The sequence below is a fragment of the Pelobates fuscus genome, chromosome 2 (assembly GCF_036172605.1).
Source record: "Pelobates fuscus isolate aPelFus1 chromosome 2, aPelFus1.pri, whole genome shotgun sequence".
Lineage (NCBI taxonomy): Eukaryota > Metazoa > Chordata > Amphibia > Anura > Pelobatidae > Pelobates > Pelobates fuscus.
In genome coordinates, this window is record NC_086318.1 from 157724243 (window position 1) to 157796331 (window position 72089).

General features: G+C 42.2%; 1 protein-coding gene and 1 long non-coding RNA gene across 2 annotated transcripts; both read right to left on the reverse strand.

Moving 5' to 3' along the window:
- Positions 1-13066: 13066 nt before the first annotated feature.
- LOC134586229 (serine/threonine-protein kinase N2-like) lies at positions 13067-31432 on the reverse strand. The gene is made up of 13 exons (XM_063441726.1): positions 31399-31432; positions 21687-21777; positions 21089-21236; positions 19490-19623; positions 19295-19370; positions 19113-19204; positions 18831-19013; positions 18052-18114; positions 17803-17879; positions 16847-16989; positions 15995-16102; positions 14836-14916; positions 13067-13270 (listed from the first exon to the last, which is right to left on the reverse strand). The coding sequence occupies exons 3-13, from the start codon at positions 21098-21100 to the stop codon at positions 13067-13069; spliced, it is 1173 nt and encodes a 390-aa protein (XP_063297796.1). The 5' UTR covers positions 21101-21236; positions 21687-21777; positions 31399-31432.
- Positions 23966-27734, reverse strand: LOC134585659 (uncharacterized). Its single transcript, XR_010086536.1, has 3 exons — positions 27671-27734; positions 26030-26165; positions 23966-24071 (listed from the first exon to the last, which is right to left on the reverse strand). It is a non-coding gene; the product is annotated as an uncharacterized LOC134585659 (long non-coding RNA).
- Positions 31433-72089: the final 40657 nt, after the last annotated feature.

Sequence of the window (72089 nt, forward strand, 5' to 3'; positions counted from 1 at the left end):
ACACACACAGCACTCCCAGACACACACAGCACTCCCAGACACACACAGCACTCCCAGACACACACAGCACCCAGAAACACACAGCACCCAGACACACACAGCACTCCCAGACACACACAGCGAACCCCCAGACACACACACAGCACCCAGACACACACAGCACCCAGACACACAGCACCCAGACACACACAGCACTCCCAGACACACACAGCGCACCCCCAGACACAGCGCACCCCCAGACACAGCGCACCCCCAGACACAGCGCACCCCCAGACACACACAGCACCCAGACACACACAGCACCCAGACACACACAGCGCACCCCCAGACACACACAGCGCACCCAGACACACATAGCGCACCCCCAGACACACACAGCACCCTCAGACACACAGCAAACAGCACCTTCAGACACACACAGCACCCTCACTCACACACAGCACCCTCAGACAGACAGCATCCTCGCTCACACACACAGCACACTCCCACACATATACAGCAAACACACACACACACATATATATATATATATATATATATATATATATATACTAATATATAAAATAACCCTCAGTGAGTTAACAAAAAAAATTAGAAACCTAGAATGTGACGGCAGAAAAAAACACCCTCACACACAGCACCCCTCTTACATACACACACACACACTGCGCCCCTCACACATACAATACGTCCAAATATATATATATATATATATATATATATATATATATATATATATATATATATACACATACACTACAGCACCCCTCACACTGCACCACTACATACATTACGCTCCAGATAAACGCTAGATCCCTTACCCTATATGCACTCTTAATCCTCTACACACACACACACACACAATCTCCTATACACGCACTACATTCCTTGTCAGCAAACACATACAACATTCTCTAAACACACCCTCTCTAAAACCCCTACACACACTACGTCACCTATACACACACACTACAGCCCGTATGCACACACTCGCTACATCCCCTATAACACTATGCCCCCTATACACACACTCTCTACAGCCCCTAGCCACACATATTACACCACAAACACAAATGAAATGTACCTATTTACACAATACCACACCACACTCTACACACACGCAATCCCACAAGCAGGCTCCAAACATATGCACCATGCACTTTACTGGCCCTTTTGTCCTCTGGTATCCCACTTGTGGAGAAACCAGAGACAATTTAAAAGCAAACACAGCGCAAGCATGTTATTAAATTTGCTTGCGCTGCGCAGAACAAATTCAGGGCCTTTTTCTAATGCCAGAGCTCTTCAGCGGGCTCTGCGCATTGAACTAACATGCTCACTTTGAGAGGGGGTGTGCTTGTCATTAGTGATGACAAAACACACCCTCTCTGGCCCCGCCCCCTTCTTAGGGGGCCGCTCTGATTGAAAAATGCTCGGGCCTAATTTTTTTCCCAGTCCGGCCCTGAAGAGAACCATGAATGGAAAACCGCATTTAACACACGTAGTGGACATTACGAGTTTCTCATAATGCCTTTTGGATTATGCAATGCTCCGGCAGTTTTCCAAGACCTGATTAACAATGTCTTAAGGGAATTCATTCATTCTTGTGTTCTAGTCTACCTAGACGATATCCTCATTTATTCCCCAGACATTACTACCCACCACGTTCAGGTTTCACAAGTACTTACAACTCTGTTACACAATGGTTTATATTGTAAATTGGAAAAATGTTTATTTCACCAGACAGAGGTACAGTTTTTGGGTTACATTATTTCAGCCAAGGGTTTTAAAATGGATCCCAAGAAGCAAGAGGCAGTCTTGCAATGGCACAGGCCTAAAGGCCTTAAAGCCATTCAAAGGTTCGTAGGCTTTGCCAACTATTCTCCTCAGTCATATCTCTCATTACCAGTCTCACACGAAAAGGGGCTGAAACCCATATCTGGCCCTCTGAACAATTGAAGTATTTTTTCAACCGCCCCGGTGCTTGTGCATCCTGACCCTTTCAAGCCTTTTGTATTGGACGTTGATGCTTTGGAGACAGAGGTTGGAGCAAGCCTCTGTCAACGTAAGTCCCAAAACACTCCACTCCATCCTTGTGGTTTCTTCTCCAAAAAGTTATCCCCAACAGAGGCCAATTATGATATAGGAAACAGGGAATTATTAGCGATAATCCTGGCCCTGAAAGAGTGGAGATGCTTGGTAGAGGGAGCTAAAGTACCCGTCATGATTATAACAGACCATAAGAACCTGGCATATATCAGTGAGGCTAAACGTCTCTCGTCCAGACAAGCCAGATGGTCCCTGTTTCTTTCACGTTTTAATTTTATCACATATAGGCCTAGTTCCCGTGATGCCTTATCACGACAGTTCAAAACCGACTCAGATCGGGATCTCGAGGTTGTGCCCATCATACCTCTGGAACGCATAGTGGTTACCACCATATTAACCATGTCCTCTGCATTAATGGACAAGGTACATAGTACTCAAAACCAGGCTCCTGACAACTAACCCAATGACAAACTGTTTGTGTCACCTACAGAGAGGACAGAAATAAAGGACTAGAGTGGAATGACCACCTTACCAAAAAACGGACAGGTGGGTATTCACTCTACAAACGGATATACCTTCAGAATTAAAACTTCATATATAAATGGTATAACCTTTATTTAAACCTCCTTGTACCATGACACCAAGTTAGCCGGCCATCCAGGTATTCGAAAAACCTTGTCTTCCATATCAAGACAGTTTTGGTGGCCTTCTATGCATACGGATGTCACTGATTATGTCCAAGCATGTACCGTTTGCGCTGTAACCAAAACCCCTCGTAAACTACCATGTGGTTTCTAACAGCCACTTCCTGTTCCTGAAACACCTTGGTCCTACATTGCTATGGCCTTCGTAGTCGATCTACCTCCATCCAAGGGGTATACTACCATTTTAACAGTGGTAGATCGTTTCTCGAAAATGGTTTAATTAATCCCTTTTCGTAAGCTCCCCACCTCAGCTGAATTAGCTCAGATCTTCATTAGGGAGATATACAGGTTACATGGGTCACCTCAAGAAATAGTGTCAGATCGAGGGACTCAATTCATTTCTACATTTTGGAGGAGGTTTTGTTCTGAACTTGGAGTTACATTGTCTTTTTCTTCCTCGTATCACCCCCAGGCCAACTGGGCTACTGAAAGGGTTAACCAGTCAATAGAGGGATTTTTTAGATGTTTCATATCCCACAATCATGACAACTGGTACGATCTCTTGTCTTATGCTGAATTTACGCATAACAACGCTATGCTCATGATTCTTCCCAGCATAGTCCTTTTTACATCACTAGTGGTAGATATCCTCTTGTTGTACCCTTGCAGTTTCATGAGACTGGTTTACCTGCTCTTGATTGCCACCTCCACGATGTTCAAGAGAGGTGGAAGCACGTGCAGCGTGCTTTGTCTTTGGCCTCCTCTCGTCATAAGGTCTATGCTGACAAACGTCGCACTATGGCACCTAATTATGTTGTTGGAGATAAGGTCTGGCTTTCCACTCGCAACATCCAGTTAAAAGTTACGAGCATGAAATTGGTTCATCGGCCCGTATGTGATCTCCAGGAAAATGAATCCGGTGTCTTATGCTTTGGCGCTACCTCCGGCATTTGTATCCCCAATGTGTTTCATGTATCCCTGCTTAAACCTTTGATGTGCAATCGCTACACTAGGCGCTTATTCCGTCCTTCGTCTGTGTCACTTCACGGCCAGGAGGAGTATGAGATACAGGCGATTGTAGACTCCAGATGGTTGCGGGGGGTGTGTTGCAGTATTTAATCCATTAGAAGGGTTATGGTCCGGAGAAGCGTTCGTGGGTTCCTGCCCCCGACGTTCATGCTGCTCGCTTGCTGCGCGCTTTTCATGCCCGGTTTCCCGATAAGCCGGCCCCTTCCCACAAGGGGAAGGTGGTACTGTCATGCCACCCGCTGGCGCTGCTCCTGTCAGAGGGCAGCATGGGTCCCGGCGGGCACGTATCGCTACAGCGGTATTCCCACACACTAAGGGGAATACTACCAAACACACACACCAGAGGTGACCTCTCCTCTCTCAGCAGCCGGGTCTGTATCATTAAGGACACCGCCCGCTGCAGCTGTGTATAATAAAGGGTTTCCTGTTTAACCCTTAAAGGGCCAGATCAATTAATTTAATATGGGTGTGGTACACACATAAGCGTTAAATCCGGCCATTCTAAGGCCCGGTAATACATCTTAGGTATGTACTTTATGCCTACTTAAGTTCTACGTGTTGGGCATCTACAGTAATCCTGACAATCACGCACTTAGTGATAAGAGTAATACTTAAGGTTAGTATCTACATGTGTTCGGTACACCATTTAGGAGACAAGCCCCAGCAGGTTTAGTGAACTGGCATACAAGGATAGGCGCTAGCCTTGACTAACCTTAGTAGTTTTACCGGTGCCGCGAGGCCTACTCCCCACCTAAACACGGAGGTTCAGCCCCACGGCCAAAATCATAGTTAGCCGCCTCGCTGACCCTTCTTTAGGGCTAAGGTTAGGGCCTCTCAAGCCATGGCCACACGTATTTGAATCATCGAGAGCCCAACATCCCGCCACCACGTCAGTGGCCACGACTTCCCTCGGCCCAAATCATAGGTAGAGCCGACGCTTGGCATTAGCAGGGCCTCACCTGTCACTTGACTATAGCTGAGTTCTTCACCTCGGCACTAGTCAGCAGGCCAGTTCTCCGAAGGTCTCGTTCTTCCTCCACACTCCCCTACCTAATTTAAATCATTATTCCTTTTTCAGAATGTCACAAGAATCAATTCCCATAGATGATTTACCATTGGATGAAGTACCCATCAGAATCCCTCACCCCCTCTACCCCCATGTCCCTGAGATCTTGGACTATACCAAAAATTGCAGCTGAACTTAGACTCAGGGGTATCCCCTTTTCAGCCACTGCTAGAAAGGCAGAGCTATACAGACTGTTGACGGCTCAGGCCAGCAAACCTAGACCTGGCACTAACTCCCAAGGGCTGTCTACCGGCACCTCCAATTCCACACAGGAAACCCTGTCAGCTATCTGGCCAACCTCCAAACCATGAATAGTAGACTGCTAAAAGTGGAATCTGCCATAGCCACCCCAGGTGACCTACAAGGCCCTTCAGGTCCCCCTCTGGTAACCCCTATTTTGCCGACTTGTACCCCCCTCCCTCCCCCACCAACCATAACCACTACCCAATATGTCTCACCTGCTCACTACGCGTCAGCATCCATTAAAAAGGATATACTGGATGGGAAGGATGTGAACGTAGTTTCCCTGCTCATAGCCTCACAAGATGTCCTTGAAAACCAAGCTTATAATTATGGGGACATCTCAGTGGTACTAAAAACTAGAGACCCATGCCTGAACAAGAAGCCATCCATTCCACAGTTCGTGACAGCTTTTGGGATTTAGAGAGATGTAATTTGCTCAGTATATCCTCACAGAAGGGAAGAGCTTGATCTCTACATGCCAAAAGTGGTTGACTTAGGCATTAAGTACATTAAGGGTCCTCTTTCTATGACTATCACAAGTCCATGTCAACCAAGGCAGCAACTCATCTGGCCAAATTTAATATCAGAATCGACTGGACACGGAACTATTCTGCCGACACTTTGCCGGACTGAGGCCCCCGTCCTGTGCTGCCTGTAGCTCAACATCCCACTCCACTGACTTGTGCCACTGCGAGGCAGACCATTCCACTTCTCACCACTCCTTCACCCCACACTCTACACAAGAAGGCGGGCAGAGGGACAAGCTGGGCAGACCTATTGCATTTCTGGGGAAGGCGCAGGTGTGCAATAACTTTAACGCTGGTGCATGCAGCTTCAGCGCATGCCGGTTGTTGCACGTCTGCTCCATTTGCTTCAAAGGGAATACTAAGACTATGTGCCCGGCCCGACTGTCACCTAAAAAATGACTGCCCGAGGTCAACATAGATATTGTGGCTTACTACCTATGCTCCCACCCAGCAAGGCATTTGGTAGATTATTTGATGACAAGTTTCTCACAGGGTTTTACATGGGCCTCATCACCATCCCCACAGGCACGTTCAAATGCCCTAACCTGCTCTCAGCTTCTAACAACCCTCTTACGGTGAACCACCTTCTCCAGAGAAACTAAAACAGGCTTCATGATTGGCCCTTTCACTGTATCACCTTTTTCATCCTGGCGAACCAACCCCATTGGCATAGCCGTGCACATATACTCTCATAAAAAAGATTAATTATCAACCTCTCTGCACCTAATTCTTCTTCTGTCCCCAGCATAAACTCTCTCATACCCGCTGAGGAGTTTTCACTACACTATGCTAAAATCGATGACGCTATGCAATCTATTATCACAGCAGGCAGCAAGGCATGGTTGAGCAAGACCGACATCACCAACACCTTCAAGCTCCAACCCATTCACCCCTCAATATGGCACTTACACGGTGTTAAATGGCGAGACAGGTATTGTTTTTCTACCCGGCTTACTTTTGGGTCAAGGAGCAGCCCTAAGCTGTTTGACATTTTCGCTGAAAGGCTCTGTTGGCTGCTCCTAAACATAGTTAGGTGTCCATCCGTTATCCACTTTTTGGACCTTTTTTGTTGGTTGAACCGGGGTCACACACACCAAGTTGCATTCACAACACCGCAGGACTCTTCACTACACGAGGGGTACCCCTGTCGCCAAGTAAACCACTTGGACCCTCTACCAAGCTAGTTTTTTTGGGCATCGTTTTGGACACAGTATCCTTCCAAGCCAGCCTACAACCCGAGAAATTGACACGCATTAGGGACGAAATCTGTCTGTTCCTAATACAGATACAGGAACCAGGAGGGGTATCCAGTCCTTATTTGGGTCCCTTAACTTTGCGATGCGGATCATTCCGCAGGGCAGATCATTCGTCTCTGGGTTACTGTGTTTACTCCATGGGGTGCCTGACTCCTGCCCTATTACCGTATATACTCGAGTATAAGCCGACCCGAATATAAGCCGAGGCCCCTAATTTTACCCCAAAAAACTGGGAAAACTTATTGACTCGAGTATAAGACTAGGGTGGGAAATGCAGCAGCTACTGGTAAATTTCCAGATAAAATTAGATCCTAAAAAAATTACATTAATTGAAAATGTATTTACAGTGTGTATATAATGAATGCAGTGTGTGTGTATGAATGCAGTGTGTGTGTATGAGTGCAGTATGTGTATGAGTGCAGTGTGTGTATGAATGCAGTGTGTGTATATGAGTGCAGTGTGTGTATGAGTGCAGTGTGTGTATGAGTGCAGTTTGTGTGTATGAGTGCAGTGTGTGTGTATGAGTGCAGTGAGTGTATATGAGTGCAGTGTATGTATGAGTGCAGTGTGTGTATATGAGTGCAGTGTGTGTATGAGTGCAGTGTGTGTATGAATGCAGTGTATGTATGAGTGCAGTGTGTGTGTATAAGTGCAGTGTGTGTTTGTGTATGTGTTGCAGAGCCTTGGTGGGGGGGTGGGCATTTTTTAAATTATTATTTTAATTATTGTTTTTTGTTATTATCATTATTATTTTTTAAATATTATTTAATTTTATTAATATATATTTTTTTCGTCCCGCCTCCCTGCTTGATACATGGCAGGGAGGGGGGCTCTCACTCCCTGGTGGTCCAGTGGCATTGGCAGTTCAGTGGAGGGGGGCTGGCAGAGAGCGTTTACTTACCTCTCCTGCAGCTCCTGTCAGCTCCCTTCTCCTCTGCGCCGGTCTGGTCAGCTCCCTCTGTCAGCTCACACTGTAAGTCTTGCGCCGCGCTATGACCCCGCGGCTCTCGCGAGACTTACAGTGGGAGCTGACAGGGGAGCTGACCGGACCGGCGCGGAGGAGAAGGGAGCTGACAGGAGCTGCAGGAGAGGTAAGTAACAGCTTCCTGCCAGCCCCCTCCTACACAGCCCCATGTCTGTATTATGGCAATGTAAATGGCAATGTAAATTGCCATAATACAGACATTGACTCGAGTATAAGTCGAGTTGGGGTTTTTCAGCACAAAAAATGTGCCGAAAAACTCGACTTATACTCGAGTATATACGGTAGTTTGGATGGTCCCGTCTGGGCTGATCTGCACGTGTGGTATAACTTCTTGGCTGTATGAAATGGAGTCACTCTGTTCATACCTCCACTATCCGAGCTTGTACTTAATATTTACACAGACGAAGCAGCACACACTGGGTTTGCTGCCATTTTTCAGCAACCACTGGTTCAGAGATAACTGGCTCACTAAGACGGATGCCTTGCTGGCCTTTAGAGAAACATCCTCATTGTTCGGGATTTACCCCATAGTGGCGGCCGCCCATACATGGGGTCATCTCTGGACCGGCAAGAGAGTAAAAATGCTACTCAGAAAATTCAGCAGCCTGCGAAATTATTAACAAGGGGTGGTCCTCCTCTATTACCATTATGAGGCTGGTACGCAAGCTGACTTGGCTGACAGCAACCACTCAGTTTCATCTAGTCTGCATTCACATTCCTGGTATCAGTAACACAGCTGCTGACGCCCTTTCCCGTTCTCATTTTCAAGTATTCTTCCAGGTTCTCCACACGGCCCACCACCTACAATCCAGGATACCACCTTTTCACGAGCTAATCATGGACTAACTGAGCTACTATGTCACGCTCAGGCACTCACGCACCGCCCGGAGCTGCAGAATTTATTTTATTTTCCAATTTCAAGTGATTTTGCTATTGCCTACAGCAGCGTTTCCCAATTGGTGTTCCGACAAAAATGTTCAAAATAAAATGGCGGCGAGAGAGCAGTGAGCAGTGATCTCCCCACTCAGCTCCCTCGCGCGCACAGCAGTGATGCTGGAGCCGGAATATGACGTCACTCCGGCTCTGGCATCACTAAGAGGCGCGTGAGGGAGCTGTGCAGGGAGATCACTGCTTCCTCGCCGCCCGCATGCCAGCCATTTAGCAGCCCCACTGGATCCCAGAGACCACTCGCCAGCAGCCCCACTGGACCACAAGAACTCCATGCCAGCACTCCTAAAGGTAGGGGGGGCTGGGTGGAGAAAAATGTAAAAAAAAAAAAGCTTAAAAAATTGTATGTGTGTCTGTTAGGGAGTTTGTATGTGTGTGATTGTCAGTTAGAGTGAATGTGTGCTTGTCAGTCAGTGTGTGAGAGTGTATGTGTTTGTCAGTGAGAATGTATTTGTTCTTGTCAATGATAGTGTATTTGTGTCTATAAAAGAGTATGTGAGTTTGTCAGTGAGAGTGTATGTGTGTCTGTCAAAGAGTATGTGTGTCTGAGTATGTCAATGTATGTATCTGTTTGTCAAGGTTTGTGTATGTGTCACTATGTGTATCTAAGTGTGTGTGTGTATGTGCCAGTATGTATCAGTGTGTTTGCATGTGCCTGTGTGTGTATCTGAGTGTGTCAGTGTGTGTATGTGCCAGTGTGTATCTGAATGTGTGTGTATTTGTGAGTCAAGATGTGTGTCAGTGTGTATCTGAGTGTGTGTATCTGTGTGTCAAGGTATGTTTCAGTGTGTATCTGTGTGCCAGTCTGTGTATATCTGTGTGTCAGATACATATACACACACACAGATACACACTGACACAAAGATACATACACTGGCACATACAAACACAGATATACACACCTTGACACACACAGGCACATACAAACACATATACACACACACAGATACACACTGTGTGTCAAGGTGGGTGTATCTGTGTGTCACTATCTGCCAGTGTGTGTATCTGTGTGTCAGATTCATACACACTGGAACATACAAACACAGATACACACACCTTGAAACACAGACACATACAAATACAGATACACACACATTGACACACAGATACACACACCTTGACACACAGATACATACATGCATACACACACAGATACACACTGTGTGTCAAGGTGTGTGTATCTGTGTCAGTGTGTGTATCTGTGTGCCACTATCTGCCAGTGTGTGTATCTGTGTGTCAGATTCCTACACACTGGCACATACAAACACAGATACACACACCTTGATACACAGACACATACAAACACAGATACACACGCTTTGACACACAGATACACACACTTTGACACACAGATACACACACCTTGACACACAGATACATACATACACACACACACACGGATACACACTGTGTCAAGGTGTGTGTGTGTATCTGTGTGTCAGTGTGTGTATCTGTGTGCCACTATGTGCCAGTGTGTGTGTGTATCTGTGTGTCAGATATACAACTGACACATACAAGCACAGATATACACACCTTGACACACAACGGCACATACAAAAACAACGGCGCAATTGTAATTTTTTTTCCCGGGGGGCACGGGGGTTCCACGATGTTGATACACTATGTCAAAGGGTTCCACAGGAAAAATTAATTGGGAATCTCTGGCCTAGAGAATAATGGGTGATTCAACTTTTGTTGTTTATCTTCTCACTTGTCCCAAAAGCGGCCAAACCTTCAGATCAGTTAAAACACCATTTAGAGAGCATAGTTCTTCTATTAAAAATCAGTTTTACTGCATTTTTATTGTCCCATATGTGTAGTTGTCAAGGTTGGTAAACTGGATTGGAATTAATCCCCCTAACTTTGATCGCCAATCTGAGTTGCAAAAAAAGGTTGGAGGCAGAATCACGCTGGATCATTTTAGTGGCTACCTTGTTCCCAAAAGGATTGAATAAAATTTATGATTTTTAAGTATTTGATATTATGCTGTTCATTTTCATCTTTTTATATAGTATATATATTTCATTATATTTTGTTATTTTAATTAATGCATTTTATTGTATTTTATTATGTAAATTTTTAATAAAATGGGATGCATTGATAAGTATTTCTGTTTTTATGTATTTTTGGTCTGATTTTGTGCTGTTCTGGTGATTAGTCTGGATCAGTATATATATGTGTGTGTGTGTGTGTGTGTTTGCTTGTTTTTCCTTTCTAATACATACATTGTTCTTGATAAAGTCTGCAATGCTCCTTGGACAAATAGATTGTCTTATTGCTCCTCCTTTTTTTTTTTTCTCTTAGCCAGTTGAAACTTGATTGATGATTAATTGTTGATTTTATTCACCAATCAGCTTTTTGTTTATGCCTCTTGATTGGACAGAGGATCCGGCCCACATGATTGGGCAAACCTCTTTTCCATCATGGAAAACTAAGCTGCTTATTGCCCCCTTGCCCCACTCAAAAAATTTAGCTTCTCCTCCATTCCATTCCTCCTATTTTATTTGCGCCAGTAACAGAACTCCAAATCACGAACAACATGGACATCTTTGTTTCTTTGTATGCCCATATAACGGTTCAGAGTTCGAGAATTTGGACAATTCCCAGATTGGCCAAAATTCAGATGAATTGCATTTTGGGACAAAATGTACAAGTCAATTCCCGTTTTACTGGCTTTTCCCCTTTTTACAGTTTTTTTCTTTATTTTAATTATTTTCCTACTGCAAACTTTCTCTATCACAATTGCACACATTAGACTCAATTCAGAACTATTAAGGGTTATTCACTGAAGAGTTATTCACTAATATTTACTTTGACTTCTCACTTTACCCAATAATCCTGTTCAATAAAACGTTTTATTTTAATTAATTTTATTAAAGACAACATCTTAATTTTTTTTTAAAATGTATAATCTTTATTTAATTTTGGATTTTACATTTGAGAAAACAGAAATAGGAAACATTGAAATGCGAAGTACATACTCATTCCCATAGTCTGTCTGAGCACCGAGACGTTTGCAGCCTTTTTGTCTTAGCTAAGGCACGGGGATTCCTGCTCGAAATAATGTCAACCCAGGGAGTTAACGTCTGTATACATCCAGGGCCGGCCTTAGGGGTGTGCGAGCTGTGCAGCCGCACAGGGCGCCATGGAGCAGGGAGCGCCATGTGGCCGACACAGCTCGCAAATGGCTGGTGTCAGGGGAGCTAAAGCAGGTACCCGGGTGGAGCATTAATTATTCTCCACCTGGGTCTATAAAAATGTATTGTTTTTATTGCGGGGGCGGGGCTTATTGGGAGGCAGGGGTGGGGTTTACAGCGAGGCGGGGCTAATACATACCCAAAGCCCCTGGTAACTCCTGCACAGGAAGAAGGAAGTAAGTGTGTGTGTGACTGTTTTCCTGCGTGTGTGTGTGATTGCCTGCCTGTGTGATTGTCTGCCTGTGTGATTGCCTGCCTGTGTGTGACTGTATGCCTGCCTGTGTGTGTGACTGTCTGCCTGTGTGTGACTCCAACTGTGTGTGTCGCTGTAGTTGTGCCGTTGTGTGTGCTTGTGCCTGTATGTGTGGCTATCTTCCTTTAACTGGGTGTGTGTGCCTAACATTGTGCGTGAGTGTCTGCATGCCTGTAACAGAGTGTGTATGACTGTCTGCTTGTAATGAAGTATATGTGACTGTCTGCTTTTGACTGTGTGCCTGTAACTGTTCGTGATTGTGTGTCTGTAACTGTGTGTGACTGTCTGCCTTTAACTGTGTGTTTGGCTCTGTGACTGTCTGCCTGTAACTGAGCATGTCTGACTGTGTGCTTGTAACGGTTTGTGTGACTGTCTGCCTATGCCTGTGTGTGTGACTGTATACAGGCAACTTGGTGAAGGGGGGGGGGGACGTGAAGACTTTGTACATCTGTACAGACTGTGTACATCTTAAATTTCACCGTCAGGGACTCCATGGTGTAAATTTCCTCCACCCGCACTAGCCATTGTTGGACGGTTGGTGCCCCAAGTTGTTTCCAGAGCATAGAATTAGCAACTTAGTTGCATTCAAAAAGTGTTTGGTTAGTGATTTAAAAAAAAAAAATTTGGACAATAGAGCTTTCGTGTGGTGAAATAGCATTGGCAGGGGGCTGGAATGGAAGGTCAGTGTCAATTATTTCTGTTATTTTTGAATGAATCAGACTTCAATACAGGGCATGTCCACTAAATATGGAGACCCGTGCCGACTTCCTCCCCACAACTCCAACACCTGCTACTCCCCCCCCCCCCCCCCACCCCACCCCCCGGGTCTATACGGTGAAGTACTTCAGAGGCCCTGTACACAATGTCTGAAATTAACTCCAGTCAGCCCTCCAATTAAAATCCTGAAATGCCACCACCTCAAAGGACGTTATTGCAGGTCGCCCTTCTGTAGGAGTTAAAACAGGATCTTCTTTGGTGAACATGTTACTAAAATTGCTGACATCTTCAGTTCCTTTAATGGCTGGCACAAATGGAGGCGTCACATTCTGTAATAACAATGCAGCCCAATCTATGTGCTGGAAAAGAATGTGCATCATTGTATAAATTAGTAAAATAATTATATTGAAAAAAGTATTACAGATAATATGCCCAAAAAGCTACGTTCTGTACAGATCCCAATGGAATTATCGAAGCCAGTCCTCAAACTTCCTTAAAATAACAGTCTAAGCACCATAGCCACTACATTTAGCTGTAGTGGTTATGTTGTCAGGAGTTCCATGCTGCCCTACTACTGAAAACTAGCCCTAAAACTCCCTGCATTGAGCTAGGCTGGTGGTGCATGTAGGTACTCATCTGCTAAGAGTGCTAATGTAATGCTCTCAGCCAATGACCTGGCCAGTGCCCAGTGGACCCCAGATAAACTGTCAAACCATTTACAAATGGCAGGGTAGATACAGCAGAAAAGTGAACACCGTGCCAAACAGAGTGTATAATAGGTGTAATAAAACTACCTTATGATATAGTGTATAAAAGATTATGTAGACATAGGTACTTTTTGGTCAAATAAGTAATAATTCAATAACCTCAAAAAGAGTGCAAATAATAGTGCAATATGTAGCATACAAATAAATAATGTACAAATTATAGAGAACTCACTCACACTTTAGATCGCTACTTACAATAGCAATCTATACTATTGGATTTTCTATCTACTTATCTTTACATATTGGATTACCATTGGACCTGGTTACCATATTCCATACGGGATCTCCACAAATCCCCTAACGGGGATTGTACAGTCCACGTGCAATACAGCAGAGCTTTAAGTAGCTCTCCAAAGTCTGAGTTAGTTCTCCAATTTGAACATTATTTATTTGTATGGTACATATTGCACTATTATTTGCACTCTTTTTCTCTTCTCTGTTTGAGATTATTGAACTATTACTCTTTTGACCAAAAAGTATATATGTCTATATAATCTTTTATACACTATACCATAAGGTTGTTTCAGAACATCTAATATACATAATATGTCACGTTAGAGTTGGTGGGATTCCATCTTTTCCTGGCCCAGTAAGTGCTCGTGAAGTGTTTATGGAGGTAAAGTTTGCTGTACAGAAAGTAATAACACACTTATTGCTGCTGCAGGTTCTGGGTGATCAGAGCTGGGTATGATTTTACTATGATTCCCTGAATGGAAGTGAATGCAGGAACTCATAGGACATGCATGTTTGTTTTACTTATAATGCTAATTTAACTATGAGAATGTCTTTCCTTGCAATTCTACTTTAAATGCACTCTATTACTTGGGATGTGGGATTCACATTAGAAGCTCTGCATTTTGTCAACCTCGGACTTGCCCCTAAGACAAAGCAGTTCCTACTTTATCCAAAACTATCTTTTGACTGTGTTAGAATTTCAGTGAGATTTTAGTGCAGTCAGCATGAGTGTTTCATTATTATTATTATTATTATTATTATTTTATTATTTATATAGCGCCATAAGATTCCGTAGCGCTGTACAATGGGGTCATAAAGATTTTATCTTAACAAGATGCCGATAAATATATATATATTTTTGGCGACTAAGCCACTAAGTAAAAATAAATAAATAACATATGTTCTATTTAAAATGTACGTACTTCGAAAAAATGGTGCTCTTTGACATCTTGTGCGCCTTTCTCACTGGCCCCAAGTCGTGCCCTTAATTTTTTAGTGAGAAGCTGTAAAAAGGAATTTTAAAAAATAGATATTGTTAATTTTAATAATAAGCATCAGAATAACATGCATTTTCCCTGCTGGTAAAATTACGAATGCCTTTATCACCCATGCTGTGTACATTAAAGGGTTACTATAGTACTAGGAATACAAATCTGTATTCCTTGCAGTATAACTCCTTTGTACCCCCCGTCCGCTCGGTCGCGCCCCCACCTGCACTGTAATGTTTAATAATCCCTTAGTTTAGTTTACTTACCCGATTCCAGCACCGACCACCCTCTGTGCTGGGTTGGCGCGGCGCCTTCTCCGACGTCATCCAATGGAGGGGGGCGCTATTGGGCATGTGTGTAAAACATTGCGAGCACATTAGGCCCACAAGATGGACGTGGAAGGATTAATATGATATACGACATGGGCTTGGATAGAGTGGATAGGGCAAGTGACATGGGCAAGCAGACTGTGGATAGAGTAAGTTGCATGAGGGAGTGTCCTATTGCAATTTATCTATAGTGTCCGATTCGCGACTGTGCTCTGTCCTGCAGCAACTACCTATATCTAAATTTTTAGATAGGATGCTAGTGGGCACTGTACATCATGTAAATATGTAATATGAGTGTCTTATGGGTAATAATGAATCATTTATGGGTGTCATAGAATGACTCAGGGTTTTGGTTTAAATCTCTGTAATAATTAATATGTCATTACCTGTATTAACACGCAGTTAGTAACATCCAATTTAAGGTGTATACATAGTTCTGAGATATGAACATGGCAAATAAGATTACTATTATGAAAACGCAAAATAAAAAAACTGGTACATTCCCTCTTCCAAAGATCAGCGAACCTCCATTATTTTCTACACATTCTATACCACTTCCAATGCAAGATTTCGGGATGTGTGCCATGAATCCCTACTGTACTGATTAGATGCAAGGCTCCATGAAGACGGTCTTATCAGAATTCCCCCATCCCAAGGCAGCTTGCTAGGGCTGAATTTCCCTCATCAATGGTGAATGCACAGCTTGAGCTTGGCTCATATGATCTATTAAATGTATTAAAAACTAAACGTGTATGGCGACTTACCTGGCCTATTATTGATTTGGCGTTTCTGGACAGAGACTTTGGATATTTGAACTTTCCTCTGATGATAGTAGCAGACAGCTTCTCTTCATCACGGCCTACAAAAGGGTACTAGAGAAAAAATACATTTTAAAAACCCTCAGTTTTAGTTTGTAAAGTTGTAAAATACAGACATGAACAGCTGAGCAATAAATGAGGAGTTTAAGGTTTTTGTAAAGATAACACAATGTGAAAATCAGGACGCATCACAGGTGTGCTGTGTGAGTGTATGAAAGTACGCCATGTGCACGAGAACTGATCACTGTCATTATATACATCATCTGGTAAGCTGCAGGGGAGTTTAATTTTAATATAGTGTATAGGTGCATAGGTAGGGGCAGATATCCATTGATTAAGGTAGTGGATAGTAAAGTATCAAATATACCACTATATGCTGCAGGAATAACTATTGCAACTATGTATCACATAAGAAAAACTAATGGTACTATGTCCAGCAAGTTAGATGTTTGCCTTAGGGTAATAGTAGTATAGGCAAAGTTAGTTACACTTGCAGACTGATATCTGTGAATACATAAGTGGGATTGACAGTGAGGGTGCATGCACCGGTTGATCCCTAGGCTTATAGATTTCTAATCCCTACATATGGGACATTTTAACGTTTATCAATAAAAGTTATATTTTAGAGTGCTCTCACCACACTAGATTTATTTTGATTGTACAATAATAGGGCTCAAACCCCTTGAGGAAGTGGTGAAGCTATGTTTCTCCTTGTTGCTAATTGTGGTGGACGAGATAGATCTCTTTTTTCTAAAAAATAAATATGTTTACAAATTCTTAATGAAAGACTGTTCTTACCTCTCCAGATAGCATTACATAAATTACTACTCCAAGACTCCACCAGTCTACAGCTCTTGTGTATGGCTTGTACTTTAAGATTTCAGGAGCTGAGTAATCTGGTGTTCCGCAAAGAGACTTTGTTGTGCCACCGTATCCGATTCCTCAGAAATAAGGAAATAGAATTGTATATAAGTTGAAGATTGATGTTCAGTTTTAGCAAATTACATTTGGGTATGACTTTCAGTTAGACTGATCTGTAATCTTAATTACACATGTTAAAGGGTTAGCTTGTGGCTGATGACTGATGACATGTTTCTGTATGAGATCTCATATTTTTATAATAATAATAGCAAATTGAATTTGCTGAGTTTTTAAGTTTACCCGCATGTCTGGACTAGGAGGTGTCACGTCTAAACATTTGTTATGAAGGAAGTAAGAGGATACCATAGTTAAGGCATGACAGGAGGGGACTTTCATACTATTCAGTGGAACTTGAATTCACTACATAAACCTTTACCCAGCAGGAGTTCATGGGATGATGTCAGACACGGCTATCCATGTCGGTTAACGGAGGGATGTAGAAATCTAAGCAATCTACTTGTCCAAAGGACTAATGCAGTAGCCCAATCTGCTTCTCCTAACACACAAAATAATTTCATTTAGAAAAGTTGGGTTTCCTGCTTGGAGCCCTGAGCATAGTGTCTGCCCTCTGCCCTCCCTATATTATCTCTTTCTGTCACCCCACAGTGTTTGTAGTGGTCGTGGTGTGGCTGTGTGTAATGTGTGTGTGCATGTGTATCCAACATAGACTGCCTGGCCCTTGATAAAGAAATGAAGCACACATTTTATACACATCATTTTATATGTTAAGTGGTTGTTTATATGAAAGCTAACTGACTTTGCAAGGACATTTCGAACTTACTAAGTGAGACTTTTTATCACAAATTACGTTTTAATTAGAAAATGATATTTACCTTTTTTACAAAGACCATAGTCGGTAATTTTTGCAAATCCCTTTTCATCTAGTACAATATTTTCTAATTTTAGGTCTCTAGATGATTAAAATGCAGAAAATTAAGTTTTATTTATTTTACATAACACTAGAGGCATTTAGAATAAGCTTTATAAATGGTTAACGTGAATAACTTAATATAAACAAATAGGGTTAAACACAACACAAATATCACTGACACTCCATGGGTAGTTTTTTTCTATAATCTTACCTGTGGATGATTTTCTGTTCATGTAAGAACTCCAGTCCCAGGACGACACATGCAGAATAAAATCTGGGAAAAATAAATAAATCTGTTACCTTCTAGAAGATGCAGTGTTTGTACTATTAAATGGTTTAATTCCATAAATCCTAAGTCACTCTGACATTTACATTCATTCACAGGTTTCCTTCTGCTCTCTCACGGCTGGTGGGTGGTTATTTATGATACAGAGGTGATTGGTCGTTTAGCATTTACAGCTGGTTCCATTAACCAATGCCGATGGTTGGTGCAGACAGCAGTGCATGTGGCCAGATTTAACCGCACTGATACAGCATACAGCATTGGACGCATACAGCAAGCAGATATACAGCAGTTTATGGGATATACATCAATTAATACAATTTGAAGTCATTTTCAATAGAGAATATGTTTGTTAATGGCCAATCATGTTTATACGCATTCTAAAACCCACCGTGGTAGCTTTCTTCTTCCATTATATTTGGTTACTTGTGGCTCTACGTCATCACTTATTTGAGTCTGTCTTTTATAAAGAATTTGTCAAATTCTATTTTTATGATGTTGTTACTGTTGTAATGTAATGGGCATTGTTTTTGCTTATTGTTTTATCTTCTTTTTACTCTTATAAACAAAATAAACAGAATAACAAAACCCACAATGGATCCCATTTTGTGTGATATCCAGAGTACAAACAGGTATAAATAATTAGAATTTATGGAATTTGTAGCCCGTCTGCAGAACATTGGATTAGACCTGCTGCGTATACTCACATAGCTCTGGGTTCTGGAAAAGGACTCTGGTTGTTCTTGAGGTTTGCTCCTAGGTCGCCCCCAGCAGCGTATTCCATTGCGAAACAGGCGTGATCTCGAGTGTGGAAACACCCAAACAAGCTAATTAAAAATGGGTGACGCCTTTTGGTCACAATTTGAAATATCCGCTTCTCAGACAGAAGGCTGGAAAGGAAAAATAAAAGTTAAAAGTAATTTTCCCCTGATCTCTGAAACCAAGCTACAAAAAAAAGACAAGGTATTAATTGTTCTTCATTTACTGACCTATTGAGCGCAGGGTATGTCTCTAATTCTCCTTTTCTTATAACTTTCAGGGCATACATATTATCTGTATTCTTGTACTTAGCCAGCAGAACCTACAAAATTAAAATAAATAAAGTGTTGTGCTGCATCTGTTAAGACACCTGTTATATCCAACTAGAATTGGAATTCCACTTTAAACTTACTTTGCCGAAGCCCCCTCTACCCAACACAGAGCGGAACTGGAAGTCCTGCATGCTGAGAGGAAGCCGGAGCCGAATACTGCCAAGAAAGGAAAACATTAAAACATTATTAATTAAAATGACCACTACAACCCCACAATAAAAACAAAGACTTAAAAGAAAATGCTAATATAACGTATAGCAGGTAAGTAAACATACCATAAGTCCTCAGATGTTTCGGAAGATTCATGGTCACTGTTATGTAGAGGGGAATCTGTTCTATCAGACTCATTTATTACGTCTGGTGTTGGGTTTGTAATACCACCAGTATATTCGTGGCCTTCTCCGATATCCTAGGAAGGAAAACAATTCACGATAATAGCCTTTTTTTCCTTGAGAAATGTTACATCTCTGAAATGTATATCATCGAATAACTAATTGAAAACAATTTTCCCATGAGATGCTCTGTTTTCTTTATTTAGGAAATATAAAAGGAAGAGAAATAAAAGCACTGTCCAATGTCTCCTCTCTCTAGGATTTCTCTATCAGAGCTTATAACAATGATTGACAGGTGGTTAAGACAAGAACAACAAAAACTCTATTTCTCAGTGTTCAGCCCACCCAAGCCAGGACCCAGATCGTCTGCACAGGGGACTTGTGGGCCAGCCAAGGTGAAGACATAAAGACTGATGGATGCTATTGGCCCTTGGGGTAAAGCGCCATTAGCACACTCTTTGTTGTGCTTTTCCTTTGTGAGTGTCTGTCCATTATATATACATTTTATTGTTTGCTATATTTGCATATATTTCTCTCTCTCTATGTTTTAAATGAAAATATTCTGAACATTAAGGTAACCAAATACCTGCCTTACTGCACTAACACTTTAGGTGATTTATGTCACATTTATTTATTTATTTACAGTGCAGTGGAACTTGTTGGAGATTTATAAATATTAATAATAATAATTATTCATATTTATAATTTATATTTATATAAATAATATTTATAATGTATTTATAATAATAATGTGATTTATGTCACATTTATTTATTTATTTATTTATTTATTTATTTACAGCGCTGCAGAACTTGTTGGCGCTTTATAAATAATAGTAATAATAATAATAATAATTTATTAGTATTTTATACAAGATTTGCTCTTGAGACACCTTTTATTTTGTTAAGCTGACATAATATTAAAAGTACTGAAAAGTTACTGTTAGTCTTTGATAAACCATTAGTCTAATTTATTTGCTAAACTCAGAGTTAATCAACTCAAACAATCAATAAAAGAAACATGTAGCCACATAAAAGGCAAACTCAAAGTAAACTAACCATTCTAGCTTGATGTAGTGGCTATATTGCCTGGAGTATCCTGGCGCTATTCCTGGTTAATGTCATTTAGGCTCTTCTAAGTACCCGGATACCCCCCTCCTCAGCCACATTGATAGTGAGGAATTAACACTTCTGTATTATCACTGCCAATTATATGCAACCTGGATGGCATTGACTGGTGAGAGCTCTGCGCTATCCTCCATAAATCACAGCTGTCACTGTCAAGGTTGGATGGAGTCATCATTCATAGTGCAAACATTTAAATACATTATCAATGTGGCCAAGGGGGGCTATCTCTATAAGCTAGAGGGAGCCCCATTTTTATCTCAAAATGCTCCCAAAGGGTTTAACAAAATAAAAAGTGGGCTTATACCCAAAGATTACTTGCACCATATCTTCTTTACCGAGCTGTAATGGTTATTGTACACAGAGTGCTCATTTATTGATGACGTTTAGGGGTAAAGAACAACCCGCACATCTTTACCTGACCCAACATATGCGGGACCTCAATACACACTGAAATCTCATGCTGAAATCCTATTAAACATGCCTGACTTGGAGCAGGAAGCGCCTTTAAGTCATGTTCCACATCCGGTAGTATAATTGGTTCCTTGGGGAAGATTGGAATATCGCTATCAGAAGGAAGAAAAGAATAGTTTATCTCTCTGTCTGGTTAATATATTGTGTCAGACTATCATATCATTGTACTCATTACATTTTAGACAATAATGCTGCTACATACAGGACATTATTTAAAGGATGCCCGAGAATACTTCTCACTAGTGGAGCAGATTTCTATGTCTTTGCACCGTATAGAATTCTACATTCTGTGCATTCTGTGTGACATCCAAAGCACTTTCACACCCTGCCTGTCAGAATGTAGAATTCACTGGAGTCCTGCAAAGATAAGGAAATCTGGCGATACACGCATGAAAGCTGTAGGCAGCCTTCAAAATGTATCCTTGATTGATACACATGCTACGACAGACATATAGATAAACAGAGGTAAGGTGGAATAAATTGGTAACTTGGGATGGATTCAGGTTCTAACAACATTGAGTAAAAAGATGTAAAGTGAATACCCAGCCAGCTCTGGCTCCTGTGTGTCTGTCACCAAAAGCGAAGGAGCAACTGTATTAATGTCCGCCTCCGGAGCTGGTAACGATGTTTCTTCTGTAAAGGTTGAGACATAACGTAATGTAAGTATTGTATATCATACACAGTGATCAATAATACTTCACAATTATTTTCACCTCAAAGCCAATGGAGATAAAAAAAAAACACTTTATCCAAGCCTAGACTGTCTGATATTTAATTTAAAAAGAAAGTATATAAAATGTATTTGAACATTTGCATTACTCCATTTGTCTTTTACTTCTAAGAGAAAGTGCAAAGGCTATATAATTGGAACATACAGCTGGACATTTCCTCATAAAACCTCAGAGTATACAGGTTTATGGGATACGTGCAACTCTCTCTTTCCTCTTTGCAGTGGTTGGTCGTAGGTTCCCTGCAGGACACAGGTAAGTTGTCACATAGTACAAAAATCTTACCATGTGACAGCACAAGGACACTTAACCCACCACAAACCCTTCAGCTGTAGTTGTTATAGTGCCTGGAGTATTCCTTTATTACTCTGTATTTAGTTAATTGTTGAGTGGGTCGGATTGGCTGGGTATACAAGGGTCCATGGTTCTCTCCCTAATGGATCTTCTGAGACCTCATCAGTGGCTAACTGAAGGACTAGCTATTAAGTGTTACCTGTTCTCTTATTTTCTGTTTGTTTTATTAAAATATATAAATGATTTGTATTGATTATAGAGAATGTTTAGATGTTTTTATTTGAAGTGCATCTGGCATAGGGAAAACAACTTTGTCTAAATTTAAGAAAATAAGAAAATTAATTCTAAACCTCGCAGGACTTATCTTTTTGTATTTGTATTCACTTTTTGTCTCACACAGCTTTGTTACAATGCTGCCGCCCATCCCATGTGTTCCCTATTAAGGGTTAAGAAGTATATAGGGGTGTATATATAAAAAATACCCCTCTCTGTCTCATTAGAGATATCTTTGCCAGAAGCTCAAGGAAGCAAGGTGAAGGGTCAGTGTAGGACCCGCTTAGGGGGGGTCTGCCTTGACGTTAGCAGGCGGGCATTCCCTCCAATGGCCATTGGAGTAACTAAATCACCTCAATTTGTCTAAATATACATAGGGATTAAGGAGAGAGCAGGTGATGTGGGATTATTAAAAATCTTTACTGTACTTGTATTGAATTATTGTACTAACTCCATTTTAACCTTATATTGTGACAATCCTCCATTTTGTCCTCCTAACCTGACTTCTTCAATCCTCCATTTTGTCCTCATGACTTAACTTGTTCATTTTAAAACTACCTTACGTGACTGAACTTCTCAACCCAATTAGTATAGTAGGCAAAGACTGTGTTTCCTGCAAAGACACAGGAGTTGCCGACTACTCCCTAAAACTTGTAAGATAGTATAGTTTGAAGGCCACGAGAACACAGTAGTAATGAAATGTTCTATTCATAAGAGACCTTGCACCTGGACATGAGGCCTGATATCATTGACCGTGTAAAATGACGCTCAAGACCCCCTTATCCCCACCCGTGTCCAGAACAATCCCACCTCTGGTGGGTGGGCATGGGACTAACCTCTTAATTTTTGAACCAATAAGTAAGACACTAACCCCGACACTTAACAATTAATCCAATTGATGATGTTTATTTGCTGATATTCTAATAATCAATGATGACGCAAAATGCCTCTTAAAAGGGCCTGCGCGCCCGCTTTTTCTTCACTTGCCAATAAACTTTCTCGAAGTTATTTTAACCTGAACCTTGTGTGTCAGACTTAATTACTTCAGCGTATATACGCAATTCAATTTTATTAATTTGGACAGGAACAGATAGACATTTAAACATTTTGGTTTACCTTTAAAAAGTACCATAACACAGGTAACTTTTTTTTTTCTTTGGTTTTTACTATAACTCTGACATGACTGAATGCCAGAATAGCAGAATGAAGCACTAATCATGGAGAGGAGTAATAGTTATATGACAGTTTGTGTCCCTCCATTCTATCTGCAATGTGCTGGCAATGAAGCCGCCATCATGGTGTCAGAGAAGAAGGGACGTGCTGCTGGGACCTGTTACAGTGCTTCCCAAATAGGAGAGATGAGATAGGGGATATGTAGCAAAGCAGCGTTATAGAGACTGTAACACCAACTGGTAAAGAACATGTCTTTCTTACCAGACTACGGGGGAATATTACACCAAGTTACAAAATACAGTGAGCTTTCATAAAATGCTAAAACTGGTTCAGTGTCCATGAAGATTGATAGATATACACTTACACATAAGCACAGGCATTACACACACAATGTTTTAATGTACCTGGAAGTTTCTCTCCTTTCTGATCAGCATTATCAGATATCTGGCGTCTAGCGCGCTGACAAGGCAAAAACAAAAATAATTAGAAAACAAAAGGCACTTTGCAAGAAAAATTATAACAAATCAAAAGCTTTTAGTCTATTCCCTTGTTGCTGCCACAGAGGCCAGCGATACTTTTGAAACTGCCTCAAACAAACTAAAATACAGGGAATTCGTCTACCTAAAGGAACACTCCAAGTACCATAACAACCAGTGAAGGACAGGGATGAAAGAGAATAATGTTAAGGTAGGAATGAACTGATGGGAGTGAAGGTAGTGAGAGTGATTGGAGATTTTAGCCCTAATTGATCCAGGAAATAGGACCAGGAGTTAAAGATCCCCTGGTGGGTGGGGCCTGATGGGGAAAAGAAAGTAATGCCATATCTCATGCCCATACAATCTCTTCCTACTTTGAAATGAAGTGGCTTTGTTTCATTTGGTTTGTAGTCAGATATTGTAAGCCAAATATGTGTAAACGAGATGATGGCTATTTGGCGAGTAGTAATGAAGTGCTTTTGGAAAGTTTCTGTAATAAGAGATTGATGGAGATTTAAGGCCTTGGAATATACCGTAACAGACTTAATTACCTTAATAAAGCCTACAAAGCACTGGGTGAAACAAAAACAGAATCAAATAGGATGTGGATTATAAGATTGTGAATATTGGTTAACATTTGCAGTGCATGGGTGATTTGGGTGATTCCACTTCAATCAAAGGAAAGTAAAGGTCGATCAGGCAATGGTTTTCCAATGTTTAGTATCAAATTTGCCAAATTGCTGCAGAACAGATTTTACAATGTTTTCCTTAAACAATGGTCCATTCAGTCTCTGATGGGATAGGAAGATTTCCCCCTCTGGTTCCAAGTTGCTCATTCCTTCAGATGCTTTTTGACCAATATTTAAATTTTCTGCTACATAAACACTCTGTGCTATTTTGGCAATGGTGCTAGTTGTTGGACTCATGTAGGACCTGCCTGACAGATAATTAGGACAAGAACTAGATTTCTCAGTGTTCGGCCATCCGAAGCCAGGACCCAGATTGTCTGCATAGGGGATGCGTGGACCAGTCAAGGAGAATAGATAAGGACTAATTGGATGTAAGTGATCCTTGGGGCAAAGTGATATTTGCACATTTTTTGTTGTGCTTTACTTTTGTGAGTGTCTGTTTATTTATCCAATTTATCATTTGCTATAACAATACTACACTATATTTGAATATATTTCCCTCTTTGTTTTATATGAGAATATACTGAACCTAGAGATAACCAAATATCTGCCCTAATGCACTGACACTTTAGGTGATTTATGTCACTTTTATTAGTATTCTGCTCAAGATTTGCACCAGGAACACAATTTGTTTTGTTTTGTTAAGTTAATATAATATTAAAAGTCCTGAAAAGCGACTGTCAGCCTTTCATAAAACATTTATTTACAAAGCCCAGAGTTCATCAATTCAAATAATCTAAAAAAGACACATGTGGCTGCTTTAAATGCAAACTCGAAGCAAACTAACCACTCTAGCTTTCTGTAGTGGTTATAGTGCCTGGAGTATCCTGGTTTAATGTCAAACCATTTAGGCTCTTCCAAGTACCTGAATACCTCGCCCTCCTCAGACACATTGATAGTGAGAAATTAACACTTCTGTATTATCAATGCCAATTATATGCAACCTGGATGGCATTGATTGGCTGAGAGTTCTGGGCTTTCCACAACCCATCACAGCTGTCAAGGTTGGATGGAATTATAATTTTTTTGGACAAAAATGTAACGTCTACATTATCAATCTCTGGGTGCCAGGTAGAAAACACTTTTTGTGAAAATGCTCCCAAATGGTTTAACAAAAAAAAGAGGGGCTGGTAACCAAGGAGTCTTTGCACCATAACTACTTCACTGAGCTGTAATGATTATTGTACACAGAGTGCTCATTTAATGATGAAGTTTAAGGGTAAAGAACAATCAGCACATCTTAGAGCTTTACCTGAGCCAGTATATTCTGTATCGCAGTATAAGCTGAAATCTCATGCTGAATGACATGTAAAACGTTTTGACCTGGAGCAGGAGGCGCCTCTAAGTCAAGTTCCACATCCAGTGATAAAGAAATGATTTCAAAATCGCTATCAGAAGAAAAATAGTAGTTTATCTGGCTGCATGGTTAATTTTTTACGTCAGATTGTCATATCACTATACTCATTTTATCTTATACAATAATGCTGGTATATAAAGGACATTATTTAAAGGACGCCCAGGAACACTTCTCACTAGTGTCTTTGCACCGTAAAGAATTCTACATTCTGTGCTTTCTGTGTGACATCCAAAGAACTTTCACACCCTGCCTGGCAGAATGCAGAATTCACAGGAGTCCTGCAAAGATAAGAAGATCTGGCGACACCAGTGGTGGATCCTGGAGGGGAAGGCAACGGGGCATTCCCCCCTGACGGCTAATGCAGGGCTGGCATTGTCCAAGCGTCAGCCCTGCAATGTGCCTGCGGACCGGGGAGGGATCAGAGATCAGAGATCTCCCTCCCCGGTCCGCAGGCACCGTGCTGACAGCCGTCAGGGAGGGAGAGAAGACCCGGGAGCTCAGCCTGCAGCTCCTCCGGGTCCTCCTCTCGCGAGCATTGAGCGTTGCCGCGGTTACCACGGCAACGCTCCAAATCTCGCGAGAGTGAACTCTAGCCCTGGAGCGCGGGCTAGAGTTCACTGTAACCACTGGACCACCAGGGATTCCCACTGGGACCACCAGGGACTAAGAAATGTCCCCCCTCCTCCTTAATAAAGGTAAGAATATTTATTTTATTAAATAAAAAATAAAAATTAAAAGCCTCCCTTCCCTCCTTTCCCCCCCCAATACAAACACTGCCCCCCCATACACACACTACACACACTGTCCCTCATACACACACTACACACACTGCCCCCCATACACACACTACACACACTGCCCCCATACACACACTGCCCCCCCATACACACACTGCACACACTGCCCCCCCATACACACACTGCACACACTGCCCCCCCATACACACACTACACACACTGCCCCCCATATACACACACACACACACGGCCCCACACATACACTGTCCCCTAACACACACACTGCAACCCTGACATACACTGCCGCCCTCACGCACTCGCACACACACTTCACTGCTCACACACACACACACACACACTGCACCTTTCACACACACTTCACCCCTAACACATACCACTGCTCCTATGCCTTATATCCCAGCAGACCCCAGGTAAGTTGTCAAACTGTTCTTAAACGGTTTGACTACTTACTCTGGGATGGGATCCTGGCACTACGGGCGCCATAACTACTACACTGAGCTGTAGTGGTTATGGTGCTTGGATTATTTCTTTAAATAATCTACAAGTGCCCCTCCCGAGATCAGGCTCTGGATCCGCCACTGGGCGACACAAGCATGCAAGCTGTAGACAGCCTTATAAAATGTAACCGTGATTGATACACATGCTAAGAAATTTGCAGACAGCAGTAGACAAACATACGACAGACATATAGATAAACAGAGGTATGGTGGTGTAAATTGGTAACTTGGGATGGATTCAGGTTATAACAACATTGATTAAAAAGATGTAAAGTGAATACCAAGCCAGCTCTGGCTCATGTGTGTCTGTCACCAACAGCGAAGGAGCAACAGTGTTAATGTACGTCTCCGGAGCTGCTAACGATGTTTCTTCTGTAAAGGATGAGATATAACATAATGTAAGTACTGTATATCATACACAGTGATCAATAATACTCCAATAATTTTAAACACAAAGCAAATGAAAATAAAACAAAAGAACACAATATCAAAGAACTCTCTGATATTCTGAAGTAATACAACATTTCTTTGAACATTCACATTACTCCCTGCGCCTCCCACTTTTAAGAGGAAGTGAAAAGGCAATGTAATAGGAAAATGCAGCTGCACATTTCCTCATAAAACCTTGGAGTGTAGAGGTTTATGGAATATGTTTGGCTCATTGTAGTGGTTATGGTGCAAGAACTGCCCTGGCACCCCCTATTATAAGAATCAATGAATTTTTGAACGGTCGGTTTTCTTACCAGGTGCTGCTCCCCAAGTCCATTACCGATGCTGGAGAGCCGGACGTTCCTAAGCAGGAACTTCTCTTAGCTCTCCTGATCTAAGTCCTGAGCAGGCCCTGCAGAGCCATTAATAAAACGTTTGACTCCTTACAATGGGGCTGGAAGAGTACTCCTGGTACCATAACAATAATGATCTGTAGTGGTTATGGGGCTTGGATTGTTTCTTTAAAGAGTAGTCAAATCTATAGACACTGTACCACAGTGTCCTATAGATCACCCTATAAAAAAACAGTTGGCACCCAGAAAATCTCATGGCAGAGAAACAAAGCTAAACACTAAAGATTAAAACTCACAAAAATATAAAATACATGTTAATTGTTACCTATTAATATAGTGCATATGAAGTTACTGAACCTTTACCTTTAATTAGAGAACTGATTAGAATGCGCAGACTGTCTATGTTTTTCTCACAGTTTTGAAGGTTTTCCTGGACAGCAGCAAGATGTGCAACATTCTGTAACAGTAATAAGAATAGTCAGGTAGCTGAGTAAAATGTATGAATAAATATAGCCTTAATTTACCTCATTCTAGAAAATAAACCCTAATAATTACTCACAACCCAGGATACACGTGGACTATATTTAGCTCATTGCTCTCAAACAACAAAGTTCACCCAGATATTAAACTATTATTATGTCAGTTCCAGTCAGTTATTGTGCATAACATGCAGGGACTATAAATTCAGTTCTCATTTTTTCTCTTTCAGTTTACAAAAGTCTTAACAGTTCGAAATACAGTAGCTGAATGCTTGCTTCTGTGGGAAGGGCACTAGGCACACTACAGTGCTTCTTTGCAGGCAAACTAAATTATAGACATGCATTATGGAGAGAGAATCTTTAAAATCAGAAAAAAATAAAGAAGCAATTAAAAACATGTATCCTTTTTACTGAACAATGCTTCTTGGTTGATTAAGAAAAGCGCGTGCCTTCAACTATTTAGCTGCGAGAGATGGCGGCAAACACATGGAAATCTAGGTGATGATATTTGTATGATCTATCTTGATTTCAGGAACAAATATCACCAGCAAACTGTCCGTGTAATTCAGATTGAATGCTGTCAGGGCGTAAGAGGTAAGTAATGTAAGCGGCGTAAGGTTTTTTTTTTTAACCCTGCCCCTCCCTCCCCTCCTCCCTCTATCAATTTTTTTTTTTTTATGTTATTTCTTTATAAACGCAATGTAAATGTAACCAACTTACTTTGGAAATATCATTTGAATATGCTCTGATCATATTCTCTGCTCCATGCTTCACCTTCAGCTCAACTTCCAGCTTTTTCTGCAAAGCACTCAGCTTCACGTTCTCTGCCTGGGAGCTGGTGTTACCTTTAGGAGCATCTGAGATCTCTGGACATACCGGAAATTAGTAACAAGAAAAAAAGACAGCATTTGGATTTATCAGCAGACAGTATCACTCAATAAATAAATAAATAAGACAGTTAACATTAAACAGAGTAGGTAATGCCAATTACAGATGACACAGACCCAGAGAGGATCTTTAAATCAAGGTGTAAAAAAACACTAAAAGAAAAGATAAACACAGAGCAAACAACAAAAATCCATGCAGCTAAAAGCCCCCCAGGCAATCACTAGCTCCAATCATTTAAAAATATGACTGGAGCACTTGGCTCAAGAAATATTTATATTTATGACTTTTAGTGAATGAAACTACTATCAAGTGCTGAACTATACACGTCTGCTGGGTTTATTGGATATGCACAGCATTGCCATTAAAAATAATGGAAACACTAAGATTGGATGACATTCCAGTTATTTCCTGCTTTCAGACAGTAGTGGATTATGGGTAGGAGGCAGTACACCCTGTATGGGGAGACACACAAGGCGCTACGTGGTTAGGACAAACTCACAGTATAACAACAGTGGTCTGGAAATATATATATATATATATATATGTGTGTGGAACTACCATCCCGAAAATATTAACTCTGCGATCTAACGTGCCAGAAATGTCAACATGGTATATTTTGTACATTGTCTCATGAACAGAAAACTATACCGAAAGTATTACTTTAAGCACCATGATCACTTCAGTGATTTGAACTGGTCATGGTGCTTGCAGTCTGTATGTGCAGTGTAAGAAAAGCTGCAAATACAGAGATTTTTGGACGAGTGTCATTAGCCAGTCTGGAATGAGAGTACGAATAATGTCAATTCATTGGAGGGTCAATCATTATGTGAGAGAGCTTAGTTGACTTTTTTAGCCAATGAATTTTGCGCCAGCAGAACCCTGATAAGAAGGCAAATCATTACAAAACAGTTTGCCCCATTACTGGTGAACTAGGCAAGGATATTCCTAGCACCATAGCCACTACAGAGGGCTATAGTGGTCAAGATGCTTTGAGTAAGTATTTAATTATAAGCCATAAACAAGAGTTTACGAGAACAGTAATAATGGACACAGGCTTAATTAGCTTGCTCTTCAGTCTGTTTGCGTACAGGTCTAATAAAGGTTTTACATCACTTGTACCTTTACAGAGAGAAACTTAGCCAGTCGTATATCAGACGAGGGAGATCGGTGCTGGAATCGAGTAAGTAAAAAAAGGATTATTTAACACTTTACATCGGCAGGGTGGCAGGGCCACAGTGGCAGAGGAACTCACTAGTGTTTGGAAAACATCTTTATATTCCATTAATGTTTAGTGTTCCTTTAATGGCATACACTTTGTAGAAATTTTTAGAACCCCCATCTGGGATGTTCTACAGTTTGCCATCATTTTTACCGTAGTCACAGTACATCTACAGAAATACACTTGTTCTCCTCTACACTTCCTACCAGGATCCCTCTTCCAGTTGAGGACAATCTGCGGACTGCCCCATACAGTATAGCACATGTGCGCTCTAAGCTGTAGCTCTGACACGGCTGAATGCCAGAATAGCAGAATGAAGCACTGATCATGGAGAGGAGTAACAGTCATATGACAGTTTGTGTCTGTTCTCTCTGCAATGTGACAGCAGTGAACTAGGGGAACTGGTACAGTACTTTGGGGATTGGTGACAGGGGATTTGTAGCAAAGCAGCATTATAGAGAATGTAACACCAACTGGAACAGAACATGTCGTTCTTACCAAACTTCGGGAGAATATTACACCAAGTTACAAAATACAGTGAGCTTTTATAAAACGCTAAAACTGGTTCAGTCTCCATGGAGATCGGTATTTATACACTTACATATATACATAGAAAACACACACACAACGTTTTAATGTACCTGGAGGTTTCTCTCCTTTCTGCTCAGCATCATCAGATATCTGACGTCTAGCGCGCCGAAAAAGCTGAAACAAAAACGATGAGTAAACAAAAGGCACTTTGCAATTAAAATGCTCAAACAAACCAAACGCGTTTACTTTCTATCCCCTTGTTGCTGCCACATGGGCCAGTGATACTTTCTAAACTGCTCCAAACAAACTAAAATACAGGAAATTAGCCGTGGCCGGTGAGCTTACACTTTAATGGCCATCTGAGTGATTCTAACATAATTTGTTTAAATCATTTAAACATGTATAGGGATTTAGGATAGTGCGCAGAAAACTTTTTATTTGTTCTATGTATTTGGGCTGATGAATACTATTGCCCCTGCTGCCACCCAAGAGTAGTGGGAGTTTGAGTGCAGGGTTAAGTTTGTGTAGCATGTCATCATTTTCTTGATGTTGTTATGGTGCTTGGAGGCCCAGGCGCAGTCTTACATATATAATTGTTAACCTGTTCTTGAAGATGTGTCTCCGGCATCTGTCTCTTCAGCTCAGGCTAAAGCAGGAGCATTTGTGTGAGCAGTGAGGAGGCGTCCATGATTGGCTGAGAGAGTCAGCTGCCCATCATTAGCTAATATCAGTAAATTTCTATATTTTACTAATGATATGCTGGGAGTGTTTGCTGACGCTCTAAGCCAGTCACTGCCTTATCTTCATTACTAATGTTCCTGTATTAGTCCAAGCAGGAGAGGAGAGGGAGAGACCGGTGATTGGGTATACATCTTTAGTCTTAAAAATTCAAGAATGGTTTAACATTTAAAGTAAATCTGCACAAGGAGACTGCAAGCACCACAATAACTTTATTAAGATGAATGTTTTAGACTTTAGAGTGTCCGGAGGATTCCTTTAAAATAACTGAAAAAAAAAAATTAAATAATTCCTTATTTTGAAACATGAATCATTTTAAATAGATATTATATCTGCATTATACAATCTACACTACAGATAAGTGGATGGTGTTTTTAATGCTGGCATGTTCCAAACCACTCCCTTTGTTTCCTTGTTTTTTGGTTTGTTTGTTTGTTTTTGTGAAATTATACTTTTTTTTTTAAAAGATGCTAAACATAAGGGAAAAAAGGGACTGCTTTAACTTATCTATAACCTGAAGGATGACACAGGGTGGTACTTTAGTCAAGCTCCAGTCTTTATTAACTTTGCCATTGGCTGTACTCACCTCCTTCCAGTGTTGCGTCACTACCAGGAGTGACGTATCTCTGGCACTATATGCTGACTCTTGTGCGATCACAAGAGTCAACACAGGTTCATTGGAGGCCTTGAAAATAAGTTGCACCAGTCCATTCCAGAAATGGTTGTGGGGGACTATAGGGAGGCTGGGGCCTGGAGATTTATACAATGACAGATCCGCTTTAACGGGTAGGACTCGATATATATATTACATTCAATATTGTTTTATTGTGCATTAACACAGGGCTTGTCAGAAGAGACAGATTAAGACTGCCAATGGATGCCAAATTGGGGCCCTCTTCTACAAAGCCCTGGGCTCTGTTCTTCGAATGGGAGTTTGTGGATGGTTGAGTGTTGTGTGTGTGAGAGTGTGTAGTGTCTGAAAGTTGTATGTGTGGAGGAGGCCAAATGTGCCTGTGTGTGTTTTTTGTGTGGAGTCTTTGTGGCTGAGTGTTGTATGTGTGGTGTGTGAATGTGTTAGAAGGAGGTTGATTGTGTGCAGGTAAGTTTTTCATTTGCCCCCTCCAGCTTACATTTTGGCAGGGGAGATGTTATCCCTTGTGGTCCGGTGCAGTGCGTTCTGGTCAGGATCCCTGGTGGTCCAGTGAAGGAGCATTGTGATCTGCACCTCTATCCTTACAGTATGTGCAGAGTACATGAATATATCACAGAGCTCCTCTGAGCAAATGTGGTAGAGTGTGATATTTGTAAGATGTGTGTTGACTTTCCACATGGCTGGGTGTTCTTAATAAGTGCGGGGTGGCTGAGTGTTGTAAGGGTGGGGTGTTTGTGTAATTTGCTGAATGTGATGTGCGCGGTATTGGCTGACTGTGATATGTTTGCTGGCTGAGTATTATTATATGTGGGGGATGGCTATTTGTGATTGTGTGGTGGTTGGCAGAATATGATGAGTGTGGAGTTTGCAGAGTGTAAATGGCTTTAGGGAAGGCTGAGTGTATTTGCATGTGAGAGTGGTGTGTTGATAAACAGGATGATAGGGAGGGAGGGATGGTAGCATAAGGATAGATAGGAGTGATGGTGGATAAAGAGGGAAAGATTGTAGCGATGAGAGGAAAGAGAAGGATCATATAGATAGAAACATAAGGATGGATAGGAGTGATGGAAGAATAGGAAAGGAGTGAAGGAGACATGGATTGAAGTGATGGGAGGAGAGGGATGACTGGAATAATTAGAAAGGGAGTTAAGGATGGATTGTAGTGATGGGAGTATAAGGAGTGATGTTTGGAGTAATTTGAGGACAGGGATGGAAGATAATGATGTTACGATAAGAAGGAGGTGATGGGAGTGAAGGTGTTTGGAGATTTCAGCAACAATTGGTCCAGGAAACAGAAGCAGGAGCTGAAGATCCCCAAAGGGCATGGTCTGATAAGGAAGTGATGTCACGTATTGTATTGCCATTAGTGCTGTGTGTGATTTCCATAGCAGATGCAGCAGAGTGACAGCACAAATTGCAATAAAATAGCTCTGTGCTCTGTGAACGGCTTTTAATCCCCCCTGCCCTGTGTCCCAGGTTCTCTCACCCACCTGGTAACACAGTGTCCGAGAGAAATCATAATTATATAATAATTAAATATATAATATATATAATAATTATAAACACAAAGCAGTTAGTCACTAAGTGAGAAATTGCAGAGAATTAATCAGACTTTAGCCAAAATAGCCAAGCTGTGTATTTCCTGGTTAAATACACTCCGTTCTATTTCCCTATGATAACCATAATGTACTGTTAACTTATTTTTAAAGTGCATTTAGTAAAAGGGGGTAAAAGATGTAACGTGAATATTATGTGTTTAATGCATTGAAATCCAAATGGTAAAATTAAATCTATAATAGTTCAGCTGTCACTATAGCCGACTTGAAACATTTTCAAATAAATTTTAAGTTAAATTTTTAAATGTATTTTCAATTAAATAGCAGTTTATTGCAAATTGCTGTAACTATAAAGAACAGATTGAAGTGATACAGGAATGGGGAGACAATAGGCCGGGAATTTCATGGGAATTTCAACATGGAAAAATGTGTTAAATATTTAATTTAATTGAAATAATAATAAAATAAAAGATCTGTTTCTACCCCTCCAGTGATACATTTTAATAATGATAAAATGGGTCTCACCTGTATTCTCCTTTTAAACCCAGCTATGAATTATATTGGAGTTTGGGGTAAGGTGTTATAGCTCTCAGTTAATAATAAATATAATTGGAACCTTAGAGAAACCAAGTGATTTACTTACATTTCGAAAGCGCAAACGTGGAAAACATGAGAAAATGTTTCTATTTGCCATCATTAGTAAATTGATTACCACAACAGCTAAGCAGTGTCAAGGATCTGACCAGTGTCTAGTGACTGCTGTAAGCTGTGACCATAAAGGGTGATGTCACATCGAGCAGTCACAAACGATCACAGGTCCCATCCAGCCAGATAGACAAACACACAGACACCCATATAATATATAGTTTTATATTAACTTAATAGAAGATACATTATAGATATATATATATATATATTAACTTAATAGAAGATACATTATAGATATATATATATATTAATTTAATAGAAGATACATTATATATATATATATATATATATGTATATATATTAATTTAATAGAAGATACATTATATATATATATATAAATATATATATGCAGCAATCTGTCTCTCTGTCTGTATGTACATGAGTTGCGGAGGGGCTTTATTCATTAAACTCGAGTTACAGTGAATTGAGAAATAAAATGGAAAATTTAGGCAAAAGATATGTTTTCGAAACATATTTTATCTTACCTTAGATGATCTTACCTTAAAATCCAGCATTTAAGGTAATATAATTTTTTTACACGTTTGCACTTTATTTTGCGTACACAATTTGCACAAAAAATATTTGTGCCAAAGACACCTTTTTCATTGTATAAGGATTTAACTTAATTGAAATAAAAATAAAATAAAATATCTGTTTCTACCCCATCAGTGATACATATCAATAATGATAAAATGGGTCTCACCTGTATTCTCTTTTTAAACCCAGCTATGAATTATATTGGAGTTTGGGGTAATGTGTTATAGCTCTCAGTTAATAATAAATATAATTGGAACCTTAAAGAAACCAAGTGATTTACTTACATTTCGAAAGCGCAAACGTGGAAAACATGAGAAAATGTTTCTATTTGCCATCATTAGTAAATTGATTACCACAACAGCTAAGCAGTGTCAAGTGTCTGACCAGTGTCTAGTGACTGCTGTAAGCTGTGACCATAAAGGGTGATGTCACATCGAGCAGTCACAAACGATCACAGGTCCCATCCAGCCAGATAGACAAACACACAGACACCCATATAATATATAGTTTTATATTAACTTAATAGGAGATACATTATATATATATATATTTAGACAATAGCAAAAAGTATAGCTGCACTCCTGGTTGAGAAATAAAATCTTCAATAAACGTATTTATGAGAGAAATTGCATAAATTGCTGACAATTGTACTTTTTAGTTTTAACTATTAATATGAGAAGGAAATTAACATTGCTACATCTAGTCTTCTAAAAAATGAATATTTAATAGTTAAAACTAAAAAGTATCAATGTCGTAAATGAGCAAGTTGGGTGCTTAATTAGACTGGGATGATGGTTTTGTCTAAATGCACATCATATACTACCAACATCACAATGATCAGCAAGCACCTAAGATATATCTCAGGGAGAGACATGTACTATAACTGAGTGGATATACAATATGTTCTTGAAAATAGCATTCTTGTTGTTTTCTGGGCATACCTAGGGTGAAGGTGCCCTCGCTATGAGTTATGGAGCGTAACTTCAAGCATGTTTTATACTACTCTTAAATGACGAGGTAAACCATAAATCTGCCTAGTTCAACATGTTTATACCAACCTATCAATGATCAACAGTATGATCATTTTTTGTTCTTGTTCTTAAACTTAAAACCGTGCTGTATTAACCTGCTACACTGTAACATGCTATGAAAAATGCTTACAGATGCTGATGTGGCTCTGTAAGCCTGTTGTTATTACGTGCACGATAAAAAAAATAAAGAATTTAAAAAAAAATAAACTAAAAAGTACAATTGTCAGCAATTTATGCAATTTCTCCCATAAATATGTGACTTGGTCATTACTAAGTCGGTATTTTTACTGTTATATAATCTTGGTTCATTAAGTATTTGCTACAGTATTTTTAATAGTGAATTATATTTAGCAATATATGAGATAATAGTTTTTGATGCTTGTCACTTTAATATCACTAGTTATTTTTGCAATTTTCAGCACCATCCGCACTTTATGCACATTATTTCATATGCACTGTCACTTTAAATATAGTGACAACTCACATTTTAGGAATTTAATATATTGCACTATTATTAGGTGCCTCTAACAGGTTCACCATGTAAGAAATCCACTGTTGATTCATTCGTCCATAGCTTTTATCTATTTAATACCATCACTCTTATGCACTTTACATTCAAAGGGTCTGCAATAACTTTATTGTTAGACTATTTCAGCACGTATCATTTGTTCATACACGTTGCTATAGGAACGTGCTGACCGCCATCACGTCTGTTCGTGATGACATCACATGAGGGGTGGAGTCACTTTTATGCATGCGCCCGGCATTCAGCAGAACGCCGTCGGCAACACACTTCATCTGGGGTAAGTTAGATCACCTCACCTTATTTACTTTTGTTGTTAATTATGTATGTATATATTTAAAGTTTTTGTATCAGTATTCATGTCTTGATCCTGAGGAAAGTCCACAAGTTGGAATGAAACGTCGATCCTTATTTTAAATGACCTAATAAAGCATTGAAGATTTTATTTCTCAACCGTGAGTGCAACTATACTTTTTGCTATTTTCTGGATACACTTGAGCCCAGGCTGGCACCCGGCAACTTTTTTGAAATATTACAGCTTGAGTGCAGGGCCGTTCTCTATATATTATATATATAGATATCTATATATATATGTATATATAGATAGATAGATAGATGCAGCAATCTGTCTGTCTGTATGTACATGAGTTGTGTAGGGGCTTATTCATAAAACTCAAGTTACAGTGAATTAAAAAACAATGTAGTATCCGCCCCCCCCCCCCCCCCAACAAAAAAAACAACAAGGGTGAGACCTGCGAGTCTCAAAACTATTGATGCTCACATAACTGATGAAACCTGCGAGTTTCGAAATGTTCACTTGACATGTTGACACAAACGGCTACATTTTGGAGACCTGCGAGTCTCAATGTTTCTTAAATTTTTTTTTTTTGAAAACGAATAAACAGATATTTACAAAAGAAAAAACAATGTAGGGAAAATTATTAGGAAAATCTATTGTCACAGATTCCATTTATTTTTTCACTGCAGTTGTCTGTTTAGTGAATAGCCCCCAATATGTTTTTTTTTTTCTCTGTAGCCCTTTTCCATCAGTAAAATGAGAGGGATGAATTAATAATGGCAGCTACTGATAATGGCTGCTCCCCAGGAGTGTGACTCCTATCAATCTCAGGACAGATCAAACAGCCTCAAAATTGTATTTAATGTATTAATCCACTTTGTGTAACGCTCCTGTGTGATCCTAACCGTAACCCAGCTATAATCTAACTATGGTCTGATAGCCATGCGCAGCACAATTTATTAGGGTGTTCACCCGGGAATTCTTTCCCTTTGTTATTGTTTAATTTTATATAATATAAGTATTTATTAAAGAAACACTCCAAAAAGCATGGCCACTACAGCCTGCTTTAAAGGTTATGCTGCTAGGTGTGCCTTAGTGCTCCTTTATAGTAAGTAACCAAATTGTTCAAGGATGATCTGACAATTTACCTGTGTGCCACCGGGTGGCTGACTGTCCTGCAAGGAGCTTCTGTTAGCTCCACTGAGGTATGGCTGCTGTACAGGGCCGGCTCAATGGCTGAGAGCTCCGTGGTTAATGAGTGCAGCCCTGCACGGAATTACTAGCTCAGTTGGCAGGAGCTTCCAACAGCAGACAGTGTGGCATTTCCACCCAGGGGGACCCAGGTATGTTGTTAAACCATGCTTAAATGGTTTGACTACTTACTCTGGGAGACCGCCAAGGTACTACTGGCACCATAAGCACTGCAGCAAGCTATGCTTGTTATAGAGGCCTTAGGCAAAACTCAAATATGAGGCCCCCACTAACACCCATAGTGGAAAAATAATAGGGGTTATATTGTGTGTGTATAAGGAGCTGTAGTTATATTTAATTAATTGTGTGTGTATAATGAGCTGTAGTTGCAATGAAGGGCAGGATTCCAGTGCTGGATATAGAGCTAGTCTCTGTATTCATCATTCAGAGGTTGGCACTGTCCAGGGCCAGATTAAGTGGGCCTGGTGCAGACAATTATGAGGGGCCGAAGTACAGAATCCTATCAACCAAAAACACTAAAATAGTCATACCTCTCAAGCATTATGTAGCTGGTGGAGATGTTGCCGGAGGGAAACACATAGGATGCAGCTATAAGAAAACTCAGATTCTCTTAAAATATGCTTATATCTCTCTAATTCATGCTTTCACCTTATCACCGTAAAATCCATACTCACTGGCATACAGACCGCGGTCGCAGGTGTCACCCTGCGGACCCCTGCGACCGGGTATTCGCCGCCATCTTTTGTGGCCCTGGACCGCCGGGGCCGCCGTTCAAGGGATCCATCGGGTGGCCTATGCTGTCAGGACTACGCGATGGAGATGGATTGTCAGGGGGCCTGGTCAGCGCTGGGCACTTTAACAGTGCGAGCGAGCCCCCTGTTCTGAGATCACACGCTGGGAGTGAAGTGACTGCACGTCACTCCTCCCAGCTTACACAGAGCCCTTGCGGGAGGAACTCTGACTTCCATCAGCCTGAGCCACCACTGGGAAAGTCACCCTCCTGCACCTAAAAGGTAGGAAACAGGAGGGTGACTCAAATATTTTGTGTGTGTGTGTTTGTTTGTATGTGTGTGTCTCTCTGTCTGTATGTGTCTGTGTGTCTTTCTGTATGTGTGTATGTGTGCCTGTCTGTTTGTATGTATGTATGTGTCTGTCTGTCTGTATGTATGTGTGTCTGTCTGTTTGTATGTATGTGTCTTTGTACGTGTGTGTGTGTGTGTGTCTGTGTCTGATTGTATGTATGTATGTGTCTTGCTATGTAGGTGTGTCTTGTGTGTGTCTGTCTGTATGTGTGTATGTGTTTGTGTCTGTATGTATGTGTCTGTATGTATGTATGTGTGCCTGTCTGTTTGTATGTATGTATGTGTCTTTGTATGTGTGTGTGCCTGTCTGTGTCTGTGTGTCTGTAGGTATGTGTGCCTGTCTGTTTGTATGTATGTGTATGTGTCTGTATGTATCTGTCTATATGTGTGTGTGTCTCTATGTATGTATGTGTGTCTGTATGTATGTGTGTGTGTGTGTGTCTGTCGAGGGGAGGGCCCACGGATCAGTTTTGCACCGGGGCCCCATGGATTGTGTGTACGCCACTGTCCATACTCCCTAACAGCGGTGTCCAGTGAAGCAGGAAGTCAATGGGCAGTGTAAAAGGGTAAGCCACTGACGCGGATCACATAACCAGAACTTCAGAAAGGGACGAACATGACCAAAAAGGAGGCATTTCTTCCCAAAGAATTGGAAGGCTAGCCTGGCATGAATGCATGTCAGGCTGCCTGCCACTCATGCATGCTGGCCAGCAGCATCCTGAGTTTGACATAAATGCGTCTAATGATGCGCTTGCTCCATGCTTTCTAAGGACTGTCCCCTAGCACTCCCATATCCACTTGTCCCCTTACCTTCTTACTAGCAGGTAGAAGCTCCTGGTATACAGGGAGTGCAGAATTATTAGGCAAATTTGTATTTTGACCACATCATCCTCTTTATGCATGTTGTCTTACTCCAAGCTGTATAGGCTCGAAAGCCTACTACCAATTAAGCATATTAGGTGATGTGCATCTCTGTAATGAGAAGGGGTGTGGTCTAATGACATCAACACCCTATATCAGGTGTGCATAATTATTAGGCAACTTCCTTTCCTTTGGAAAAATGGGTCAAAAGAAGGACTTGACAGGCTCAGAAAAGTCAAAAATGGTGAGATATCTTGCAGAGGGATGCAGCACTCTTAAAATTGCAAAGCTTCTGAAGCGTGATCATCGAACAATCAAGCGTTTCATTCAAAATAGTCAACAGGGTCGCAAGAAGCGTGTGGAGAAACCAAGGCGCAAAATAACTGCCCATGAACTGAGAAAAGTCAAGCGTGCAGCTGCCAAGATGCCACTTGCCACCAGTTTGGCCATATTTCAGAGCTGCAACATCACTGGAGTGCCCAAAAGCACAAGGTGTGCAATACTCAGAGACATGGCCAAGGTAAGAAAGGCTGAAAGACGACCACCACTGAACAAGACACACAAGCTGAAACGTCAAGACTGGGCCAAGAAATATCTCAAGACTGATTTTTCTAAGGTTTTATGGACTGATGAAATGAGAGTGAGTCTTGATGGGCCAGATGGATGGGCCCGTGGCTGGATTGGTAAAGGGCAGAGAGCTCCAGTCCGACTCAGACGCCAGCAAGTTGGAGGTGGAGTACTGGTTTGGGCTGGTATCATCAAAGATGAGCTTGTGGGGCCTTTTCGGGTTGAGGATGGAGTCAAGCTTAACTCCCAGTCCTACTGCCAGTTTCTGGAAGACACCTTCTTCAAGCAGTGGTACAGGAAGAAGTCTGCATCCTTCAAGAAAAACATGATTTTCATGCAGGACAATGCTCCATCACACGCGTCCAAGTACTCCACAGCGTGGCTGGCAAGAAAGGGTATAAAAGAAGAAAATCTAATGACATGGCCTCCTTGTTCACCTGATCTGAACCCCATTGAGAACCTGTGGTCCTTCATCAAATGTGAGAGTTACAAGGAGGGAAAACAGTACACCGCTCTGAACAGTGTCTGGGAGGCTGTGGTAGCTTCTGCACGCAATGTTGATGGTGAACAGATCAAAACACTGACAGAATCCATGGATGGCAGGCTTTTGAGTGTCCTTGCAAAGAAAGGTGGCTATATTGGTCACTGAATTGTTTTTGTTTTGTTTTTGAATGTCAGAAATGTATATTTGTGAATGTTGAGATATTATATTGGTTTCACTGGTAAAAATAAATAATTGAAATGGGTATGTATTTGTTTTTTGTTAAGTTGCCTAATAATTATGCACAGTAATAGTCACCTGCACACACAGATATCCCCCTAAAATAGCTAAAACTAAAAACAAACTAAAAACTACTTCCAAAAATATTCAGCTTTGATATTAATGAGTTTTTTGGGTTCATTGAGAACATGGTTGTTGTTCAATAATAAAATTAATCCTCAAAAATACAACTTGCCTAATAATTCTGCACTCCCTGTACAGTCTGAGACAGAGAAAAGATGGCTGTAGTGAGTGTAGAAGAAAGGGAACATGCCACAGTGTTAGAGAGACCAAAGTCAGCAATACCTTAACTAATTTAATTTCAGCTAGACCACACACAAGTTTTGTTTCCATATATCCCTCTTAAGTTTCCATACTAGGCTGAGGAGGGGGACAGGGCTGACTAAGGGGACAGGGCTGACTAAGGGGTCAGGGCTGAGGAGGGAGGACAGGGGCTGACTAAGGGGACAGGGCTGGGAGGGGGGACAGGGGCTGAGAGGGGAATAAAAAAAAAAAACTAAAGTGTATTTCCCCCCTCACTGAGTCTTACCTTAGGCCAGGGAGGGGTGTGCAGCAGCCAGCAACCAGCATACAGCAGCAGCAGTCAGTGAAGTCGGCCTCTTCTGATGATGTCAGGAGGAAGGGGAGTGACTTCCTCTGCTCTTCTCCCAGACTCCCCAGCGGTCCTGTGAGAAGAGCAGTGAAAGTCACGCCCCCTCCTCCTGACATCATCAGAAGAGGCCGGCCGACTCCACTGACTGCAGGAAGAGTGAGGTAAATTGAAAAATCTGAGTCCTCAGCCAGAGGCAGGGGATTCAGATTTTTCCTTTTCTTGCTGGGTTTAGGGCGGCCTGGGAAGCAATTGCCTCCCTGCCCCCCTTCCCAGCCCGCCCCTGGCGTGACATCACATGATGTAAATCACAAGGAGTGACATAAGAGAAAATTCTGTAAAATCTCCAAAAAAACTACTTACAGTTTGATTCAGCTGTGTAGATGGATTGCTCCCAGTGTCCCCATGTCACTAGGGGACACTGAGACACGAGGACACAGACATTTGGGGACACTGGGAGACCTGGGGACACAGGCTATGTATCAGTGTCCCTATGTATTATTGTCTCAGTGTCACATGTTGCCACGTGTCTCCATGTTGCCCAGTGTCCCCTAGTATCTGTGTCCCCATGTCTCCCAGTGTCTCCATGTCACTAGGGGACACAGAGACACTAGGGACACTGGGAGACATAGGGACACCGAGAACACTGAGACACTGGCTGGGAGACATGGGGACACAGACACTTGGGGACATTGTGTCCCTAGTGTCTCAGTGTCCCCAAGTGTCTCAGTGTCCCCATGTGTGTCTGTTTCCCTGTGTCCCCATGTGTCTGTGTCCCCATGTCTCCCAGGGTCCGCTAGTGTCTCAGTGTTCCCAGGTCTTAGTGTCCCCATGTGTGTCTGTGTCTCAGTGTCCCCAGAGGTCTCCATGTGTCTCCATGTCTCAGTGTCACCTAGTGTCTCAGTGTTCCCATGTCTTCTTGCAGCCTTTACCCCATCCCTCACTTCCCTGGGCTGTAGACTGTCTCTGCAGGCTGGGAGCTGCTGTCTGGACTCTCTGTGCTGTGTAGCTGCTCCCCCGCAGATCAGTGAGTAGAGAGATGCAGGTATATGCTGTAACTTCCTATTCCTGCCTCTTTCCACACACACAGTGACCCCTATGGGCCGGTATTGGTATTGCAGTGTAATCTCTGTTTATATGGAGAAAAATACCGGCATTTGTATTGCCGGTAATACTGCAAAATCGTCACCAGCCAAGCAGCCTCAAATAAATACCGGCCAGGGGGCAACCCTAAGAGTATTGTGTAAAAAACTGCAGCTCCATCAGCCCCTATGTTAATCCGGCCCTGCGCACTGTGCACTCTCACCCAACACCACTACCACTTACGCTAGGGCACTGACCATTTTCTATAAGTTCACTGCGGAGTTTCACTTGCAAGGAGACTTCTCCATTAAAACCATGGTGGCTTTTGCCTCCTTCTGTCACCTACACCTCAAATTATACCATAATAACATTAAGCTTTACCCCACAGGGGTACAACACCACGTCCTCACTAACTTTCCTTATCACGCACCTTTTTTTTTAGCATCATGCCCTATTAAGAACATCCTTAAAGGTATTCACAAGGTTACAGTTCCCACTGTCACTACCAGATTGCCAATAGATGGTCCTATTTTTAGACTACTTACCGACCTAATGGACAAATCCCTGTTCGACTATCACACTAACCTGGTTATAAAGGCAGCTTTCTTTATTTCTTTCTTTATCTTTATTGCTTTCATTGGCTTCCTTAGACCTAGGGAGTTCACAGTCATACGCCAGGTAGATACCACATCAAGCCTTCGATGACCACTATTCGAAGAAAGTCGATGACCACTATTAACTTTCATTACCTTCCACAAAAACTAACCACACCAATCATCCCACTATCATTCCTCTCTTCCCTACCAAGAATGCCTGGTGTCCAGTTAAAGTGCTTGACATTTTTATTGTATCTCACCACGCACACTCACTGGAAACTCCACTATTACTACTCCAAGGGCACCCACTCGCCACAGCTAAATTCACATCTCACGTCAGGTCTCTACTATCAAGGTTGGGCTACAACCCGGCTTCCTTCTCCGGTCACTCCTTCCGTATAGGTTCAGCATCAAGCTCAAACACACCAGTCATTAAGAGACGGGGCCGCTGGAAATCCTCTATTTACAATACTTACATACCATGACCAGAGAGGGAGCTTCGACAAGCTTTCAGAAGTCTAGCTTGGTAACTTGCAATAAAGTGTGTTTTCCTTGAATCATCCTTTTGCCTACTGGTACATTGGTTTCGGCACACCTCAACCAACTTTGCTTCTTCCGATACATTCCATAACCTATTAGAAATTCCGAGCACAAGTTAAACGGCCATTAGGCCTGAATTTGTGGGAGGAGTTATGGTCCCTACTTAAAATCCTAGCCCTTACTCACCTCTGCCGTTCAAGCTGATTGACCCCAACCACCTACACCCATCTACATATTACAATTCACCTTTGTGGGCCCTCTTTTTATTACAGGCCTACTCGTACGTTGGTTTCGGCACACCTCAACCAACTTTGCTTCTTCCGATACATTCCATAACCTATTAGAAATTCAGAGCACATATATATATATATATATATATATATATATCTTTATATTAAAATACACTTAGAATGAAATTATATATATATCTATAAATAAATAAAAATAATAATACGAAATATATATACCGTATATACTCGAGTATAAGTCGAGTTTTTCGGCACATTTTTTGTGCTGAAAAACCCCAACTCGACTTATACTCGAGTCAATGTCTGTATTATGGCAATTTACATTGCCATAATACAGACAAGGGGCTGTGTAGGAGGGGGGCTGGAAGAAAGCTCTTACTTACCTCTCCGTCAGCTCCCTCCTCCTCCGCGCCTGTCCGGTCAGCTCTCCTGTCAGCTCCCAGTGTAAGTCTCGCAAGAGCCGCGGGGTCATAGTGCGGCTCTCGCGAGACCTACACTGGGACTTGCAGAGGGAGCTGACCGGACCGGTGCGGAGGAGAAGGGAGCTGACAGGAGCTGCAGGAGAGGTAAGCGCTCTCTGCCAGCCCCCTCCACTGAACTGCCAATGCCACTGGACCACCAGGGAGTGAGAGCCCCCCTCCCTGCCATGTATCAAGCAGGGAGGGGGGACAAAAAATATATATATAAATAATAAAAAAAAATAATTAATAAAATAAATAATAATATAACAAAAAAAAGATTAAAATAATAATTACAAAATAACAATAATCAAAATGCCCACCCCCCACCAAGACTCTGCAACACATACACAAACACTGCATCACACACACTCACACTGCATTCATACACACACTGCACTCATACTGTCAGGGTTCTCACCTGTGAGACAGACAGCCAGACGTGGTCGCTCCTGGAATTCCCAACAGGGGACATGAACCGGGGAACTTATCACTCCTAGTCCTGCTTTCTGCCTCTGAGCCACAGCAGCTTTACACAGAGACTACTGATTCCGGTCTTGTTCATCCTGGCTTGGCTACTACAACGGGGGCTGCACCTTGACTTGCCTGTGTCTCACCTGACTCTGATCGATCATCAGCAGGGTATTTAAACCCAGCTTCGCCCTGTGCTCAGTCTCAAGTCTTTGATCTAGTGTTCCTGTGTCGTACCAGTGTTCCAGTTTATCTGCTTCGTATATTTGACCTCGGCTTCTGACTACGTTTATTCTGACCTCTGGCATCCCTTGACTTCGGCTACTCCTCGTTGTTCCTGACCTCTGGCATCCTTTGACCTCGGCTATTCCTCGACTATCCTGCTGGTTCTGTCCTTGCCTGTCCTGCGTATTTGGTACTGCATCCTGCACAGCCCCCGTGCACAGACCCACAGGCCAGGTGAATTCTTACCTGACCACCTCGGCCTGTGGCTATCTGCAAGGGTGAGCAACATATCTGCGCTACAGACTCCCAACTCAGGTAAGACCCTGACAAAAGACTTGACCAATATGGAGTCCGCAGAAATGTGCTCACCCTCACTCCAGCAAGTGTCCAGCCTGGCCCAGACTGTTTCGGAGTTGCAGCAAGAAATTTTTTCTCTTAAAGGCGCAGTACATCCAGCTCCGGAACCCTTTGTCATCATGCCCGACAGATTTGATGGTAACTACACGTCCTTTCAGTCATTCAGGATGGATTGCGAGGTATTGTTTTCTTTAAAGCCTCGAACTTACGCCACGGATTTCATCAGGGTCAGAGCGGCTATCAACCTGTTGTCTGGACGCATCAAAGTTTGGTCTTACCAAATGTTGCAGAGGAAGAGTCCTGTCCTTGTCAGCTGGGAATCCTTTATTATTGCTATGGACTCACAGTGCAGGACCACTAAGCCCAAGCCAGCTCCGCCTACTAAAAAATCGCGGAGTCTACGTAACCAAGGAACCAAGTACTATCACCACACCCCAGTGATGCCCTCTTATGATCCAGTTCCCAGGAAAACTCCAGAGGTATCCTGTGTTCCACTTGACCCTGAGGAACCTATGCAAATTGGACTTGTCCACTGCAAAGTCACACCTAGGGAGAGGGACCGAAGGAGAAGCCATGGTCTGTGTTTTTACTGTGGAGAAAGAGGGCACTTCATCACGCTTTGTCCTGTTCGCCCTCCTAGACCTCCAGCTCTCCGACTGGGTAATAATTTCCTTCGTCCAGTGTACACCGCATATCAGCCTAAAGAGCTACAAGAGAGCCGTTATTCCTGTCCAGGCTTGGCTTCCATGGAAAATACTACACCTCCTGCTCCAGAGTCGTCTGCATCTACTACCAAAATTACTTCCTGTAGTACCACCACTACTTCCTGTCCACTTGAAAAGGATTTACCTATGGATTGTGTCATTGCTTCTAATGGCACTACGGTCTGTAAAAAAGACCTAGAAGTGTTCGAAAAAGCACTGCTAGCTACGAGCACTGTTCCTGCCGAAGTTGTGGAAGTCCTTGCCACCTGTACCCGGAACCTAAAAAACCTGGACAGATCGTCAGCCGTACCAGAAGCTGGTACTGGGAAATCCCGAGCTAATAAGGGATTCCATACTGAGGACTTTCACTATGGGGACTCAATGGATTCTGATAGTGACTCTGGAGATGTGGATTATTTCGATGGAGAACCTACTTACGCCCAGAGGTCGTTTTTAAAGGGGGGGGTACTGTCAGGGTTCTCACCTGTGAGACAGACAGCCAGACGTGGTCGCTCCTGGAATTCCCAACAGGGGACTTGAACCGGGGAACTTATCACTCCTAGTCCTGCTTTCTGCCTCTGAGCCACAGCAGCTTTACACAGAGACTACTGATTTCCGGTCTTGTTCATCCTGGCTTGGCTACTACACCGGGGGCTGCACCTTGACTTGCCTGTGTCTCACCTGACTCTGATCGATCATCAGCAGGGTATTTAAACCCAGCCTCGCCCTGTGCTCAGTGTCAAGTCTTTGATCTAGTGTTCCTGTGTCGTACCAGTGTTCCAGTTTATCTGCTTCGTATATTTGACCTCGGCTTCTGACTACGTTTATTCTGACCTCTGGCATCCCTTGACTTCGGCTACTCCTCGTTGTTCCTGACCTCTGGCATCCTTTGACCTCGGCTATTCCTCGACTATCCTGCTGGTTCTGTCCTTGCCTGTCCTGTGTATTTGGTACTGCATCCTGCACAGCCCCCGTGCACAGACCCACAGGCCAGGTGAATTCTTACCTGACCACCTCGGCCTGTGGCTATCTGCAAGGGTGAGCAACATATCTGCGCTACAGACTCCCAACTCAGGTAAGACCCTGACACACACACACACACACTGCATTCATACACACACTGCACTCATACGCACACACTGCATTCATTGTATACACACACTGTAAATAAATATTCAATTAACCCCTTAAGGACAGAGCTTCAGAAGCTTGTCTTTCACTTAATGACAACGGCATTTTTTGCTATTTGCGTTCAACTGCAATTTGCTTTTTACTTATTCATTGCACCGACACATATTATATACCGTTTTTTAAAGGACAGAAAGGGCTTTAATTTGATGTAACACATATATATATAAATGCTTATTTATTATTAAAAAAATACAGAAATATGCAAAAAAATTAATTTTTGTGTGTTTTTTTTACAGTTTTTGCAATAATAATGTGTACATAATTAGTGCAGGTTAAGGAAAGTAATTAAAAAAAAATTCATTTAGTTGTTCTGAATTACAGAATATATAATGTGTCTGGGATTTTAAGTTTTTTTTGGTAGTTACAGGTCACAAAGCACGAGGAGTAAAATACACTTTTTATGTGGAGCGATTTTAGAATTTGGTATGTTTGTCTTGTAAGCCTAATAGCCATAAAAGAAAACAAAATTGCCACACAAAAGTATATATTTATATAAAGTAGACACCACAGGCTATTTACCTAAGGTTGTTTTGACACTTTCTACGTAGCCATTTTACCGCCAACCTCTGCTAAATATTGGAGTAAAATTGTGTTTTTTGGGGGTTTTCGCACACAAACTTATAACAAAGAACTTCTCATGTGTATTTTGTAAAGTTGGTGTGTGCTATTCCTGTACAAAGTTTTATTATGTGTTCAGTTACTTCTGCTGAGTACAACGGTACCCCCATTGTATGTCTTTGGCACTATTTCGTGAAGCTACAGTGCCATATAGGAGACCTGTCCTTTTCAGTATTCACAGTAGAATTTTGAGAGACGGATTTAATGAGCCTATGCTTCCATTTGGGGTATTATAACAGTCTGTCTGTTCGAAAAAAAAAACCAAAGGCCTACCATTTCTTAAAGTAGACACTCCAGGGTATCTCATAAGGTGCATATTGTGCCTTAACATGCCCCCATTTTTTTACCAATACATGCCAAAGTATGTGGTAAAAAATAATTTTGTGCATTTTTTACATATGGATTGCATTTGTGCTGGGCATTTTGTATATTTCACATGTGCCACTAAGTTCAAACCCCCCAAATTATGTTCAGCTAAGTCTTCTGAGTAAAATGACACCCCTATTGTATGTCTTTGGGACTATTTTGTGAAGCTACAGTGCCATATAGGAGACCAAGCCATATCAGTTTTTACCGAACTTTGAATTTTGACGCTGGGCCTATGTGCAATTTCCAAGCATCTTAGCATGTTTTAAATTCACACTACCCCACAAAGGCCTACCATTTCTTAAAGTAGACACTCCAGGGTATCTCATAAGGTGCATATTGTGCCTTAACATGCCCCCATTTTTCACCAATAGATGCCAAAATATGTGGACACCCCAGGGTATTTCAAAAGGTATATTCTAAACCTTAGTGTAGGATCATTTTTTTGTTAGTTTGTACCAAGTCTAGTTGCAATTAGCATTTTTTCTGCCTTTTTGACACACACTTGGAGATGTTACTGTATATTTTGCTATCCTTATGTGTGCTACGGCAGTATAACACCTAATATGTTGCTCAGCTATGTCATCTTAGTGCAATGATACCCCCATATACAGAATAGTTGGGGTAAACTTATCCGGGGGTAGTACACAGTTATCTGCGTCCCGGGCAAAGCTGTCATGGATTCCGAAACCAAAACACAGACAGACCACAAAGAGAGAGAACACAGAGAGAGAAACTTGTAATACCGGTCCTTAGAATGGCCGGGCTATACAAGCAGAGAATTGTCAAGGTACAAGCCGAGGTCAAAGGAGTAAAGAGAAACGGAACAACGATAGGACTGTCAGGATCGGGACAGGGATCCAACACGCAAAGTACAAAGAGAGGAAAGGTACGTATACCGGGCCTTAGAATGGCCGGACTAACGTACCGAGAGTAATAAAGAATAGTCAGAGACAAGCCGAGGTCGAGGAAACGAGAAGACAGATAAGCGAGAGACAAGCCGGGTCAAGGGATAACAGAGAAGCAGGGTAGTACAACGAGCCGAGTCAAAACCAATAGAGCAAACTAGAATACCAGAGCACTGAGTGACTAGACAAGCTAGAACCACGACAGGGCAATGAGCTGAAGTGAGGAGTAAGCTTAAATACCCTGGCTCTGGATGAAAATCACGCCTCTGACAAGTACCGATTGGATATCGGACACTTGAGTGACAGGTCGCTCGTGATAGCGTCATGACGTCACGTATTGAGCGTCCTGCTAGAAAAGGACGTGGATTCCTCGCGGCCGGTGTTTAAGTGACTGGATGAACCGCGAGGAACGGAGGAAACAGCTCGCCTGGACGGATAAACCACCAAGTCTCTACCTCCCTTAGAGGTAGAGGCCTCAGGTACCCTGACAGTACCCCCCCTCTCAGATACGCCCACCGGGCGGAATGAACCGGGGCGAGATGGGAAGCGGAGGTGAAATGCTCTGCGAAGGCGAGAAGCATGAACGTCCTCCTGAGGTACCCAACTCCTCTCCTCAGGACCATATCCCCTCCAGTTGACCAGATATTGCAATTTTCCCCTTGAAATTCTGGAGTCAATGATGGAGCTGACCTCGTACTCCTCCCGACCCTCCACCTGAACAGGACGAGGCGAGGAGACCTTAGAGGAGAATTTGTTGCAAATAAGAGGTTTCAACAAGGAGACATGAAAAGAGTTAGGAATGCGTAAGGCAGGTGGCAGAGCAAGGCGATACGCAACCGGATTGATACGAGTGAGAACCCTGTAAGGGCCTATGTAGCGAGGAGCAAACTTCATAGATGGGACTTTTAGGCGAATATTCTTAGTACTCAACCATACCCTATCCCCAGGAACAAAAACAGGAGCCGCTCTTCTATGTTTGTCAGCGTGTTTCTTGAACAGCGAGGAACTATGTAATAGAATTTGCCGAGTCTGATCCCATAATTTCTTCAGGTTGGCGACATGATCATCAACCGACGGTATCCCCTGAGAAGAGGAAACCGAAGGAAAAATCGAAGGATGAAAGCCATAGTTCATGAAGAAAGGGCTAGAGCGAGTTGAATCGCAAACAAGGTTATTGTGTGCGAACTCCGCCCAAGGAATCAGACCGACCCAATCGTCCTGGTGTTCGGAAACAAAGCAACGCAGATACTGTTCGATCTTTTGATTAGTACGTTCAGCAGCTCCGTTAGACTGAGGGTGATAGGCAGAGGAGAAGTTCAATTTGATGCCCATTTGAGAACAAAAGGATCTCCAGAAACGTGAGACAAATTGAGAACCTCTATCAGAAACAATCTCCGAAGGAATCCCATGTAGACGAAAAACCTCTCTCGCAAAAATCTCCGCCAATTCAGGAGAAGTCGGAAGTTTAGGTAATGGCACGAAATGGGCCATCTTAGTAAATCTATCCACCACCGTGAGAATAACAGTCTGTCTCTTGGAAGCAGGCAAATCTACGATAAAGTCTATGGACAAACAGGACCAAGGTTTCTCAGGAATGTCCAAGGGGTGTAACAGGCCACATGGAGATGCATGAGGTAGTTTAGTCTTGGCACAAGTCTCACAAGCTGCGACGAACTCCTCAATATCTTTTCGAAGTGAAGGCCACCAGAAATCCTTGGATATCAGAGAGTATGTCTTGCGAATACCAGGATGACCAGCTATTTTACTTTCATGAAAACATTGTAAGAGCTCCAGTTGAAGTTCAGGAGGAACAAAGTTTCTTCCCTCAGGAGTGTCTCCGGGAGCTAGATGTTGTGACTTCAAGATCTGGTCAAGTAGCGGAGAATGAATTTTGAGACTGGTATTAGCAATAATATTGCATTTGGGTACAATGGAGGACAAAAGTGGTTCAACTGAAGCAGAGGGCTCATATTGGCGAGATAGCGCATCGGCTTTAGAATTCTTTGACCCAGGTCTGTAAGTCAGAACGTAATTGAAATGGGTAAGAAACAACGACCAACGAGCCTGCCTGGAGGACAGACGCTTGGGCTCTCCGATATAAGACAAGTTTTTGTGGTCTGTCAGAATGGTAACAGGATGTAATGTACCTTCCAATAAATGTCTCCATTCTTTCAAAGCCTTGATAACCGCTAGTAATTCTCTGTCACCAATGTCATACCTGCTTTCAGTACCGGTCAATTTTTTAGAGAAAAATCCACATGGATGTAATGGTTTATCAATACCCAACCTTTGAGATAGGACAGCACCTAAACCAGTCTCTGATGCGTCTACCTCAAGTAAAAAAGGCAGAGAGGTGTCGGGGTGAACTAAAATTGGAGCGGAAGCGAAAAGCTCCTTGAGAGTCTTGAACGCAAGGAGAGCTTCAGTAGTCCAATTCTTAGTATCAGCCCCCTGCTTGGTCATGTTAGTGATAGGTGCAATAATGGAAGAATAGCCTTTAATAAAGCGCCTATAATAATTAGAAAAACCAATAAATCTCTGTACGGCTTTAAGACCTTTGGGTAAAGGCCACTCTAGAATGGATTGGAGCTTATCCGGATCCATCTTAAATCCCTCCCCAGAGATCACATAGCCGAGAAAGGTTACCTGGGTTTGATCAAAGCTACATTTCTCCAACTTGCAGTACAAGCCATGCTGGAGAAGCTTGTGCAAAACCCTCCTGACTTGTTTGTGATGAATCTCAATCTCACTAGAATGAATGAGTATATCATCTAGGTATACAATGACGCAATCTTGCTGAAATTCCCTAAGAACCTCATTTATCAGATCTTGGAATACAGCTGGTGCATTGCATAACCCAAAAGGCATAACAGTATATTCATAGTGACCATATCGAGTATTGAATGCCGTCATCCACTCATGTCCCTGCTGGATTCTCACCAAGTTATATGCCCCTCTGAGGTCTAACTTGGTGAAAATCGTAGAGCCCTTCAAACGATCGAAGAGTTCGGTAATCAAGGGAATCGGGTAGGCATTTTTAATGGTTATCTTATTTAGGCCTCGATAATCAATACAAGGTCTCAAAGAACCATCCTTCTTTTTAACAAAAAAAAATCCAGCCCCGGCAGGGGAGGAGGACCTTCTAATGAATCCCTTGTCTAAATTTTCGTTAATATACTCCTCTAGAACTGAGTTCTCTTTCGTAGATAACGGGTATACATGACCTCTGGGCGGCATGGTACCAGGGAGTAGGTTAATTTTGCAATCAAAGGACCTGTGTGGAGGTAAGGTATCGGCTTTCTTTTTGTCAAATACAGCCTTTAAATCTAGATACTGAGACGGAATTTGTGTCTCTGTAGGGTTGTCAGAGTTAGCCGATGTGTTGGTTAAGCCGAGGGGTGAGACCTTCCGCAAGCATTTCTCTTGACAATTCTGTCCCCACGAAACTATCTCCCCTGACTCCCAATTAATAATAGGGTTATGTCTCCTCAACCAGGAGTACCCCAGAACTATGGGAATAGACGGAGAAGAAATGAGCAGTAAGGATATGTCTTCTCTATGTAGGATGCCAACAGTTAAGTTAATCGGCATGGTCTCATGGAAAATAACAGGCTCAAGTAACGGTCTACCATCGATGGCCTCAACAGCCAGTGGTGTCTCTTTTAACTGGGATGGAATAGCATGCTTGGCAGCAAAACCCTGATCTATAAAGCTCTCAGCAGCTCCAGAATCGATTAGTGCCATAGTCTTAACTACTCCCTTCTCCCACTTTAAAGAAACGGGTAATAGAAGCCTGAGCTCTTTGTAGTTGTGAATAGAGGACAAAGTAGAAACACCCAAGGCCTGTCCTCTAGAGGAACTTAGGTGCGAGCGTTTCCCGAACGATTGGGACAATTTAGGCGTAAATGACCCCTGACTCCACAATACATACATAAACCCTCCCTTCTCCTGTACTGTCTCTCCCTCTCAGTGAGATGAGTACTGCCTATCTGCATAGGTTCAGGAATACGTAAGTCTTCGAACTCAGAGATTTGAAAGGTAGGCGCTAGTTTAAAGGAGGGTCTACGGGTCCTATCTCGAGTGTTCTGCCTCTCTCTTAAGCGTTCATCAATACGAGATATAAAAGAAATTAAATCCTCCAAATTTTCAGGGAGTTCTCTAGTAGCGACCTCGTCAAGAATTACATCTGATAACCCATTCAGAAACACATCTATATAAGCCTGTTCGTTCCACTTAACTTCTGCCGCCAAGGACCTGAACTCTAGTGCATAATCCACAAGTGTTCGATTGTCCTGTCTAAGGCGCAACTGTCAGGGTACCTGAGGCCTCTACCTCTAAGGGAGGTAGAGACTTGGTGGTGTATCCGTCCAGGCGAGCTGTTTCCTCCGTTCCTCGCGGTTCATCCAGTCACTTAAACACCGGCCGCGAGGAATCCACGTCCTTTTCTAGCAGGACGCTCAATACGTGACGTCATGACGCTAGCACGAGCAATCTGTCACTCAAGTGTCCGATATCCAATCGGTACTTGTCAGAGGCGTGATTTCCATCCAGAGCCAGGGTATTTAAGCTTACTCCTTACTTCAGCTCATTGCCCTGTCGTGGTTCTAGCTTGTCTAGTCACTCAGTGCTCTGGTATTCTAGTTTGCTCTATTGGTTTTGACTCGGCTCGTTGTACTACCCTGTTTCTCTGTTATCCCTTGACCCGGCTTGTCTCTCGCTTATCTGTCTTCTCGTTCCCTCGACCTCGGCTTGCCTCTGACTATTCTTTACTCTCGGTACGTTAGTCCGGCCATTCTAAGGCCCGGTATACGTACCTTTCCACTCTTTGTACTCTGCGTGTTGGATCCCTGTCCCGATCCTGACATTACGACAGGGCCAATGGATCCTGCAGGTACAAACAGTCAGCTTGGTTCTTCGGATCCCAGGTTTGACGCCATGGAACATAGGATGGATCAGATGGCTTTGGCACTACAGGCACTTTTGTCTCGTGCTAGTAATCCACCTGAGGAGACACGTACTCCTTCTATCTCTCCTGCAGTCTCAGGTCTAGAGGTAGCCACTGTAGGTGCTTCTTCCCGTATTACCCCACCAGTACGTTATGGCGGGTCACCGGAGAAGTGTCGTGGCTTTCTAAACCAGATTAGCATCCATTTCGAATTACAACCCCGCTCTTATCCTACAGATAGAGCAAAGGTTGGATTTATTATTACTCTGCTCATTGAAAAAGCTTTGAGATGGGCCAATCCTTTATGGGAGAATGATAATCCACTCGTCTATAATTATAATGCCTTTGTAGCTGCGTTTAGAAGAACTTTTGACCCTCCTGGCAGAAAGGTCAATGCAGCTAGATTAATGTTGCGCCTTAAACAGGACAATCGAACACTTGTGGATTATGCACTAGAGTTCAGATCCTTGGCGGCAGAAGTTAAGTGGAACGAACAGGCTTATATAGATGTGTTTCTGAATGGGTTATCAGATGTAATTCTTGACGAGGTCGCTACTAGAGAACTCCCTGAAAATTTGGAGGATTTAATTTCTTTTATATCTCGTATTGATGAACGCTTAAGAGAGAGGCAGAACACTCGAGATAGGACCCGTAGACCCTCCTTTAAACTAGCGCCTACCTTTCAAATCTCTGAGTTCGAAGACTTACGTATTCCTGAACCTATGCAGATAGGCAGTACTCATCTCACTGAAAGGGAGAGACAGTACAGGAGAAGGGAGGGTTTATGTATGTATTGTGGAGTCAGGGGTCATTTACGCCTAAATTGTCCTAATCGTTCGGGAAACGCTCGCACCTAAGTTCCTCTAGAGGACAGGCCTTGGGTGTTTCTACTTTGTCCTCTATTCACAACTACAAGGAGCTCAGGCTTGTGTTACCCGTTTCTTTAAAGTGGGAGAAGGGAGTAGTTAAGACTATGGCACTAATCGATTCTGGAGCTGCTGAGAGCTTTATAGATCAGGGTTTTGCTGCCAAGCATGCTATTCCTTCCCAGTTAAAAGAGACACCTCTGGCTGTTGAGGCCATCGATGGTAGACCGTTACTTGAGCCTGTTATTTTTCATGAAACCATACCGATTAACTTGACTGTTGGCATCCTGCATAAAGAGGATATATCCTTGATGCTCATTTCTTCTCCGTCTATTCCCATAGTTCTGGGGTACTCCTGGCTGAGGAGACACAACCCTATTATTAATTGGGAATCAGGGGAGATAGTTTCGTGGGGAGAGAATTGTCAAGAAAAATGCTTGCGGAAGGTCTTACCTCTTGGATTAACTAATACATCGAATACCTCTGACAATCCTACAGAGACACAAATTCCGTCTCAGTATTTAGATTTAAAGGCAGTATTTGACAAAAAGAAAGCCGATACCTTACCCCCACACAGGTCCTTTGATTGCAAAATTAACCTACTTCCTGGTACCATGCCTCCCAGAGGTCATGTATACCCATTATCTATAAAGGAGAACTCAGTCCTAGAGGAATATATTCACGAAAATTTAGACAAGGGATTCATCAGGAGGTCCTCCTCTCCTGCCGGGGCTGGTTTTTTTTTTGTTAAAAAGAAAGATGGTTCTTTGAGACCTTGTATTGATTATCGAGGCTTGAATAAGATAACCATTAAAAATGCCTACCCGATTCCCTTGATCACCGAACTCTTCGATCGTTTGAAGGGCTCTACAATTTTCACCAAGTTGGACCTCAGAGGGGCATATAACTTGGTGAGAATCCAGCAGGGACATGAGTGGATGACGGCATTCAATACTCGATATGGCCACTATGAATATACTGTCATGCCTTTTGGGTTATGCAATGCGCCAGCAGTATTCCAAGATCTGATTAATGAGGTTCTTAGGGAATTTCAGCAAGAGTGCGTCATTGTATACCTAGATGATATACTCATTCATTCTAGTGACATTGAGATTCATCACAAACAAGTCAGGAGGGTTTTGCACAAGCTTCTCCAGCATGGCTTGTACTGCAAGTTGGAGAAATGTAGCTTTGATCAAACCCAGGTAACCTTTCTCGGCTATGTGATCTCTGGGGAGGGATTTAAGATGGATCCGGATAAGCTCCAATCCATTCTAGAGTGGCCTTTACCCACAGGTCTTAAAGCCATACAGAGATTTATTGGTTTTTCCAATTATTATAGGCGCTTTATTAAGGGCTATTCTTCCATTATTGCACCCATCACTAACATGACCAAACAGGGGGCTGACACTAAGAATTGGACTACTGAAGCTCTCCTTGCGTTCAAGACTCTCAAGGAGCTTTTCGCTTCCGCTCCAATTTTAGTTCACCCTGACACTTCTCTGCCATTTTTGCTCGAGGTAGACGCATCAGAGACTGGTTTAGGTGCTGTCCTATCTCAAAGGTTGGGTGTTGATAAACCATTACATCCATGTGGATTTTTCTCTAAAAAATTGACCGGTACTGAAAGCAGGTATGACATTGGTGACAGAGAATTACTAGCGGTTATCAAGGCTTTGAAAGAATGGAGACATTTATTGGAAGGTACATTACATCCTGTTACCATCCTGACAGACCACAAAAACTTGTCCTATATCGGAGAGGCCAAGCGTCTGTCCTCCAGGCAGGCTCGTTGGTCGTTGTTTCTTACCCATTTCAATTACGTTCTGACTTACAGACCTGGGTCTAAGAATTCTAAAGCCGATGCGCTATCTCGCCAATATGAACCCTCTGCTTCAGTTGAACCACTTTTGTCTTCCATTGTACCCAAATGCAATATTATTGCTAATACCAGTCTCAAAATTCATTCCCCGCTACTTGACCAGATCTTGAAATCACAACATCTAGCTCCCGGAAACACTCCTGAGGGAAGAAACTTTGTTCCCCCTGAACTTCAACTGGAGCTCTTACAATGTTTTCATGAGAGTAAAATAGCTGGTCATCCTGGTATTCGCAAAACGTACTCTCTGATATCCAAGGATTTCTGGTGGCCTTCACTTCGTAAGGATATTGAGGAGTTCGTTGCAGCTTGTGAGACTTGTGCCAAGACTAAACTATCTCATGCATCCCCATGTGGCCTGTTACACCCCTTGGACATTCCTGAGAAACCTTGGTCCTGTTTGTCCATTGACTTTATCGTTGATTTGCCTGCTTCCAAAAGACAGACTGTTATCCTCACGGTGGTGGATAGATTTACCAAGATGGCCCATTTCGTGCCACTACCCAAACTTCCGACTTCTCCTGAATTGGCGGAGATTTTTGCGAGAGAAGTTTTTCGTCTACATGGGATTCCTTCAGAGATTGTTTCTGATAGAGGTTCTCAATTTGTCTCACGTTTCTGGAGATCCTTTTGTTCTCAAATGGGCATCAAATTGAACTTTTCCTCTGCCTATCACCCTCAGTCTAACGGAGCTGCTGAACGTACTAATCAAAAGATCGAACAGTATCTGCGTTGCTTTGTTTCCGAACACCAGGACGATTGGGTCGGTCTGATTCCTTGGGCGGAGTTCGCACACAATAACCTTGTTTGCGATTCAACTCGCTCTAGCCCTTTCTTCATGAACTATGGCTTTCATCCTTCGATTTTTCCTTCGGTTTCCTCTTCTCAGGGGATACCGTCGGTTGATGATCATGTCGCCAACCTGAAGAAATTATGGGACCAGACTCGACAAATTCTATTACATAGTTCCTCGCTGTTCAAGAAACACGCTGACAAACATAGAAGAGCGGCTCCTGTTTTTGTTCCTGGGGATAGGGTATGGTTGAGTACTAAGAATATTCGCCTAAAAGTTCCGTCCATGAAATTTGCTCCTCGTTACATAGGTCCTTACAGGGTTCTCACTCGTATCAATCCGGTTGCGTATCGCCTTGCTCTGCCACCTGCCTTACGCATTCCTAACTCTTTTCATGTCTCCTTGTTGAAACCCCTCATTTGCAACAAATTCTCCTCTAAAGTCTCCTCGCCTCGTCCTGTTCAGGTGGAGGGTCGGGAGGAGTACGAGGTCAACTCCATCATTGACTCCAGAATTTCAAGGGGAAAGTTGCAATATCTGGTCAACTGGAAGGGTTATGGTCCTGAGGAGAGGAGTTGGGTACCTCAGGAGGACGTCCATGCTTCTCGCCTTCGCAGAGCATTTCACCTTCGCTTCCCATCTCGCCCCGGTTCATTCCGCCCGGTGGGCGTATCTGAGAGGGGGGGTACTGTCAGGGTACCTGAGGCCTCTACCTCTAAGGGAGGTAGAGACTTGGTGGTGTATCCGTCCAGGCGAGCTGTTTCCTCCGTTCCTCGCGGTTCATCCAGTCACTTAAACACCGGCCGCGAGGAATCCACGTCCTTTTCTAGCAGGACGCTCAATACGTGACGTCATGACGCTAGCACGAGCAATCTGTCACTCAAGTGTCCGATATCCAATCGGTACTTGTCAGAGGCGTGATTTCCATCCAGAGCCAGGGTATTTAAGCTTACTCCTTACTTCAGCTCATTGCCCTGTCGTGGTTCTAGCTTGTCTAGTCACTCAGTGCTCTGGTATTCTAGTTTGCTCTATTGGTTTTGACTCGGCTCGTTGTACTACCCTGTTTCTCTGTTATCCCTTGACCCGGCTTGTCTCTCGCTTATCTGTCTTCTCGTTCCCTCGACCTCGGCTTGCCTCTGACTATTCTTTACTCTCGGTACGTTAGTCCGGCCATTCTAAGGCCCGGTATACGTACCTTTCCACTCTTTGTACTCTGCGTGTTGGATCCCTGTCCCGATCCTGACAGCAACATTAATCTAGCTGCATTGACCTTTCTACCAGGGGGGTCAAAAGTTCTTCTAAACGCAGCTACAAAGGCATTATAATTATAGACTAGTGGATTATCATTCTCCCATAAAGGATTGGCCCATCTCAAAGCTTTTTCAATGAGTAGAGTAATAATAAATCCAACCTTTGCTCTATCTGTGGGATAAGAGCGGGGTTGTAATTCGAAATGGATGCTAATCTGGTTTAGAAAGCCACGACACCTCTCCGGTGACCCGCCATAACGTACTGGTGGGGTAATACGGGAAGAAGCACCTACAGTGGCTACCTCTAAACCTGAGACTACAGGAGAAATAGAAGGAGTACGTGTCTCCTCAGGTGGATTACTAGCACGAGACAAAAGTGCCTGTAGTGCCAAAGCCATCTGATCCATCCTATGCTCCATGGCGTCAAACCTGGGATCCGAAGAACCAAGCTGACTGTTTGTACCTGCAGGATCCATTGGCCCTGTCGTAATGTCAGGATCGGGACAGGGATCCAACACGCAAAGTACAAAGAGAGGAAAGGTACGTATACCGGGCCTTAGAATGGCCGGACTAACGTACCGAGAGTAATAAAGAATAGTCAGAGACAAGCCGAGGTCGAGGAAACGAGAAGACAGATAAGCGAGAGACAAGCCGGGTCAAGGGATAACAGAGAAGCAGGGTAGTACAACGAGCCGAGTCAAAACCAATAGAGCAAACTAGAATACCAGAGCACTGAGTGACTAGACAAGCTAGAACCACGACAGGGCAATGAGCTGAAGTGAGGAGTAAGCTTAAATACCCTGGCTCTGGATGAAAATCACGCCTCTGACAAGTACCGATTGGATATCGGACACTTGAGTGACAGGTCGCTCGTGATAGCGTCATGACGTCACGTATTGAGCGTCCTGCTAGAAAAGGACGTGGATTCCTCGCGGCCGGTGTTTAAGTGACTGGATGAACCGCGAGGAACGGAGGAAACAGCTCGCCTGGACGGATAAACCACCAAGTCTCTACCTCCCTTAGAGGTAGAGGCCTCAGGTACCCTGACAAGGACAAGCCGAGGTCAAGGATCAGAGAAGACAGGATAAACGGTAGACAAAGCCAAGATTCGGTAACCAAAAATCACACCCCAAAACTGGTCTACTTATTCGGCCTGGGTGTGAAAAATTTTAAAACAATGGCCAATACATAGGCCGGGCTGAGAGGGGCAATCAGGGCAGTAATAGCTGGTCTCAACTCTTACGCCCCTCTTGTAACACACCCTGCACCTTTTCTGGGGGTTTTGTTTTTTAGGGGTTGGTGGAATCTTAAAGCAGAAGTGACCTGCCTCCATTCTTCTGCTAGGCTCCACTGATGGTCTCCTTGTGTGGCATTCTAGCAGCTTAGAAATTAGCTCAAACTGGAAAGAAAGAAAAGTGCTTTTCAGCCCAGCATTTGCCTTTTTAAAAATAACAAAGGCATTGTGGATTGCCATCTGCAAAAGGTATATGCCCACTTTTTTATACCATGCCCTGGTCTTTCTCATGATCAAATATGGCTGCATCAGTTGATCGGACAGGTCAACGCCCCCCATATGCCGATTATATTGCCGTATGCAGACTGGCACCCGTTTATATTCGTCTCTGCCACAAACTGCGACCCTCCGAGTGTTTTCACCATGGATGGTGGTTAAGATGAAAACATCCTTTTTATCCCTGTACTTGAGTGCCAGCAGTTCATTCTGGCAGAGAGCTGCTGTTTCCCCCCTTTTCATTTTTTTGTTCGCTAGAGCCTTTGGGAAACCTGTGCGACTCTTCCGAATAGTGCCACAGGCCACGGTCTCGAAGCAATACAACATTTGTAACAGTGGGATGCTATTATAAAAGTTATCGATGTATAGATGATAACCTTTATTAAGTAGTGGCATTATTAAGTCCCAGACAATTTTTCCACTTGTCCCTACTGTATCTGGGCAACCTGGGGGATCAAGGTGGCTATCCCTTCCTTCGTATACACGGAAGGTGTATACGTAGCCACTGCCACTTTCACATAGTTTATAAAATTTGATCCCATATCGGGATCTTTTGGATGGGATATATTGTCTAAACCCCAGTCTTCCCTTAAACTTCATTAGGGACTTGTCAATGGAAATGTTTTTATTGGGGGTATATATAGCGGCAAATTTACTGTTAAAGTGGGCAATTAAAGGGCGTAGTTTGTAAAGAAGATCATACTGCGGATCACCTTTTGGGGGGCACTTGTTGTTATCACTAAAGTGCATAAATCTTAGTATGTCTTCATATCTTTCCCTTGTCATTGTCTCGGCAAAAATAGGAGTATTGCAAATAGGATGTTTAGCCCAATACATCCTAATTGTGGGCTTTTTAATTAGCCCCATTAACATGGTCAGTGCCCAGAATTGTTTAAATTCTGGCACACTGGTTGGGTACCATCTCTCTTTCCTAGAGATAAGAGAGTCTGGATTGCGTGCCAGATATTGCTCCGCATAGAGATTAGTCTGGGTGACTATCTCCCCAAAAATCTCATCCCCCAAGAACAGCTGCATAACATCCAGCGCACTATAGGCAGACAGGTCCGCCTGTATGCCAGGATTGCCTGTAAACACTGGGATGTCTGGGGAAAAATTATTAGGGGGTACCCAGTCATCTGCGCCATGGTCAGCATTAGGGGAATCGTCGATTTCTCCTGATGGTCCTGCAGTATCTGGCACATAGTCCATGTCCCCTGCATCCCCTGCGTCACTCCCTGCTTCACTCTCTGAGGCAGTGTCAGTCGCCTCTGAGTCTGCCGCTAACAGGGCATAAGCCTCCTCCGCGCTATACTTTCTAAACATTGTTAATACAGCTAACACAGCTAACAAAAAAAAAAAATTTTTTTTATTTTTTTTTTATACCCTAATTCCCACTAAATTCCACCCACCAAAATAACTAAATCACAAATTAATAAAATCAAATATTAAAATTTAACCCCTTAGGGTTACAAAAAACCTAAAAATTAACCCTTGAAAGTAAAAAAAAAATAGATCACAGTAGAGTACTGTGACCTGTATATTGATCACTGCTAGCAGTGATCAAGCAGCAGGGAAAGGGTTCATTTTTTTTTTAACTCCACAAAAGTGAATTTTATACTTAAGTATAACTCTGCAATAAATCAGGGACACAATGTAGCACCGATCCGTCTCTCTCCACTTCACAAACCCACACGAGGTGGAGGGAGGCGGATCAGATATCCCAGCAGCATTGTGACCGCTGTGACTGGCTATCACAGCGATCACATGGGCTGGGATATCCGGATTTGCTGCTGCTGGTCTGCCCCTGACTCGGAGGGACCCAGCAACAGCATTAACCCCGCGATCGCCGGCACTGTTCGATCGTGGCGTTAATTTTAACGCGTGACGGACGAGGTCCGTCACTCGTCATTAACGCATTCCCTTGCGTGACGGACCTCGTCCGTCACTCGTCGTTAAGGGGTTAATATAATTTTTTTAGGATCTAATTTTATTTAGAAATTTACCAGTAGCTGCTGCATTTCCCACCCTAGTCTTATACTCGAGTCAATAAGTTTTCCCAGTTTTTTGGGGTAAAATTAGGGGCCTCGGCTTATATTCGGGTCGGCTTATACTTGAGTATATACGGTATATATTAATCCATATCCATAATTACATAAATAATTTCATAAATATACACATAGACTTCAAATATATAAATATGTATATATATTTAAATTCTATGTGCATATTTATGTAATATTTTTACATAATTAAGTAATTTTGTTGATTGCATTTTGAGGGACCTGCCTGACAACCCAGGCCGAAAATCCAGAGAATTAATTTGCTAGCACTGTATTTAAACCTGTAACTTTCTATGACACCCTAAAACCTGTACATGGGGGGTACTGTTTTACTCTGGAGACTTCACTGAACACAAATATTTGTTTCAAAACAGTAAAACATATCACAGCGATGACATTATCAGTGAAAGTGAATTTCTTTGCATTTCTCACACACACATGGCATTTTCACTGATGATATCATTATTGTGATAAGTTTTACTGTTTTGAAACACCAATATTTGTGTTCAGCAATGTCCCCCGAGTATAACAGTACCCCCCATGTACAGGTTTTATAGTGTTTTTTTAAGTTACAGGGTCAAATATAAGGCTTAATTTTCATTTTTTTTTCACATTGAAATTTGCCAGATTGGTTATGTTGCCTTTGAGAGCGTATGGTAGCCCAGGAATGAAAATAACCCTCATGATGGCATACCATTTGCAAAAGAATTTAGTAGCCACTTAGTCACAAACACTGGTCAAAGTTAGCGTTCATAATAGTTTTTTGCATTTTTGTAACACACAAACAAATATAAATGCTAACTTTGCCCAGTGTTTGTGACTAAGTGGCTACTAAAAAAGACTGGACATTCCCCATATTGAATACCCTGGGTAGTCTACTTAAAAAAAAAAAAAACAAATGTACATGTGAGGTGTGATTCAGAGATGTATGACAGATAACAGTGTTACAATGTCACTATTGATACATTTTAAAAATATATATTTTGAAACAGCCATGTCCTACTTGTACTTATAGCCCTATAACTTGCAAAAAAAAAAGCTAAGAACATGTTAACATTGGGTATTTCTAAACTCAGGATAAATTTTAGAAACTATTTAGCATGGATGTGTTTTGGCGGTTGTAGATGCATACCAGATTTTTTTCATCATGTTATAATTTTTTTATAGTAAATTATATGATATGATAAAAATAATGGTATCGTTAGAAAGACCATTAATGGCGAGAAAAACGGTATATAATACTTGTGGGTACAGTAAATGAGTAAGAGGAAAATTACAGCTAAATACAAACACCGCAGAAATGTAAAAACAGCTCTGGTTCCGAACGGTAAGAAAATTGAAAAACAGTCTTGTCACTAACGGGTTAAGGAGATACACCTCTTTTGTTTCTGTTTATTCAGCTCTATCCACACCTCCCCTGGCTGAGACTAACACAGTTTTGCATGAAAACAATTGGGTTCATTTTCAATCAGATGTTGCAGCACAATGTGTTCACTTTAGAAGTTTCTATAATTAGCTCTGTTAATTGAACTTTAATCACACACAGGAGACTCCTGCAGGCTCTGGCTAGCTATTAATAGAGAAGGAGATAAGAAATTCTGAACTAAACAGACTGTGCAATAAAGGAAGTTAAAACTTGAATTACATAAAATAGGCTCCTGTAGGGTCTAGCAAGCTATTAACACAGCAGGAGATAAGAAATTCTAAATTACAGAGAATTTGCAATAAAGGTAGTGTAAATATTAGATCTCACTTTACAGGAAGTGTTTCTGAAGGCTGTGTAATTCACATGCAGGGAGGTGTGACTATGACTGCATAAACAAAGTGATCTAACTCTTAAATGGCATAGAACTGATCTATACACCAAAACTGCTTCATTAAGCTAAAACTGTTTTGGTGACTATAGTGTCCTGTTAACTTAAGATTTCTTCTTTTTTCTAAAATCTTTTTTTCAGCCCCCATCCACAATATGCAACACAACTGTTAAAAAAAGCCATTAACATCAACAACAAGAAAATCACAATGAAAATGGAAAAATAGCACCACACAAATGTAATCCTTCTTTGTCCTTCGAGGGCTCCACACAGATTGTCATTATAAGGCAGGGATAGCCTTTAATAAGGTAAACTTTACAATGTGAGTTCAAATGGCTGGCTAATAGTACTGTTGAGTTTTTTTTTTTTTTTTTAACTATTTGCTCACTGTCTGCTAGTATTTATAATCATGGTTGCATAATGTGTTTGCAAATATGCATCCTAGTGGATGCATTTGGTACCGATTTTGTTTAAAATCAGTGCTATGTGAATAATCACAATCATCTACTTTTTACATGGTTAAAATGCAAAAGGCAATCCTTTTTTTAATACTATATTTTTGTTGTGCAGTGAGCATTTTGCACTGTTGTGCAGCATAAAACTTAAGTACCATTGATATGCCATTCGGTCCAGGCAGGCAAAGACTCTACCGCCTTCCTCTCAACTGCACACAGTGAGCTGCCTGGTAAGGCTGGAATTCACCCCCACTAGTCCAAAGGGGGTGAAATGGGGCACCAAACAACGGCTCAGGTTGGGAGTGAATCTCGGCTGCCTCTCCACCCCTCCAGATGTGCTACGGACTCCGAATATCATTCAGTCCCAATGTGTATAAGGTGTATGCCACTTCAATCTAGCTGGTTAATTATTTACCATTTACAAGTGACATCACTTTGTGCAGTATTCCTAAATACTTCCTGTAAAGAAAGATCTAATGTTTTAACTTCCTTTATTGCACAGTCTGTTTAGTTCAGAATTTCCTATCTCCTGCTCTATTAATAGCTAGCGGGAGCCTGCAGGAGTCTCCTGTGTGTGATTAAAGTCAATTAACAACGCAGATTATAAAAACTTTTAAAGTAAACACATTGTGCTGCCAAGTCTGATTGAAAATGATTTTCTTTTATGTAAGCTGTGTGAGTCAAAGCCAGAGGAGGTGTGGCTAGGGCTGCATAACCTGAAACCAAAATGATGTATTTCCTCAATGGCAGATAACTGAACTATGAGCCTGTGGCGGCTTGATTTATACACTAAAACTGCTTCATTAAGTTGTTTTGGTGCTTAGAGTGTCCCTTTAAATAAAATGGTACTGAGGCAAAGTTTTAAGAATGCAACAGCCACCATAGAAATGTAAAGGTACTTAAAAAGAAAGCACATTTAAAATTAAATGTAGGAAGCGGAGCCAGCGCCTAAGCGAACAAGACACACAAAGTGGCAACTCCGTGCTCCTACCTTATTCAACTTTTTAAACCTACTCACCGGGGTTTGATGCAGCAGCCCAAGTGCCCTACGTTATGGGGAAGAAAACTAAGAAGCAGCAAGCAGCAAGGCTCCTGGGATAGCTGGCTTTTCATGCGGCCTGAGCCTCCCAAGATGGTGCCGGCCGAGGCCTACTACTCACATTTGTCAAATTAAGATAGCCTACCTGCAAACCCGTCGGCTCTCCCACAGGAACTCAGTCACACAGATGCCTCCAGAGATGGGGGACTCTGCACCATCTACCAAGGCCATGTTCCATGAGGATGTGGCAACGGTCAGAGAGGAAGTTTCCACCCTTACCAGCCACATTGTGGCAGTGGAGAAAGATGTGGGGGCACCAAGCTAGTGCAAACGGCGACATATCCTGCAATAAGCTTGCTACAAACACGCTGCGCCGATATGACAGTGTAAATGGCTAATATGGAAGATAAGGTCAAAGCACGCAATGTGTGGATAGGTGGCATACCTGAGGCATTGCCACTCTGTTGACTCCGAAGCAAGCTTAGCTACTAATGCTTGATGCCTTGTCTCCCTAGGGCCGCTAACACACCCCGGGAAACTTCTCGGGATGTGCTACTCAAGCTAGTGCGGGACCCTGATATGGGAATCCTCAGGTGGGCCACCAGAGGCTCTCCCACAGTACTCTTGAGGGGGCAGAGCTGGCATTTTAAAGAGGCTTCTCCAGACAAACCCTTACAGGGTCATTCCGAAAAGTCACTCATTTGCAGCAAGATAATGCCATCCCCTGCAAGTGGGGACCACACCGCCTCATGGAAGACAAAGCTGGCAAGCTGCACCACCTGTAACACTTCTCTGAAGTTCCTGGTTTTCTCCAATCCCTGGACCTGCCAAAGGCAGCTGTCTCATCAGCGGTTTGACCTGTTTGGTCGATAGAAGGAATCACTCCTTTCGTGCCCCAAGGGGCTGTGCCAGGGATAGTTAACTTGCCTACTTGAAAGGAGCAGCTGCCAATTCTTGTATTTACTGTAAATATTCTATTTTCTGTTGTTTTATTATTTCCAGTTGTTCTATATGCATACAATGTTGACCTCCTATTTCTTATCCAGGCTCCGTAAACTGTTAGATTAATGGATGGCTAAGTTACTAACTCCCCCCCCTCAACGCGCAATACTGTTCATTAGTTTCTATTAAGCGCCTTCCTGCACGTTCAGCGAAAAAAAAAACTGGCCTTCTCGTATATCAATTGCCAGATATAGTTGCATTTATAAGTCACTAAAGGCTTTTGATCTGCTCTTACGTTATCCGTGTGTGTCTTAAGCCAGTGTACTCAGGGCTGCGTTTCTCTTTTATTACCCTGCGCCTACGCAGCCGTGTACCTGCACCCTCTGTTTAACTGTTTATTGATTCACCCTATCTAGACCGGCTATAGGGGATTTCATAGCTCCAAAACTTAAAAAGGATTGAATATTCCCATGTGTTGTAGTTTCAGTTGTTTTTATCTTATTTTGTTATGCTCCTCACTCATTGCCTACACATTATGTACTGTGGATAATATGCTGACCCGCAAAAATAAAGAACTAAAAAAATTAAAAGTGAGTACACATTCAGAGTAAAATCATTTTGCTGCTAAACATAAAACAAAATATTAACTATTGTCCTCTTGAAAATCATCAAACACATACTGTATATGTCAACTCTGAACACGCAAAATTGCAATATTCAAATTTTGAGAAAGGTAACCTTATTTATTGTTGACTTCATTATAATGGTGATAGAATTGGGTCAGTATACCAACGGGCAAGATAGATATTACTGCAGCATATATAAGGTATAAACATTTCACACTACTGATTGCAAATTGGTAAACATTCAAGGCTGCCATAATAAAATTTGAGGCCGCCTACACAGTTCAAGGCCTGCCCCCCACAGGGCTGGTCCCCAAGTCCTCCCACAAGGCGAGCTCCAAGTCCTACCACATGGATGCAATGTATATGTGTAGAAGGTGTACAGTGTGTATGTATAGTGAATGAATTGTGTGTATAGTGGATGCAGTGTGTGTGAGTATAGTGAATTAATTGTGTATAGTGGATGTAGTGTGTGAGTATAATGGATGAATTGTGTATAGTGCATGCAGTGTGTGTGAGTATAATGGATGAATTGTGTAGAATGGATGTAGTGTGTTAGTATAGTGGGTGAATTGTGTATAGTGGATGCAGTGTGTGAGTATACAGGATGTATTGTGTATACAGGATGTATTGTGTATAGTGGATGTATTGTGTATATCGGATGCAGTGTGTGTGTGTGTGTGTGTATATAGTGGATGTATTGTGTATAGCAGATGCAGTGTGCGTGAGTATAGTGGATGAATTGTAAATAGTGGATGTAGTGTTTGTGTGTGCATTTGTTAGGAGTTACATGTGCACACTATTCTCTTTAACATTGAAAAATATATTAAAAGCTTCATAAGATTTCCTGGGTGTAGGGAGACAAGATTTGTCCCTATACCCTCTCTTGTTCCTACACTTTTGCTTACAAATATGACATATATCTGAGCCATTTGTGCAATATGAATGTACAGTCTGTTTATATAAAGTATATTATTTTAAGGATGTTCAAGTACGTGATACTTTGTATGTATGCACAGCACTAGGGGGCAATGCACTGTTACCAGAAGAAGAAGCTGATGTCATATGAGTGGAAAAGCATGTGACAGAGCTGTAAAACAATATGGATAATGTTATCTAGCGGCAATGTTGATATTGTACATTTTATTATCCCCTTATTAGCGTAGTTGTTTAGTGTAGTAGGTGTATGAATGCAGATTGTAAGCATGTGACTAGAACTAATCAGTTAAAATGAACTCTGCCCATAAAACCAGATATGACAGCAGTGATAATGATCAAGATTACCACTGGAAGAAGAATCTGACACATTGTAATTATCTTGTTACACTGACACCATAGATACTATTTATAAAGTTTTTATGATTTTACTGCAGCTGTACCACAAACTAATATAGCGCTTTGATATTGTGGTTATTACAGTATGGATCACTGGCACGTTTGTACAGAGGATCAAAGACAGATATTACACAAAGCAAGAACTTTGTTCACTAAATAGTGAGTTACTGGATGTTTCCAACTCATGCTCAAATATTTAGATAAATATAAATTTAAACGTACATTCTAATGTTAAAAGTAAATATTTTTAATGTAGCATGTTCCTTTTTTCCTTTTACATTACTAGGCCCACTCTTGTTAAAATAAAAAAAGGTAAAAAAAATCAATAAAACCTGTAATATGCTCCCTGTAGTGTTACGCTTTTGTGGTCAAGTCTCCAATTCTAAAAAGAAAAAATTCTGATAACTTATGTCCATTTAGATGATTGTCAAATTAAGTACACATATATAATAAGTGCAGCAATCGTACTATAGAGAAGCACTGAATCCATGATGTGTGTGACAATGTTGTGTATAGACATGTGCAATTCGTTTCGGTCCGAATATGAATTCGGACGAATTTCGGGCAATTCGGACATTCGGGTACTTCCGAATGTCCGAAGTGCTGAATTGCCGAGGTCCCGAAGTTCCGAAATTACTGAATTTCCGAAGTGCTGAAGTTCCAAAGTGCTGAAGTGGCCGAAGTTCCGAAGCACAGTATTGCCTAAGTACTAATATACTTAACCAGTGAAAGAAGAAGAATGTTACATTGTATACAATTTTAAATAAAAAGTATATATATAAACATAGCCAGGATTCAGCTGTAAGCATTTGCAACACTTACAACAATCAAGTCACATACATTCATATAAAATGTAAGTTACTTGGCCAGTTAATGTAATGACAGGAATGAATAAGTAGATAACTCGCTATACCGCGAGTAGGGGCATGTCTATTAAACAGTGAGCACTTAGTACTTAGTTAAAGGTCCCCCCCCTCATTATTTTTAGGGTGAGGGGGGTAGGTAGGGAAATAATTTTTTTTTGGTGGGAGAGGGGGTGACTAGGGGGGTTGGGGACCCCTAATCACCTGGGGACGACGACATTTTTTTAGGGCCCCCACCCGCCGCTCAGGGGTGGGGGCCGGAGGGGGAGGACAATAGGTCGTCGTCCCCTGTTGGTATTTAGGGCCCCCACCCGCCGCTCAAGGGTGTGGGCCAGGGGGGAGGACATTAGGTCCCCCCCTTATTAGTATTTAGGGCCCCCACCCACTGCTCAGGGGTGGGGCCAGGGGGGAGGACCTTAGGTCCCCCCTTATTAGTATTTAGGGCCCCCACCCACTGCTCAGGGGTAGGGGCCAGGGGGGAGGACATTAGATCTCCCCTTATTCCAATTTAGGGCCCCCACCCACCGCTCAGGAGTGGGGGCCACGGGGGAGGACATTAGGTTGCCCCCTTATTAGTATTTAGGGCCCCCACCCCTGAGTGGCGGGTGGGGGCCCTAGGAGTGTGGGCCAGGGGGGAGGACATTAGGTCCCCCCCTTATTAGTATTTAGGACCCCCACCCGCCGCTCAGGGGGGAGGAAATTAGGTCCCCCCACTTATTTTAGTGTAGGGCCCCCACCCGCCGCTCAGGGGGGAGGACATTAGGTCCCCCTCCCATCATTTTACTTTAGGGAGGGGGGACCCTTTTTTTTTATTTTTTTTAACAGTGAGCAGCCACAGGCTGCTCATTGTTTACTAGACATGCCCCTACTCGCGGTATAGCGAGTAGGGGCAAAATTTACAAATACTAAGTCATTTTTACTTAGTATTAGTACATTTGGCTGAAAGACCAATTTAGGTCTTTCAGCCTTTTGCTAGATAACTCACTAATACCGTGGGAATTGGGGAGTTATCTACTAATCGGCTGCAAGAGAAGTCCCGAAATGCCGAAGTTACCGACTTTCCGAAGTTCCGAAGTGTTGAAGTGCCGAATTGCCGAAGTCCCGAATTTCAGAATGCCGAACCGAAAATTTCCCCCATGCACATTCCTAGTTGTGTATAGATCTTTGAAAATTAAAGCTCTTACAAAAAAAGTGCCTCAAGGGGCTTTTACAGCCATTAGAGGCAAAATGTAGCATTGCCATTTCTCAGAAATAGCACTGTTTTCCATTTTCAGACAAAAGTGAAACATCTATGCACTAAACCACTACCTGAAGATGTAGTGGTTTTGATGCTTAAAGTGTCCCTTTAAAGAAGTTTGGTCAGATGATCTTTGATCTTCTAAGCCAGGCTTCCCCAAACTCTGGCCCTCCAGATGTTGCTTAACTACCCATGATTCTCAAACTATTTCATTCATAGAATCATGGGAGTTGTAGTTCAGCAACATCTGGAGGGCCGAAGTTTTGGGGAAGCTTGCTGTAAGCAGACAT

What these genes read in the sequence shown, in the direction of transcription:
- LOC134586229 (XM_063441726.1), bottom strand. An exon ending in ATGTAATGCTATCTGGAGAG is followed by an intron (nt 16,103 to 16,846) that starts GTAAGAACAGTC and finishes TTTTTTCTCTAG; the next exon opens with TACCCTTTTGTAGGCCGTGA. An exon ending in CCAAATCAATAATAGGCCAG is followed by an intron (nt 14,917 to 15,994) that starts GTAAGTCGCCAT and finishes TCCTTTTTACAG; the next exon opens with CTTCTCACTAAAAAATTAAG.